General features: G+C 35.3%; 2 protein-coding genes across 2 annotated transcripts; one reads left to right on the forward strand and one right to left on the reverse strand.

Annotated features, from left to right (window-relative positions):
* Positions 1-1,111: 1,111 nt before the first annotated feature.
* On the forward strand, positions 1,112-36,632 carry LOC149785885 (serine hydrolase BPHL-like). Its single transcript, XM_089979876.1, has 8 exons — positions 1,112-1,248; positions 6,089-6,145; positions 10,129-10,229; positions 20,505-20,671; positions 24,587-24,740; positions 25,194-25,325; positions 29,362-29,485; positions 33,119-36,632. The coding sequence occupies exons 1-8, from the start codon at positions 1,136-1,138 to the stop codon at positions 33,207-33,209; spliced, it is 939 nt and encodes a 312-aa protein (XP_089836002.1). The 5' UTR covers positions 1,112-1,135; the 3' UTR covers positions 33,210-36,632.
* Positions 36,633-37,525: 893 nt separating this feature from the next.
* On the reverse strand, positions 37,526-53,442 carry LOC149785886 (uncharacterized). Its single transcript, XM_089931144.1, has 3 exons — positions 53,376-53,442; positions 49,132-50,337; positions 37,526-47,923 (listed from the first exon to the last, which is right to left on the reverse strand). The coding sequence occupies exons 1-3, from the start codon at positions 53,440-53,442 to the stop codon at positions 47,697-47,699; spliced, it is 1,500 nt and encodes a 499-aa protein (XP_089787270.1). The 3' UTR covers positions 37,526-47,696.
* Between the last annotated feature and the right edge of the window lie 17,708 nt (positions 53,443-71,150).

The raw sequence follows: 71,150 nt of genomic DNA on the forward strand, positions 1-71,150 counted from the left end.
ATATCAGATAGAGAGTCAATATCGAGATCGTTAATAACGTGAAACGTTGTAATAAACTTGTTGCATCTGATGATTTTCTCAGTATGAAAATATTTAATGAAAATATAGTAACCGTTCATAAAACTTGAAAAAGCCAGTTTATGTCGGTATGGCAATACTTGAGAGATCGAAGGCGCCAATGTACTGGTTTACTACCTTCTATTAAGGTTAAATGACCTGATGCAGAAGTGTTATTTACAGATACTGACTAGCTAATGTACAAGATAGAATCTGATGGTATCAAGAGTTTTACGATAGCAGAGATATATTTGATCTTTCAGAATATCCGGGGAAAAACAGCGAATTTCACTATGACAATAACAAAAAAGTAATAGGAAAATTTAAACATGAGACAAACTTTGTTCCTGTCATAGAGTTCATCGGATTGCACAGTAAGATGTACTGTCTAAATCTAGCTGATAATAAAGTTTTTAAAAAAAAAAAGAAAAAACAAGCCAAAGGAATCGAAAGAACTGTAGTCGGTAAGGTGATATGATTCGATAATTACAAGGCTAGATGGATTTTCTGGTTGTGTTGAGATCATGGCAATAAGATAAAATTTTCATAGAATTTAGACTGATGCTAACATAAAATCTGGTCTGTGTAATTTTAATGACAAGCAATACTGTTCTGATGACATTAATACATTCGCGTTAGGATATAAAAAGTCTGATAGCATTGATTTTATCAAGGTGGATTTTTAGATTGTTTATTACAGTAAAATTGTATGTGAGTGTCAAAATATGTGGTACAATTTTTCTGTGAATGTCAAATATAGGAATACTAAAATTGTGTGTGAAATATAAAATAAAAACAGCAGTGGTCTTCTATAAGGGGATTGTTTCTGAACCAACCTTACTTTGCCTGACGACGATGATGATTTTCTTGATAGTTTCTCGAGTTAGGTAATTGACTAAGAAATCGTTGCTTCGACAGAATCTTTTCGTATTTCTTTTGCTAGCTTGGAGTCTATGGGTAAGATTGTCTGGTAGTCCTAATATAAAACACTACTGCGATGCGTTGCAAGAGCGGTGCTCCAACAATACCAGAGATTCATTAACTCACAGCTACAGTAACTTTAACGAAAACAAGCAACATGGCGGCAGTGGGGTCGTATGTAAGATGTGCTGCAGGAGGACTTTTGCAATCAAATCTGACGTTTAAGAAAAATTGTGTTCGCTTTCTGACGAATCGCTTGCAAGATCCAAGGTGAGTCAGTATAAGGCATTTAAACTCGCTTGCCAAGTTTTTGGGGACAACAACTCGGTACAAAAGTTCAAGGCCACTGAGAACGTCCTATCATTATCAAGCCAAGGTAGCAACAAAATATTATTTGTCCAGATATATAAAGTACATCAAAATGGAATGTTTTGTGAATAATTTGAGTATGCAAAATTATATATATATATATAAACTCCTCTTGATGATTTCTTCTAAGATAATTCACTGAAACGATTAAGGGTTATTGATATGCACAATTTAGTAGTCAGTCAACGAAAGACGCATCACATATTTTTGCTTTGGTTCTACGCCAAAACAACAATACATATGATACGTCTTACATTGTATGATTAAATTCAGTACACGTGGGTGGGGATGGTACTTTGAAGAAATGGCTAAAAAGTATGGTAATATTGATGTCTTATTTCTTTCAGTTAAGTGTTGTGCACTATTAACTTTAGCGGTATGTAATAGTATAACTTAACAAAACAATTCCATATCTTTTTGTCCACAGAGTTTGATGCAGTGTACAGCAGTATGGAGCATGTATGTAATCGAAATTAAATGTAACATGCAACTGACACTTATGAATAATCCATTTAGTGTCAAAGAGAGTTGGATTTTGAATAAACTTGTAGAAATTGAACTTGAGTTTTTTTGTTGTTGCACATACTGTTTGCAGATAGGGATGACAGTAGCCTGGAGTGCTGTATTATCGTGGTACTTAATGTTCTTAACGGTACATATTAAAACTGTTTTGCTGTTGCTGCTTACTTATTATTTATAAAGTTTCAATGACTTTCCCTCTTTCTTTTCCTAAAAGAATGCTTTGTCAATCGAAGCTCACAAATGTAAATATAACAGCATATGGTGACTGACCCAGATTAACGTACCATGGGGGAACAATTCTATATTATCGCAGTATTTGCCTAACTTACGTATGGTAGCATGCAGGTATTATAATAAATATAAAATACCACTTACCTATGAAAGAAATGTTCACGCTGGTACTGGCATAATATTTCCAAAATAAATTTAAGGATCCAATAATAAAATCAAACACACATATGTAATTGAACTGTAATTCCATGAATAACAAAATTACAAATTAAAAGCAATTATTATTTGACTTCATATGAATTTTAAATGCAATGTGGGCAACGAAATGTGAATATATAACAACTATTATTAATATTATTATTGAAATATTACTGATTTCAAGAACGTTTAACTGTTATTATATTCATATATATGTATGAGAAGTATGATCATAAGCAACATTTTGTAAATTTTGGTCCATATTGGCTACCATGAAATGAAATTGCAACCTTAACTTTGTAAGGACATGTATTACAAGCAGTATATGACCTATACTCATCAAACATCAGACAATACACTGAATATATTTCATAATCAAAGCCACTGCTGGTATAGCAAGTTTGACTGGAGTTTTCTATATGATGATAAACGTAAATGAATGCACTTTACAAAAAAGTGATGTTAATTTTTTTTTCATTTTAAAATTATAAAAAATGTAGATATATTAGAGGATATTGTGCTGTACGATATTTGTGTCCTTACTGGCTACAGCTTTACATATGTAAACAACTGCTAGATGGCACGTGTCCAGAATTAATCGGAAAATCTCGTTTGCCTCGATAGTATAGAGCCTGCTATGATACAGCATTGGAGTATATGAAATAAACTGGAAGAGATAACAGTGTGAAATAAACTTACAGAGGTGACCGTATGAAATAAACGGGGCTGAAAAACACTTCATTTTCTGGAAAAGTCTATATTTAAATCAAGTAATGAGATTATAAAATGTATCTTCATTTTTATACTAAATTTATTTTAAAAATGTTTCACTTTTGCAGTGATATTTTTGAGGTTAGACTTATATTTTTACAGTGTATGACTGTGGTTTTAAATTCTAATAAGGTAAGTGTTTAATCTTGTTTGGACAACTTAAGTATTGCAACTAGATGTATGCAAGGTTGCATCATCTGCAAACAAATCTGTTTATTAATAAAAGAAACAAGACGGAAAGGGCCAAAGAAAGCCTTGATGGACTCCTGAATTAAGAATAATGATAGTTTTTACATTAATATCACCAATGGTTATATGTTTAGACATTCATTTCTGGCTCAGTCTAAACCAGTTGAAAGAAGAATTATCAACTTGTAAAATTTAACTTTTTCAGCAGAATCTCATGATCAATTGTAGCAAAAGCTTTCTTGAAATCAGTAAAAACAATCCCAGTCAAATAACCATTATCCATTTCTTGCAGCCAGGTATCAATTAATTTGGGAGTCATGTCTAGCATTAGTTATACTTTCTAAATCATGATTTTGCTTTATGAAATAGAAAGTAAGTTTTAAAAAAATTGATAGATCTTTTGTACTTCCTTTTCAGATAAGTATCTTAGGATATATATATATATATATATATATATATATATATATATATATATATTGAAGTGCTGCTGATCTAATCTCCAGCAATGGCTGCCTTGATGGCCATCTTAAAAATATGTTTATGGCCATTTCTCAGCAATGGATGGTCTTACTGACATGAGGTTTTCGTAGAAACACTATTATAACAATATATGGCTTATTCTGAATGAACATAGTATTCATCTGACCTCCTGTATGACACTATAGATCTTGATAATCTTGCAGTCTCCACTCCTCGTGTATGAATGGTGTTGTTGTCAAGAGGGTTTCACTAAAACACTTTATGCTTATTTAATTGGCTTTTAATGGAAATGGTGCAGATCAGCATGTCTGCACATTTGTGGAAGAATTTGAAAACCAGATCTAAGTGGCCTTGGAGTCAAATCCAAGGTTATTGCTTGCATTTTTAGTATTTGTTGTTTACGAATGCGGTTAATGTACATATAAAGTACATTTTGACCAGACTTTTAAATTAGTTTCATTCCAATTGACCAGTTGATTGTCAGCACTTGGACATCGATTTTAAAATTAAAGGTCTTGACTGATTTTTAGCTGTTCTAGTTTGTGAACATGATGACACAAAAGAGTATGAACTGATTTATTTTTAAGAACGATTTTATGGGTATATCTGAAGAATAACATGAATGGTGCCACTTAAATAATTTGGGGTGTTTTTTTTTCCCCCATCAGATATTAATTATAGATTTAAACAGACATAGCATGTTGGTATGTATTGAAATTGACCAATCCATGATATCAGGTTCAAGGTCAGTGGCTATGACAAAGAGTTTTGTACTGCAGTTGCAGATACCCTGTTAATGTGTTAACTATGAAATGTAAGAAATTAAATCTGTTTTGGCGTGTTGGAGTTTCTTGTGAATACCATAGATATTTCAGTAATCAGCAGTTAAGGAAAATAAAAGAACAGAAGAAATGGTATATCTTGGATTCCAGGGAATTCATTTTTGGTCATTTGATCATCAGTTTCTATGAGGAGACTTGTGTCACATCAGTGGGGATTTTCATTAATGCAATAATAATAATAATAAAGGGGAAATCTGCAATAGCATGATTTTCTATAATACAAAAATGTGATATAATAATACCAAAATGTAATATAACACAGTCGCTTAATGGCTCCCAGTCCTTTGTTCACCTGCCTCTGACACCAAGTGAGCTTATGTTATGGCCCTGCATCTGACGTGCATCATCCATTGTCATCCATCCAGTATATGGCCATCAGTGATTGCTTGTTACCTCTCTGGAGCCCATGGTTATGATCTGATTTGATCAAACTTGGAATTTGGTCTTGTGTCTTCAAAATCTTGGATGGTTTTGATAATGAGTGAGATCCACAAATATTAATGAGGGGAGTTTACATCTAGTTCACTGACCTTGTTCCTGCCATGAGGGACATATTTCCTACCAGATTTTCATGGAGAATATACTAATCTCATTAGAATTTCAGAAGAGTTGATAATAAGTGAGACCTACACAAACTAATGAAGCAATCTTGCATCAGACTGATTGATAGCTTGTTATCACTCTTGGGCCACATTTCCGATCTGATCTTGGTCAAGCTTGAACTATATGCTTATATCATTCAAATCTTAACACAGACAAGTTCAAAAGTGCAGTCCATACATACAGGTCAAACCAATACTAGTTACTGATTACCACACATCTGTTACCAGTTTATGACTATGTACAATATCCTTTATACTCAGCAGAGTTAGGACCAAATGTAAGTTAGTTGTACTTGCAGCTTTAGACTGACCTGCTCAAAATAAACGATTATATTGTGATAACTGGTTCACTGCAGTAGGCATTATGGACACAGTAGTTGTTGGAGTAAATTACTCATGTTCCATATATGAAGCTTCAAATAAAATTTAAAATCTCTTAAAACTATCTATGAACCAAATGGCAAGTCTCGTGACCATGGTATATATTGCATGAGGGGACGGATATGGTGATTGTTCATTTGCAAGAATACTCTTATTTGAATTTAGATATGTGGTGACATTTTGACTGTAAGGATCCTGTTCTTTGGATTTAGATGTGTGGTGACAGGACCTTCCTTATCAGCACTGAGCCAGGTGTTTTACTGGACTACTTATACTTTATGTCTGGGTACTTGAAAAAAAGCCTGTATCCCCATTCCCAACTCCCTGCCATTTTTTGGCAACTCACCCTCCAACTTTAAATCTATTGGAAAGCCCTGGGTGACATTTTGAATGCAAGGGTACAATACTGTTCTTTGTATTTAGATATGTTGTGACAGATTGTGGAAATATTTCATCAGACTGCGTCCAAAATTTAACTTTTCCTTTTTTTAAATTGAACATACATGTACCTCTATATCATTTCAGGTTTTTTACTTTGGTTCAGCAAGCTAAAACAAAGTTCCTTGACATTCAGAGAAAAAGGTATATTCTCTCTCTCTCTCTCTCTCTCTCTCTCTCTCTCTCTCTCTCTCTCTCAACCCTTGAACATCTATTATTAAACCATTTAAAAGAATTTCATGTGATTTTCATTGAAATTATCGAAAAGAAAAGGAATAGTAAATGAAATGTATTTGTGAAATTTTGATTTATGTGACTTGCTGAATTCAACAAAAGATTATTGATACTTTGTCTTCATGTATATATTTAAAAGGAATAAAATTGACTATAAAGTGTACACACAGCAATTAAATGGCAGCAATCAGACAGATTATTCCTGTTTAACTAAGTAAAGCAGATTGAAATTTGATCTGATTTCATGAATATACTGCAATAGTAGATCAACCTGATTTCATGAATATACTGCAATAGTAGATCAACCTGATTTCATGAATATACTGCAATAGTAGATCAACCTGATTTCATGAATATACTGCAATAGTAGATCAACCTGATTTCATGAATATACTGCAGTAGTAGATCAACCTGATTTCATGAATATACTGCAATAGTAGATCAACCTGATTTCATGAATATACTGCAATAGTAGATCAACCTGATTTCAGAGATGTAGTTTTCCCAGAGCTAAACTGGAAATTTTGGCAAACCATATTGTTTTGTAAATCATGACAGTGATAAACATGAAGAATTTTCCTGTCATTTTCAGATTTTCTTGCAACCATTTAATGTATTCACCAACATGAATCAAAGATATTTGAGTGATTTATCAGGTTGACTGTCTTTGTAAGAAGTAACCTAGGCAATGCTGAGTCCTCCAGTGGCTTACCCCATAGCAAATTCTTCCATTTGTTGCATACCTCCCTCTGCCCAGACCCTTCCAACAGTTAGTGACTCAATTCAGAACCCAAGATCCATTATATATACAGTGCTATATATTGCCTTGACAGAAGTGCCATGCTATAACCGTATGTACAAAGTTTGATCACCAGATATTAAAAAGTATTAATGTAAATGCCATTGCACATATTTGACCTTTGACCCCCTCCCAAGGATTCTAGATGATGGGCCAAAGAGTTTATCCCCTCTTATACATGTTACTAAATGAACAACTTGCCTAATAACAAGTTTTGGTGAATTTCAACCAGCAAATTAAGAAGAATTTGGGACAAATAAACAGTTTTGGATATTTATTTGGACTTTAGCCTCACAGTAATGGGGACTAAGTACATGTAGTACTTTTGAGAAAGCTGTTTATGAAATTAAATTTTCTCTTACATTGATAAATAGGAATTCATTTTAGAAAGAAAAACAGTCAGCTTATAAAATGTATCTTTCATGCTTTCCCTTCACTTTGTACCCAGACCCCAAATGTTCCTCTAGAAATAGGGCTATGTCCCTAAGGGTCAGAATAGATGTAGGGGCCAGTGTTGTATAGCTAAATTCATCTTTTCATACCCCAGTGAGTGCAATCTAATAATTACAGGATTGAGTTCGGTCTGTCTGGTGTTAAACTGCACATCAGCATGACAGGTTTTATCTTGTTGATGCAAAGTGCCTTGTCCAGGTACACAACCACAGTGGTCATCAAGGCATGGTCTGGGCAGTATTTGAACCCTTCTGATATGAAGCCTAGCATGGTAATTACTGACCCACAATAGTTTGTCAGTTGGAATTCAAAGGGCTACTTATCCTGGGTTCATGATTTTGAAATGAATCTAGCATACACATAATGGGAAATGAGAGCAACATTTGTAATCCAACAGGGGTGTGTTAACAGAAGAAGTATCCATTTTGAGATGATTACTTCCAGTAATATATTGGTGGTAGTATACCTATGATGACAGGGAAGCACACATGCCTCTTCTTTGATCATGGAGGTTTGTAACCTCATTGCTGGACCCACTAGGTTGCCCTCCAAGTTTGTCATATGCCTGGCAAGAAGAATAGTTCTGCAGTGTCTTCAGGAGATTCAGGGTAGTTTTCACAGAATGATCTCTGCTCCAATCTATAGCAGGCTATGTTCAGAACATTGGGAGGGGTCTTGGGTGGTTATGTGTGAAAGCTTGCCAGTAGTTTCCTGTGGGTTGGTGGTTCTTCTCTGGATCTTCCCTGCCAAATATACTGGCAGCCATGTGCAGGAAAATCGCATTCAGCTGACAAAACTACAGACTAAATCAGACTGGGGTGAGGTCTTTGGTGGATTTGTTTGGAACAAGACTAAACAACAAGCTCACCTTTTTTTCTGCAGTTTTGGACCAGAGAGCCTGGACAGTGTATGTTTTCAACCTAAGTTAGATCATCTGTTTGCCTATGCCTGCCAGCCCTTCAGGATGATTACACAAGTGCTTGAAAAGTTGGGACCTTCCCTGCTCAGCTCATTTTGATAGCCCTTCTGTGGCCCCAATAATCATGGTTTAGCTATCTTTACAATCTGCTGGTAGACCAGCCTCGGACATTGCCTCAGAGGAAGGACATTATGTTGCTGCACAGGGGCTACCCTATACAACAGCCCACAGATTATCCACCTTCACACTAGGCATATCTCAAATTACCCAAAGAGAGACAGTGATCCATTTCTACTATTAAGGTCTATAGGCCAGACCTATCCAGCATACTCAAATTTTCAAAAGGGCTAATTCCTCAGATTGGATTCTTATATACTAACTTAGAGTAGTGGACATTCCTACAGTATTTATGAGTGTTTTCTTTTTTTATATAAACTTTATGAGGCCATCACCCACCCACCCACCCCAGACTGGTAAATTTAGCTAATATTACTGATATTAAATGGGTTTTTTTTGGGGGGGGGTACAATTTTTAATGATATAATACTTACCTGTTGCAGATTCCCTCTACCCACCCAACTGTGATGTCCTATGGGTTGTTTTGTGCCTCAAAAGATGCTTACCTCCCTTGGTTCATCACCAGTTAGACTGTTGGGTGGAAATTCATCAAAACATAGCATATAGTTTGCTATTGTAGTAGCCATGTGCAAGAGAGTTATGATTTTTGGGTCCCTCTCCTGGGAGTGCATTTAATATAAAATAAACAAAAATTGCTATTACAGTGACATTTTTCAATATGTTTTGGTCCAGACTTTATTCTTGCACTTGATGCAGGGGGTGGGGATGGGCATAAAGTTTAATTATAACACTTTATGGGACCAAAAGGTGGGGTTGGAAAATTTATACAAATAATGCCATGGCAAGTAGCTCTTGTTTTTAATGAAATTAGCAGCCATGGACACTGGATTTTTTGGACATGAAAATCCAATTAAGATATGCAGCCTGAACCAACATTGGCCTCAGGGTTTGTAAGCAATCCTTTTATCTTGGGATGGGTCCCATTATGATGTTTCAGCAGGAAGACTGTGATTTAGATTAAAAAAATACAACATTGACATTAAAATTTTGTATTTTAAGAATGTTACTCTTTTTTTACCTTAATTTTTGTTTGTATACCTTATTTGTATACCTAATCATCATTGGTCACTGTTTAGTGATGATGGTGCTGATGTGCCATTAAAGAGTATACATGCATAAATATGAACTTTTCTTTTGTTTTTTCCATACATTTTTTATTTACTTATGTTTTTGCACTGTACTTGTTTACGTATTCCATATCCCCACCCTGACCCCCAAGGACTCTTGCCCGTGGGTTATATCATGGCAGCTATTGGTGAGATATTCATAAATAGACTTGCTAGGCATGGAACAGTGAATTAAGATAGACAAGCAGTTGTAGTTTTTAGACATAGCAAGGTGATAACTTTGAAACCTTTGAGATTCACACAATACAACTAAGTACTTACTAGATATCAAAAGATATGAAGAGACTATTCAGATATGTAACCAATATTGGTCACACACACACATGTACACACATACACACACTTGGTTATTTTCCTTTGATAAGAATCCTCATATTTCAGAAGCAAACTGATTTACAGCACATAAGAACATCTTTCTATGGTACTTCTTTTTAGAAAGGTCCTCTTATCATTCCAGTGGAGTATTATCCCATAAAATTGAGGTCAACAGAGTGAGGTTACATTTTGAGACCACAGGAGATGGAGACCATACTATACTGTTACTACCTGGAGCTCTGGGTAAGTAGTGTATTGTACAGGTTTATTATTGGAAATAATTGACAGACATAAGACAAGTCCACATCAGCAAATCTGTAGGCAGTCCATGCTGAAGTTTACTGTGTGAAATGAACACTGGTACAGCATGGGGTAAGTGCCACAAAGGACAGTTTGAAGACAAAGTCATAGGAAGACAAGGGACAGTTCTGTATTAAAACAATGGATAAATCTGGTGACCTGACATAAGCATGCAGGGCAAAAGCTTTCCAACAAAATTGTGCAAAGTCAAAAGCACACTGACATAAAATGCAACTGACAAAATTGCACAAAAGCAAAACAGCACAACTCAAAACCCCTGTCAAACTCATGCAAACAGAAAGGAGTACATATTAGAAGTAGACACAAAAAGTGAGATAATTTCTAAGTTTCAGATATTGTTTGAAGAGTCATTCTTCCAAGCTAGTTGTGTATAAATATGTTTAGGCCTAAACATATGCAGTCATGAAAAGGACCAAATCACATTAGCAGAAAAAGCATATTTTACCTGATGGCTATCGGCTTTAGAAAGATCATATTAATTTGGATGGGAGATGCATGAAACAATACTGCAAAGGTCTGAAATCGGATGGGAGATGCATGAAACAATACTGCAAAAGTCTGAATGCAACAGATAAAGTAACAGCTGTTTTGGAGCATAATCATGCTTCCATTCCAGAACTTGTTCATTCTTCAAGTTCAAAGGTGACCAAGAAATCACTGATTTTGTTTCTGTGAGTACTTTATGTGAGTGGTTGATCAGGCCAATTTGTTTTCTGAACTGTTTGTGACACACTTGAAAGGAGATGCCATATATGTTTACTTGATCGATGGAGAATATACTGCAGTTCTGAGATTTATGCTGCTCTGTGCTTTTGCAGTGCCCTTGCAATTCTCGTTAGTTCAAAGTCTGTAGCTCCAGTATGGATGAGACTGTCAGATGGAGTGATCCTGCATACGATGTTCCCTGGACTTGAGTCAATGTTGAAGTGTTTTAAGGATGACTTGAGAGAATCTTTGAAGTGTTTCTTTTGACCTTCCTGAGACCTCTCTCCCTCGTGAAGCTTGCCATAGAAATTTATTTATGATTCAGTTTCACATGCCAATATTTAATTTTGTAGAAAGAAATTCCATTGCACATTTAAAATCTACTGCATGTATAAAAAAGAAAACTGAAACTGGTGCACCATTTGAAATTGAGAAAATGGGTATTTTAATTTGCTGCCTTTGGAGCATGTGTAGATGGAAAGTATTATCAATGTCAATTGTTACTTGTGCTTAGAAGTTAAGTTTCCTATTTCTAGAGCAGGAATGTCAATTGAAGAAGCCAGTGCCAGAAAAAATGCTTCATTTGTTTGGGTAAAAGTAATGATGGAACAATTAGTTAAACTGGAAACATGATTCTTTCTTTCAAACTTGAGCAACAACTTCAAATACCGGTCTCTGTTTCATGGCCAATGTAAACAACCTACACCCAGCAGTCATGACAACTCTTCTGACAAACATATTGTGAAATGGGTCAGTTGCCTTCACCATTTCAGTCAGCATTGGAGGGTCAGCAAGAGATATGTTGTTTCCACTCAGGGCAGTCAGTCAGCAAGTGATGTCTTGATTTCCACTTGGGGCAGTCAGTCAACTGCTTCCTCACCGATACATGACTCTTGATTGTGGATGTTGTTGAAGTGTTTGATATAAGGGACATGTACTTCAATCTTTATTTCTATTTCTCACTCTTTTTCTATAAGAGGCAACTTTTCTAACTTCATTAGAGCAACAACTTCGTTACATTAGACATATCTGTGCCATTTTGACTTAACATACCCAGTTCACTAGTATGTTTAATCAGTGATGTGTATTGACCTATTATAAATTTGCATTTACTGACTGAACAAACTTAAAGCCCAGAAAGATCATGCAGACAATTTCTATGCACATTTATTTGTTCACTAATGTCCACTTTATGGTAAGTTCATGTTGTTGTTGTAGGGTTTAACACTATTTTTCAGCACAAGAAAGGCCAGTATAAATGGTGGAGGAAGAACCGGGGAAAACCCCGGAAAGAACCACCGACCCACGAATAGCTACTGGCAAGCTTTCTCACATACCCACATTTGCCGAATCGGAGACTCAAACCCACACAAACAGGTGAGATGGTAGTGATTTGTAACAGTGAGTGCTTTAGACCACTTGGCCACTCAGGGCCCCGGTAAGTTCATGCAGTGTTTCTCTGTCACTTATTATGTAATTAGAGACCAGTGGGTCATGCATGTAATTTCTAGAGATATCTATATTGTTCATTAACATCCACTTCACTGTCAGTTTAGGTGATGTTTTGACAAATTTAACTTGTATATGCTGTCTATTAACACTGTTGATTTTATATTATTTTATCAGTAAAATAATAAAATAAAATAGAGACAAACAGTCATACATATAATTATATTGTTGTAAAGGATATACAATTTATCAATTTAATTATTTATTTTTTTACAATTTTATATAGTGCATTGGTATTAAGGTCATTAGGATGCAAACTATCCAATTTATGAATCCATTAAGTTTTTTGTATGAGTCTATTAATGTCACTATGCACAGTATCGATTGGCATGAAAGAAAAATCAAGTAGAGAGTGATTGTTGGTGTTAAAGTGTGTTGATATATTAGAGGAAAGCTGAGGATCTCTATAATTTTTTTATGAAAGCGATGATTATTCATTCTCTTAGAAACATGTTGAAGTGTTCTAACGTTTGTGTTTTTTTTATTATCCCAGTTATGTTATTTTAAGAACTTTTTAATTTTTTAAAACTTTTTTATGTTTTATCTTGTATTTGATCTTTTACAATTTTTGGGAAGGGCTCATCTTTCTAAAAAAATTTTGCAATTCATTTTGAAGACTAGCTTTAGTTGGCACTGCAGTTTTGCTTTTGTGCTGCACTCCATAAAACATTTCCATATAACTACTGTGTTTACAAGTGTTATTACACTGGGCAGGGCAAAGTGCACTCATTGCATACTGTATTTACAAGTGTCATCGCACTGGGCAGGACAAAGTGCACTCATTACATACTGTATTTACAGGTGTCATCATTATGGGCAGGACATAGTGCACTCATTGCATACTGTATTTACAGGTGTCATCACAATGGGCAGGACTGAGTGCACTCATTACGTACTTTATTTACAGGTGTCATCACAATGGGCAAGACTAAGTGCACTCATCGCATACTGTATTTACAGGTGTCATCACAATGGGCAGGACTAAGTGCACTCATCGCATACTGTATTTACAGGTCTCATCATAATGGGCAGGACTAAGTGCACTCATCGCATACTGTATTTAGAGGTGTCATCACAATGGGCAGGACTAAGTGCACTCATCGCATGCTGTATTTACAGGTGTCATCACAATGGGCAGGACTAAGTGCACTCATTGCATACTGTATTTAGAGGTGTCATCACAATGGGCAGGACTAAGTGCACTCATCGCATACTGTATTTACAGGTCTCATCATAATGGGCAGGACTGAGTGCACTCATTACATACTGTATTTACAGGTGTCATCACAATGGGCAAGACTAAGTGCACTCATCGCATACTGTATTTACAGGTGTCATCACAATGGGCATGACTAAGTGCACTCATTGCATACTGTATTTAGAGGTGTCATCACAATGGGCAGGACTAAGTGCACTCATCGCATACTGTATTTAGAGGTGTCATCACAATGGGCAGGACTAAGTGCACTCATCGCATGCTGCTATTACAGGTGTCATCATAATGGGCAGGACTAAGTGCACTCATTGCATACTGTATTTAGAGGTGTCATCACAATGGGCATGACTAAGTGCACTCATCGCATACTGTATTTAGAGGTGTCATCACAATGGGCAGGACTAAGTGCACTCATCACATGCTGCTATTACAGGTGTCATCATAATGGGCAGGACTAAGTGCACTCATTGCATACTGTATTTACAAGTGTCATCGCACTGGGCAGGACAAAGTGCACTCATTACATACTGTATTTACAGGTGTCATCATTATGGGCAGGACATAGTGCACTCATTGCATACTGAATTTGCAGGTGTCATCACAATGGGCAGGACTAAGTGCACTCATTGCATACTGTATTTACAGGTGTCATCACAATGGGCAGGACTGAGTGCACTCATTACGTACTTTATTTACAGGTGTCATCACAATGGGCAAGACTAAGTGCACTCATCGCATACTGTATTTACAGGTGTCATCACAATGGGCAGGACTGAGTGCACTCATTACATACTGTATTTACAGGTGTCATCACAATGGGCAAGACTAAGTGCACTCATTGCATACTGTATTTACAGGTCTCATCATAATGGGTATGACTAAGTGCACTCATCGCATACTGTATTTACAGGTGTCATCACAATGGGCATGACTGAGTGCACTCATTACATACTGTATTTACAGGTGTCATCACAATGGGCAGGACTAAGTGCACTCATCGCATGCTGCTATTACAGGTGTCATCATAATGGGTATGACTGAGTGCACTCATTACATACTGTATTTACAGGTGTCATCACAATGGGCAAGACTAAGTGCACTCATCGCATACTGTATTTACAGGTCTCATCATAATGGGTATGACTAAGTGCACTCATCGCATACTGTATTTACAGGTCTCATCATAATGGGTATGACTGAGTGTACTCATTACATACTGTATTTACAGGTGTCATCACAATGGGCATGACTAAGTGCACTCATCGCATACTGTATTTACAGGTGTCATCACAATGGGCATGACTAAGTGCACTCATCGCATACTGTATTTACAGGTGTCATCACAATGGGCAGGACTAAGTGCACTCATTGCATACTGTATTTAGAGGTGTCATCACAATGGGCAGGACTAAGTGCACTCATCGCATGCTGCTATTACAGGTGTCATCATAATGGGCAGGACTAAGTGCACTCATTGCATACTGTATTTAGAGGTGTCATCACAATGGGCATGACTAAGTGCACTCATCGCATACTGTATTTAGAGGTGTCATCACAATGGGTAGGACTAAGTGCACTCATCGCATGCTGCTATTACAGGTGTCATCATAATGGGCAGGACTAAGTGCACTCATTGCATACTGTATTTAGAGGTGTCATCACAATGGGCAGGACTAAGTGTACTCATCGCATACTGTATTTAGAGGTGTCATCACAATGGGCAGGACTAAATGCACTCATCGCATACTGTATTTAGAGGTGTCATCACAATGGGCAGGACTAAGTGCACTCATCGCATGCTGCTATTACAGGTGTCATCATAATGGGCAGGACTAAGTGCACTCATTGCATACTGTATTTAGAGGTGTCATCACAATGGGAAGGTCAAAGTACACTCATTGTATATTGTTTTTATTGGTGTCATCACAATGGGCAGGACTAGGTGCACTCATTGCATACTGTATTTACAAGTGTCATCACACTGAGCAGGACAAAGTACTCTCATTGTGTACTGTATTAATAGGTGGAATCACACTGGGCTGGACAAAGTGCACTAATTGCATACTGTATTTACAGGTGTCATTACACTGGGCAGGACAAAGTGCACTCATTGCATTCTGTAGTGATAGGTGTCTTCACACTGAGCAGGACAAAGTGTATTCATTGCATCTTGTAGTAATTATGAGCCATAATTTCCTTCCTTTCAATGCTGGGGTCTTGATGACAGGATGGTTTGCGGATATTGAATATAACAGGTGCCTGCCTGCATCAGGTGAGGTCTTCTCTGAAGTGATGCAAACTACTGCTGATCTGCTAATGATGTTAATGGAGCATTTATTTTGCCTTCCCTTTGTCTGACCAAGTCTGAAGCCCTAGGATTTTCCATCCAGTGTGCACAAATTTCATATGTATGGCCTGCATCTCACCCCACATATTCCAGGCATGTAATACGAAAAGCTTGCAACGAGTGTACTTTATCCTGTCCAGTGTGTGCAGGCAGGCACCTGTTATATTCAATATTCGCAAACCATCCTATCATCAAGACCCCAGCATTGAAAGGAAGGAAATTGTGGCTCTGTTTTGCCAAGACCAGACTCAGCCATCAGATTCATATTGCTCATGGTGAATATCAAATCTGATTTACATCAGCGACCAAGTGTACTAATTATGATGATCCCGTATCATGTATCCCATCCTGGCAGCAGAACTCTGGCCCACCCAATAGTGCCATAATGGATCCATATTTGCCAGGCCAGTTAGGGCTATAGTTATTATGGACCTATAAAGCACTCCATACCTATTAAGCCCAGCTCCTGAGGATGGCCTATCACAGCTTAGTATTATGGTTCCAGCAAGACAACATATCAGTCCTGGATGCCTAATAAAATGCACAGACATTAAATGATACAGTGAGTGGTCTTCTTCAAATTATGATATTGCAGTCTGGATGGACTTCCAGTATGGATTGCAGGAGGTATCAATGTGACATCACACTACAGTGAACCATGTTCACAAACTCTATAGTCTTGACTTGACCCAATGATGAACAGAGAAGATTTGGTCCTCCATACATCAATAAAGGAAGTTTCTTGCTTGTTACGGCCTGAATTTTGCCCCTTTCCTCCGGATGCATCAACAGCAGTGTGCAGAGTACCAGCATCAGTTGATCTCTTGGTGATTGCAAGACTGGGTCACATTCAAGCGATTACTTGTCTGGTTGAGTGATGGACCTTTTGCTTTGCTTGGAGTGGTGATTACAAGACCAAAGTATGAACAGTCCTTTTTTTCTCAGAAACGACTGCCATCTAATTTTAAGAAAGTGTACTATAAAACATGCACTTTCTATTTTGTACAGATGTTGCAGCCATTGACATGGATTTACTTCTCTGGCAATGTCAAAACCTTCAGTATAGATGGATCAGAAACACTCCATTGACACTCACCAGTTAGTCCGGAACATTATTGCAGTAAGGTGTATGCTTATCCTGGTATGCATGTCAATCATCCAGCAACCAGAACATAGCCCTGGTCCATGTGTCATTATGCCCATGGGCCATGCTTGAGAATCAGGTTCATGGATGGTGAATGTGCTGAGCAGGGCTGCACAGAATACAATTGCAAACACCATGACAGTGGCAGTGAAACAACAGCTTGCAGAAAGAGATGAATGGTTCTCCACCTCACTTTGCTCAGAGAGTATCACAAGGGCACACTCAAATTACAACCAATGTCATTAAACCTCTTCAGTGGTAAGGCTGAGGAAGTCCATAAGCAGGCACCCAAGGAGACAAATCCCACATAGGCCCAGCATCAGAAACCTCTGTTTCGTCACAGTATCAGTCCCCGGGTTTTCACATGAATTTTGGATAGAAATGTGTCATAATTCAGGACTATCTCCATGTCCATGACTTTCATCTACCTGGATGATGTAGATGATATAATATAAAAATGTTGGGTGAATTTTATTTCAGTCAGGACATGAATTCCCGTGTTTCACTCCTACTGTTCTTCAGATTTCTCATCAGTAACAACAAATTTGATATTATAGTATTTCGTCGTTTCATCTACTTGAGGTTGGAGTTCAAAACATGTGAACAGGATCTGTCTCCCTTGCTTTGAAGATCATCCTCTTGATGGTGTCTTCAATCCACTCAAAGAGTTGCATCTCTGCCAGAGAAATCCTCCAGCTACTGGGTCTCAAAGCAAATGGAGGAACCTCATTTGGCTTATGGTGGGTGATCTCTTACAGGTCATGCCATCAGGAATCATGATTTGTACAGATGCTATCATAGAGGGTATGGGTACTGACCATCTGCTATTATTTTGGAAGGAGGTTGTGCCTTCCTCAGGACTGACATGGCTTATCAGTAGCCTTGGGATAAAGGCCAGAGTGAATGCCTGTCATTGGTGGCAGGAGATGCTGGAGTGTACTCAGTCTATCTGACAACTCTATGGTGATGAATTATTGCAGAATTCAAAGGAGAACCAGATCCCCAGATCTGTGCCTCCAAATTTGGGATTTTCTTGGGTGATGTCATGAGTGACATAACCAAGTCAAGTCCATCTCATCCTGGGCAGGCTCAGTGTTTTGGTGGATATGTCCCAGTAACATCAGCTAATCCAAACCAAATGGTTGATTAACCCTTCAGTATTCATTTGATTCTGTCGGGGCTACAAAGTTCCCAACAGATCCAAAGGCATTGATACACTTTCCATGATTTGGGATGGAATGGATGTATGTGCCTATCCGCCAGCACCTCTGATCCCAAAAGATCATGTAAAAGGCAAAGGAATCAGTTTTCTGTTTTACTCTGTTCTCCTCAGAATGGAGAAGTTATGGATAAATGACTTGTTAAACCAGACAGCAAAAATCCCAAGGAAACTTTGGGGTCTGTCCTTGCCTGCTGAAACAACATGTATAGCATGTGTTTCACCTGAACCCAGATCTGTTGAACTTACATATATGGCTTTTATCAAACAAGCCCTCAAGGGCAAACATTTCCCAGAATAAGTGTTGGGCAGGAAGGCCCACTACTTGGTAAGCAAATGAAAGAAAGTGTAGAGTTTTTCTTCCAGTGGTGTGAACAGGAGTACATTACTCCACTTAAGCATTGTTATTCCAGTTAGCAAATTTTTTCTTGTGGCTTTTGAGGTAATGAAGTTAGCACCCATTACTATAACAGGTTGCCATTCCATTCTTTCAGAAATGTTTCATCATCATGAAATGAAGGATATAGGATGAAACAAAAAACTCTCCATGGGTTTTATCATGGCTGAATTAGGCCTCATTGAAACTAAAGCATCACTGGCTAACCTCTCTTACAAAACTGACTTCTAGTCTGCGTGGTTAGAAAATGGCAAAATTGTTGAGATACATTACTTGTCAGTCAGTCCATACTCTCAAGAGTTCCATCATGATAGTTCAGTTTCATGAATGATGTCCCTTGCTTTCATATTTAGAACATGTTTCTATTTGTGGTCAGTCAGTCATTTGTTGTTTAAATTCTTTTGCTGTTAGATTTTTAACCACAGGGTTATCTTTTTAAATGATGTGGTGAAAGTTTTGAAGTGGTACATGAAATGAAATGAGCCATTGAAAGTTTTGAAGTATTACCTGAAATGAACTGAGCCAGTGCCAGGAGGATCGATCAAGCATATATATATATACCTTTGAAGGAGGTAAAGGTTGATAACTCTGCAGTATCCAAGGAATAATCAATTGTGTCAGATTCACACCTACGTGGGCAGACAAGTTTTAGCTTTATTTACATTTCAGTTAGATTGGGAGAGTGGATTTGCAAGGTGGTGGTCATACTAAAAAAAGGTATTATGATAGGGTAAGTATTATCATAGAAACATATTTTACTCCAAAATTGGTTTCTCCCTGACACAAACGTTTTCACTGAATCTTTGATAATTCTTGCTATATTGTAGACAAATTACAGTTACAAATCCCAACTACTATGGTATTACTATGCATATGACTGGCAATTTCCCCCCACCCCTAGACATGACTGAGAAACATGAATCATCAGATTTTCTACCATTCATGCTTTGCCATGTTTTGCTACATAATAGTCAGCAGTCCTTGACCCCAGCTTCTGCATTATGACAAGGCAGAGGTGTAATTATTTTACACCTGTTTTTCTTCTGCTTGATAAAAACTTGCTCAGGATCATAGACAACATTCTTTGTGTTGCTCACTTGATCTGTTGACATTTAATTGACATTTTCAAAGTGGAGATGGAAATGGTGTGAAATACAAATATATGTTCATGACACAATCAAAGTGTAACACAACGTTGAATCAGATTATCAGCTGCAACAGTTTCAAAAAGTGTTCTTGTCAGATTAATTGTCTTTAACATGACATGACCTACTTTGTTGACATGGGTCGAGGTCGAGAAGATTTATAAAACTGAGGATTTCTTTTCGTAAGTGTTAATGATTATTAATTTCAGTCTCCTAAATATACAAATAAAACAGCTTATGCTACCATTGAAATGATCTGGATTTAATCTCCATAACATTTTAATGCAGTATATCATTAAAAGAAATGCCCTGTGATTGAATGTCATTTGAGTGTCCTCTATTTGGTATTGACAGCAGCAGGCATCGTTTACTTTAGGCTTTATTATGATTGCTGACATGCCTGATTCTTATCAGACATGGTGCATAGATTCACCTCACAAAAGTTCAAAGGTCAAGGCATCATACATTCACTGAGGAGAACTTAGCCACAGAAATTATTTTTACTTGTTTTACAGGTTCCAGTCAGACTGACTTTAGTAAGCAGCTGTTGGACTTTAATAAGGATAAGTTCACCCTCATTGCTGTAGATCCAAGGGGTTATGGGAAAAGTATCCCCCCAGAGAGAGACTGGCCCCTAGAGTTCCTTCAGAGGGATGCTGATGATGCCTTGGAGCTTTTAAGGGTCAGTAAGTCTGACAGAAATGATTAGGTGGTAACAATTCCAAATTTGACCTGGCCTGGCAAAGCTTACGCAGTGGAAAGTGGTCTCAAAATTAAATTTTGTTCTTTTTTAAGTGTTTAAATTGGGCGGCTTACATGAAATTTCATCAGCCCGACATTGATTCTAGTTGTCATGGCTAGTTTGAGTCCGGAAATGTTATCCTCAGATCATGGAATGATGAAACTAACTGATATGACTGATTTCTTCTTTATTATTCTTTGACCAAATTCTATTTGTTTCAAAAGTATATTTATCATGTACATGCAGTCTCCAAATAATGGCTATTCGCCCATTTTCTGTATCATCTTCCTGTTCTATCTCTTGAATACATGTATATGTATAGGAAATCCATATTGGGAAATGCAACATGGACTCATCATAGTATGGTCCTGTGAGTGGTAAGACAGGTATAAACATTCTGGTGGATGGATTTTCTACCTTGGGGGTTCAGGTCATTACTGAGAGACAAAGGTATGCAGCAAAGTTGTTTTTATCTACAGCTTAAAATTGTAGGAAAGTTAACATACACCTCGATGTTTTCAATCTGATTGAATTCACATGTGTTCTTGTTTTAACCATATTTATTCCTTTAAGAATATTTCCTAGTGTCCAAAACATGGCATCTTATTCACTTGTATGCCTAATGTATGTGAATTTTTTTTTTATTGTTATTGCTTATCATTGCCTCTATTTTCATGAAATGTGTTGTGTGTGGTATTTAATGACATATCAGACATGTAAATAGTCATATACCTGATTCATGCATACCTCTAGAAGGGTGAACCTGGACTTGAATGCATATCCTGCCCATGTACAGTGACAGTGGACACATTCTTGTCAAGTGTGTGGACTTCCAACCTGTCAGGCAGAATTTTTTATATATGAACTTAATGAAGAGCTTTTATCATGTACCACCATCGGAAAGTTTTTACTTTTTCAGCCCTGATGTTTGAGAGAATGCAGTTTATATAATAAATTTTGACCATATGTTTTACAGATGTTACATTGTTTAAATTTAACTTTTTTACACATGCATACACTTTAAAGAATTTTAACATCTTTCCCATTTGTGCTTATTTTATTGTTTAGTACATGATGTTTATGTTTATTTGGAAGGTTGTATATTCCCAGTTAGCTCTACTGGTCATAGACTAGAAGAACTCTGGGATGTTTATTGTCCATTGTTCATCAGTCTGACATCAGTCTGACATCTGTCTGCCCATTTCTTATTGCTACTCCTCCTAAACTACTTGGAAGATTGCCATGAAACTTTACACATATGCATTCACCCCAGTGTCTAGTTTGCCCTAAATGAAAATGCAGCTGTTCAGACATTAAATATGGCCACAACAGCAGACATTATGAAAATATTCTTATAGATATCCTCATAAACATCATATATCAACATGGGGTTTTCACTAAAAGACATCGTATGATGTCTAGTTGGTCTAAATGAAAATGGTTACAGACATCCAATATGGCTACTGCAGCAGCCATCTTGAAAATACTGTTATTGCCACTTCTGAATAGATAGTCAAATGGACATGGAGCTTTCGATAATAATAATAACACCACCACCACCAATAATAATAATGATAATAATGATGATGATGATGTTGACGTTATTTAAAGAGGGTAACACAATTAGCTGAAGAATTAATTTACCTTGAGGCCCTCATACAAATGCACACATATACACATATACATACATATACAGGGTATCTTGTACATGTATAGACAACAATATATTTACTTTCTTTCCTTTCACCAAATGGATATCACCCATACATATTGAACCCACATAGTTAATATACATGTAGTATGCAGTTAGTGACAAATAAATGGGTAGTATATTTAATGATGCCTAGAGGCAATCATGAATACAAATACAGTTGTTTTCATTCTCATTTTAACTATACCTTTGAAGCCGCCTGAATTTATTGGGTTTGAAAGAAGGAAACAGAGTACGCATTTCTAATTTCAGCAGGAATACTGTTCCAGAATGAATTTCCAGAGTATTGAAAACTTTTTTATTTGGTTTGGTAATTTTATGCTGTTTGGTAGGCATAGCTGGCAGGTGGGGAGTATTACTAGGTAGCCTTTACTGGAATAGTGACTTAAAATATACAGGAGAACTTTATTGGATATCTGGTACATTAAGTATGCTTTCATTAGCTGGATTTGGTTTATAATAGGCAATATTTTTAACTTACCAGCTTGATTTTCCCTGCTTTCTGTTTGGATTGATATTAGCCCATATGCTCTCGTTTGAAGATACCAGTATGCTAGCTTTGCTGTTTTTATCATTTGAGTTACCCCTTACTGTATTACAATAATTTAAATAGGGTTATAGGTAACTGTTATAAAATAGTTTTCATTGCCTTTCAGAGAGGAAATGTCTTATCATACTGAGAAGCCATAAATTTAAATTAACTCTATTAATGACATATTTTATATGTTCAGTCCATGATAGTTATTATCTACAAAAACACCAAGTAGTCTAAACAAACCATTTGCAAATTTGTATCCTTCCATATCAGACATAGTTCATCACTATCAAGGTTTGTTCTTTTTGGCCATGTTGAGATATGTAATATTTTAGTTTTACCAGTATTAACTACTGTGTTGTTGCATGTTATCCATTTGGTTTAGGGGCATGATGGAGAGTAATTTCCAGTTGTGTTGTTAATGTCTGACATTCTTGTGTAAATCTCTTACAGACCTGTAGATGAAATTGAGTCCCCCAGTAAAAATGGTAGGTCATTAGTAAATAATGTAAATAATAATGGACATAGAGTTGAGCCTTGTGGGACTCCATATCGAATTGTTCCAGGTTCAGATAGAACATTATTTATATAAACATGTTGTGTTATCTAATTTAAGTATGAAGTAAAACCATCAAATTGTGCTTTCATCACATAGGTAAATGCTCAGGTTGCTAAAAGAATTTCATGTTCCACCATGTCAGAAGCTTTCTTGAAATCTACAAATACAGATCATATTAATATGCCTTGATCAAATGATTGAAGCCATTTATCAGTTGGGAGATCAAGGCAGTCTCATATGAATGTGTCGGTATAAAACCTGGAAAGACTTCTTTTGATGTCCAGTTGGTGCAAATGAAAAATGGTGCTGTTGTAACATCGTAACATCCAATATGGCCACCAAAGTAAGCATGTTGAAAAGCTTGTTATTGATATTGCTCCAGAATGGAAGGTACATGTATTAGCATCGGGTTTTGACATGAAGACTTTTTATGGTGTCTGGTTTGTCAAAAATAATAATTGTGCCAATCTGATACTTTGCATGACTTTCATTGCAGCATTTAAAAAATTTTTTACTCTTATTTGTCCTAAATTGAATGTCATATCAACATAGGGTTTTCACCAGGCACTTTGAATACATTATTGGATATATCATGCCAAGGAAATGGGAGCTAAGTGTCCCTCCTAAGGACACATGGAGGCAGCTAACCTGGGCTGGCCACGGTGGATATTAATCCCTTGTCCATTGGATTATGAGTCAAACAATCTAATGACTGAGCTTCAGTGGTTCCAGCACTCAGCAGGTAAAATGAAGAAATGGTTTTGTATTGAATTACTGTAAATTTGTTTTTGGGAGTAGAGCATAGGTCCCTTGAAGGAACTCATGTTTTTTTGTAATTCCTTATATTTAAATATGTCTAACCTTTAATTGGCACCTTATAGCCAGTACTGTTCTGATGTGCCATTTAAAACCTACTACTACTACTACTACTTCTTGCATTTAAATATATATAACATATGAATGAAGTAATCCACAAAATTTATTTGAATCTTGTGACCTAGCATTATTCATGATAATCACTACAGTGTATCAATATGTTGAACATTTCAGAAATTGGGAATAGAGAAGGCATCTGTACTTGGTTGGAGTGATGGTGGGATAACAGGAATGATAGCAGCAGCTAGATGCCCAGAAATGATCAGCAGGTTGGTTGTATGGGGAGCAAACGCTTATGTTACAGAAAAGGACATAAAATTATATGAAGGTAATCACAGTTTTTCAAAACTTGGTGTGCACTGTACAGTTGCTGTGTCAAAATTATTTGATACCAAATTCAACAAAGATTTTCTCAAAAAATCCTTACACACATAGTACACTCATGTTAACTTGGAAAAGCATATGTAAGTCATTGTAATGCCTCCAACTTTGTTGGGAAGATGAATACATGCATATCACTTAGCAGACAAGTTATAATGATGGAATCAATTTATTTTTTTCTTATAAATTGTATGTGTTTAGATTATAAACTCTGAGTAAAGTTTGGCGATCCCATGACTTGAAATATGACTGTTTCGTCAGCGTCATTTTTAATAAGGAACAGGAGATGTGGCAATTTATTTGATCAGATGGATGAGTGAGTTTGCACATGGGTTAACCAGACGTCTGAAAATATGACCCTTACCAAATTAAGACTAACGCAAGTTCATTTTATTTGTAGGTATGCGTGACATTTCATCATGGAGTGAGAACATGAGGACACCATTCATGTCCGTGTATGGAGAGAAGTACTTTCAGCAACAGTGGAGTAACTGGGTTGATGCACAGAAGAACTACTTCATCAAAAGGAATGGTAAGATGACAGTAGGCCAATTATTCACATCAAGGTACTTGATCAAAAGAGATTGTTGGAGGACAGTAGACCAATTCTTAATATCTAGGTACTTTATCAAAAGAAATAGTAAGAAGACAGTAGGCCAATCTTCAAATTAGGTACTTTGTTAAAAGGAACTGTTGGAGGACATTAGGCCAATTATTCATATTGGGTACTTCATCAAAAGGAATGGTAAGAGGACAGTAGGCCAATCTTCAGATTAGGTACTTTATCAAAAGGAACTGTTGGAGGACATTATGCCAATTATTCATATTGGGTACTTCATCAAAAGGAATGGTAAGAGGACAGTAGGCCAATCTTCAGATTAGGTACTTTATCAAAAGGAACTGTTGGAGGACATTAGGCCAATTCTTCATATTGGGTAATTCATCAGAAGGAATCATAAGACAACAGAAAGCCAATTGTTCACATCTAGGTACTTAATCAAAAGGAATGTTAAAAGGACAGTAGGCCAATTGTTCACATATAGGTACTTCATCAAAAGGAATGATAAGAGGACAGTAGGCCAATTCTTCACAAATAGATACTTCATCAAAAGGAATGGTAAGATGACAATAGGCCAATTCTTCACAAATAGGTACTTCATGATTCTGAATTAGAAATTATGAGTCAGATGTGATTATCACACCTTTGTTACCTAGCACCATTGTTACACATTTGTTATTTACCAGTTATGAATTGAGTGTAATTGCCATGCTTTTATTATTTGAATGACCACCATTGTTTTTCCTGGTTGTGGTGCATCGGGTGATAAAAACATGGTAATTTAGTTAATGTTCTCTCACAGACCACACAAATCAAATGCTGTTACAGTAACCAATAAATTTTATAACAAAGCCTTTGGAATATATAGTAATTAATAATTTGGCCAGCAAAATTATATTCCTGTGTTCTAACAACAACAAACTATTTTATTCAAGATTGTAGTAAACAATCTTTACCACTCATACTTGAATGCCACTTGTGAAAATTGTGCAATAATCAAGAAACAAAAAGCAATTTATATGGTTAGTTCATATTTGATAATAAATATATCTTTTTAGTATTATGAATATATGTACATATTTTCATTATTTTTTACACATATAGTATTGTTTGATCTTTTGATAAAATATTTAAACAAAAGTAATGATGGAGATTTTCTTGAATGTGCATAATATGTGTCTTAGTTATCAATAGCATCAAATTGATTACATTGAATCAGGATCCTACACTGTACCTGAGACTGACTCTGCTTAAATTGCCACTCATCCTATACTGTACATAATAATGAAACTACTCAAATGTCACTTATCTTACACTGTACATGATACTGAATCGGATTAAAATGCCACTCACTGTTCATGATACTGAATCGGATTAAAGAGCCACTCACTGTACATAGTACCGAATCTGGTTAAAATGCCACTCACTGTGCATGATACTAATCTGATTAAAATGCCACTCACTGTACATGATACCGAATCTGATTAAAATGCCACTCACTGTGCATGATACTAATCTGATTAAAATGCCACTCACTGTACATGATACTAGTCTGATTAAATGCCACTCACTGTACATGATACTAATCTGATTAAGTGCCACTCACTGTACATGATACTGAATCTGATTAAAATGCCACTCACTGTACATGATACTGAATCTGATTAAAATGCCACTAACTGTACATGATAACAAATCTGATTAAATGCCACTCACTGTACATGATACCGAATCTGATTAAAATGCCACTCACTGTACATGATACTGAATCTGATTAAAATGCCACTCACTGTACGTGATACTGAAGATGGTTAAAATGCCACTCACTGTACATGTCACTGAATCTTATTAAAATGACACTCACTGTACATAATGCTGAATCTGATTAAATGCCACTCACTGTACATGACACTGAATCTGATTTAAATGCCACTCACTATATATAATGCTGAATCTGATTAAAATGCCACTCTCTGTACACAACACTGAATATGGTTAAAATGCCATTCACTTTACATGACACTGAATCTGATTAAAATGCCACTCTCTGTACATGACACTGATTCTGATTAAAATGCCACTCATACTCCAAGTGGATGAGTGCCTTGAAAAAATGATGACTTTCCTCAGTGACAACTCATAAAGGTGAGTGTAATTTTTAAGCCCTTCCTTTTTCATCTAATTTTGTCTGAAAGAGATACATTCTATGACATTAATATTTTCATTATAGGTAAGAATTCTCTGAGAAAATCTCTGAATGACTTTGAAATAACCTTTTTAAATATATTGTATAAAATGTTTAAACATCTTTCTAAGATTGTTGATCAACATTTCTGATGTTCCTTTTTATGTAATTGGTATTATTTTGTATTAAAAAAATGATGTAATGCATTGAAACATTAGTTACTCCATTTTGTGTCATTTGTGAACATTCATCAAACCCAAGATATTTTAAGAGAATGCAGGGGCAGAAAAATATGGTGCCTGGGAGCCTGAGACAACTAGGTGTTATCTTTGGGTGACAAAGCTTCTCAAAGTTTGCATCTGACCACACAACCAGATTCTGGCCACTAGAAAATCATCACATAATTAAACATAGGTAACTGAAGTTTGATGCTCTCATTGCATAATTAAAGATAGGTAACTAAAGTCTGATGCTCTCATTGCATAATTAAAGATAGGTAACTGAAGTCTGATGCTCTCATTGCATAATTAAAGATAGGTAACTGAAGTCTGATGCTCTCATTGCATAATTAAAGATAGGTAACTGAAGTCTGATGCTCTCATTGCATAATTAAAGATAGGTAACTGAAGTCTGATGCTCTCATTGCATAATTAAAGATAGGTAACTGAAGTCTGATGCTCTCATTGCATAACTAAAGTCAGATTCTTTTGACCTTAATTTGCATATGCACATGCTGATTCAAAACAACAAAGCAAAACAAATTGTCATTGGCCAGAGTTTCCCAATAAAGTGTACTCTTCTATTCCCATTCATAAACTTCATAATTTAAACATTTGTGACCAGCTGATGTAAGAAGACAGGATATTTTTAGTACTCTTCTATTCCCATTCATAAACTTCATAATTTAAACATTTATGACCAGCTGATGTAAGAAGACAGTATATTTTTAGTATAATTCAGCATGATTAATAATAAAAAGATACATCTTGTTTATATTGATACAGATGGAAAAAACAAGATTTCCAAGTGAAATTTACCTGGGAATGTGACTGTTTAATCATAATTTACAATATCTCTGCAAACAGTAAAAACAACCAAAAAAGCTGAGGTGTGGTTTCCTTGCCTACATCCTTCAGATAGATGACACCAAGAGAATACATGTCCATATACTGTAACACAAGGTTTTGTGTTATGATTGAATATTTTTCTTTAGTAAATTATCTGAACTGGGCCACTTATTATTTTCAAATTTTGTAAAGAAGCTAAACGTTCTCTTTAAGATATTTTAACTTCCAACTTTTGCCTCTATATTTCATTCAACTTCAGAGTATTAAGATCACCATCCAGTTATTGCATTAAGATCACCAGCCAGTTATTATAGTAAGATCAGCAGCATTTTCTTTATCTCTATTGGCATAAAAACTTTCATAAATTGATTTTGTCTTTGTAAGAATATCTTTCTGTTCTGCAAGGGGGCCCTGAGTGGTATAAAGCACTCGCCGGATCACTGCCATCTCACCTCTTTCTGCTTGGGTTCGGCCAATGTGGGTACGTGAGAAAGCTTGCCAGTAGTTTCTCATGGGTAGATGGTTTTCCCGGGTTATGCCATTATGAATTTAGTTTGCAGGTACAGTGTATAAGAAGGCTTCATTGAACTTCTTGTGCTTGCACAAGATTGTATACATTAATATTACTGCCCATCACTGAGATTGAAATATTTCACAGCCTATCCAGTAGAGAGGTTACCATGACGAATAATATACTTTCTGTTGTACCTGTGCTTGTATTGTGTGTATGACCTGTTTTGTGCAATATACATTTCAGGTGACATATGTAAGGATGACTTGCCAAAGATTAAAGCCAAAACACTCATTTTGCATGGCCTGAAGGATCCACTGGTACCACTGGAACACCCAGATTATCTGCATACCAATATTGATGGTTCAAGGTAATTGTTATACAATAATTTATTTAAGGAGACAATTTTATGCCCCAATTAGAACAGTAGAAAGGTAAATATTACTTTGATGTACTCTGTCTCAAATCTCTTCTAGCACAATCATACTGAGACCATTCATGGTGTCAACAGTAAATTTGTAAGGTATGTTTTTTTGCAAATTTAGATGATCTGATTAGGCTTTCATACCACAAAGACAGTTTGTATGTTTTAATTTTAATTTTTATTTTATTTCCTTTCTGAGTGAGGAAGCACTACTTTTGACTTTTCATTGTCAACCTTGCTAACATGATTACTCTGAAAGCGACTGTGCCTTGGGCAAGTTCAGTTGGTAAGTTTAACCCATTGTTGACTTGGGCGAGTTAAATTGGTAAGCCTAAGCCACTGTGACTTGGGTAAATTAATTTGGTAAGCTGAAGTCACTCTGACTCAGCGAAGAAGACTGGGATTCCGCATACAATAACTTGAATATTAAAGACATTGTACTTTGAAAAAATGTGATTTTTGATTTAGAGTCAAGAATGTCACAATGGCTCAAAAAAGAAACAGCTGTGTTTACAGAATAATATACATTTACTAAACTTTGTAGATAACTTGCATTTGAAGTTAGACATCACATATAGTTCGTGGTGGGTGGAGAGGGAGGTAAAAGATCATGATAACTGATACACACAAGTGGAAAGTTTATGTTTGAAACAAAGCACCAAACATTTCGAATAGCTTGCTGATTTGGGAAAGAAACAAGCACTATCTGCAGGGTCAGATGTAATTGTATGGACAAGAGTGAACTTTATTTTGCTATCTGTTTACATTTGTATCATTGTGCAAGCTACATAAGTTGTCTTAACCATTGTTCTTTGAACACTAATACATCATTCAGAGTTTGTAACCATAACAATTATGCTCCATCTCAAGGAGAAGAAATTTTCTTTGGGTGATTTGCTCTTTGACAATTGCATCAGTATTCACAATATGCCATTTTTACTTTGACTCTCTTTTTCATTCAGGAATGTGAGAAAAATAATTGGTGTTGGATACCAGAAAAGAAAAATCACCCTCAGAATAAAAAGCCTTTTATCTGAACAAGATTCAGAACCTCAGGTGTAATTTTCCTATCCTACACTGATGCATAGTAAGGAGCCTTTAATCTTGACTTTAGTAAATAATTGGGGGTGGGGGAGTTTGAATAGAGGAGACTATACATAGAGACCTTTAGGATCAAGATTCCTGCTACACAGAGACTTTCAGGATCAAGTTTCCTGCTATGGGCTATACCATGAAAACAGGGTGGGTGTGGTGGAAGGCTGTTTGAAATTCTACCACCCTTCTGTAGAAGTATTTTATACCAGTTTTACAGCCTCTGCCCCCCCCCCCCCCAGTATGTTTTAATGGAATAGCCAATTGATTACTGATCTTATATGTTCTTGCAGTTTAGAAGAAATCTATCCCTGGACACGTATCAGCAGACATTTTTATGAACTTTGGTGAACTCTGTTATATTCGAGTTTTGCTAACTTAAGCTTTGTCTGTGAATGACTGTTATTTGGTTTTGTTTGGAAAGCAAGAATCCACTATGTCATATGCATATATGTATATCTTGAGATCCTTCACAAGTTTATGATAGCACCCTCAACTGGTGAGGTAGAGTGGTCAACCAGAAACTCTCCCAAATATTGATCAAGAATTCAAGGCATGTAAGTATTTCCATATTTACAACTCACCACCTATCCCCACAGTAAGTGGGGTTGTCATGGGAAGCCACCTTATTGTGGTGGAGGAAACTGGAGTACTTGGAGACCACTGTGCCACCAGAGAGAAGGTGAACTGTCAAGAAATATCACTTATGTGCAGTTTACTAAGATCAAACCTTGAGAGACTTTGGTCTTCAGCTTAACACAGTTCATACTTGAGGGAGTAAAAAAACTCAGTGCCTACAATCATTTAGCCAATGACACAACTCCATATTGACAGATACTAACATTCAGTTCCAGACATGGCTCTGATAAGAACAAAATTAAGAGGAGACAATGCAGGTCTGAAAGAAGATGATAGTGGTGGAATCAAGTTGGTATGTAAATCTTGCAATGAAACTTGGATTTTTCATTTGTGAAAAATTGCATTAGTCTTAGACTAATTGCCATCAGAAACTTATGTGACAAAAGCAAACTAGCCATAAGATTCATGCTGTATGACAAAAAAATGAACTAGCCTCAGGCTGTCTGACAGAAAAAAAACTAGCCCAAGGCCTTGGGCTGTCAGACAAAAACTAGACTCAAGCTGTATGACAGAAAAACATACTAGTCCCAGGCTGTCTAACTTGTACAGCCCTGTGTACAAATTATACCTCAAAAAGCCACAGCAGTTAAATTAAACTACAACTGTATTGGAAGATTTAAGGACAGCAGTTAAATTAAACTACAGCTGTATTAGAGTATTTAAAGACAGCAAGAGGACTAGGATGCTTAGATATATGGTTCGTTATAATGAGACTCACAAAGTTCTTAATAAGCCAATATTTGTAGGGGACCCTGAGTGGCCGAGTGGTCTAAAGCGCTCTCCATTATGGATCACTGCCATCTCACCTCTGTCTGCGTGGGTTAGAGTCTCAGATTCAGCCAATGTGGGTATGTGAGAAAGCTTGCTAGTAGCTTCTTGTGGGTCGGTGGTTTTTTCTGGGGTTTTCCCGGGTTCTTCCTCCACCATTAATACTGGCTGCCATGTATAGCCTATCATGTGCTGAAAAATGGCGTTAAACCCTACAACAACAACAACAACAACAACCAATATTTGTAACTAATATTTAATAAGCATTGGTCCCTCTTCCAGTGTGGATCCATTTTGAGTGAAAATTAAGTAATGTTAGTGAGCAGTCAAAATGAAAGCTGACAACTTAAGTGAATCTTGGCTTTTTCAGACTTTATAAGTTTACTACAGCAGTGTCTTAAAGGATTCAATCTTTTCAGTTGGAGCCTCCGACATGTTTTTTGTTGACTTCATACGTACAGCATTTGTACTGAGATTTTACACTGGTAGTATGTAAGCACTTATTGACACTCTTTTTGGGTTGATTTGTTATTTTAAGACACCTTTATAATCTGGCATCTCTGTGATCACTTGCCACACCTGAGATCATCAATCTCTGTAATCACTATCCACCTCTGTAATGTCATCTCTGTGATCACTGTCCAGCTCTATAATCATCCATCTCTGTGATCACTGTCCACCTTTGTAATCTGTTGTGATCACTGTCCACCCCTATAATCATCCATCTCTGTGATCACTATCCATCTCTGTAATCTGGCATCTCTGATCACTTTTCAACCCTGTAATAACCCATCTGTGATCACTGTCACCTCTGTAATCAGGCACCTCTGATCACTTTCTGCCCCATCTCTGTGATCACTGTCCACTCCTTTAATCTTGCATCTCTGATCACTTGCCACCCCTGTGATACTTACCACCTCTGTTATCTGGCATCTCAGTGATCACTGTCCACCCCTGTAATCTGATGTCTCTATGATCACTGTCCACAAGCACTAGCACCTACTGGAGAACTTTGACATGCTTAGTTGCTATTTGTGCATGTACATAATGTATTTTACAGCTTTTTTATGTTACTTTCAGACTATACATCATGCCAGAAGGAAAACACAACCTGCACATCAAGTATTCTCGAGAATTTATTTTCTTGGTGGAACATTTCCTCGGGGATTGAAATATTGTTCACTTCTTTTCTCCAAATGACGACATATTATTGGAATCTCACATGTCACATACCCCAGAGGAATATAACATTGAAAGACAGCTAATACAATCGTGTGGAAGTGTAGAAGATGCATATTTAGGCACAAAATGAAAAACTTTGAAGTTATGAGCAACCAATTACAGTGTGTCTGATATGCCTATCATTTTAAAGTCATTTTTCTCTGTAATTATTCTTGTTACAGTGGTTATTTTAGTTTGTACCTGCACAAAACTGTCAAATGTTAAACCATGTTATTTTGATAAGATTCTGTGAAGGTTAATAATAGGTTAGGATAAACCGAGTATGGTTATAGTTTGCAATCAGATTTCAACAAATCCTAATTAGCAATCATAGTTGATACATGGTGCTGCATAGTATGTTCTGTTGTCCTTAAACATACAACTTTGTTGACAAGATTTTAGCATTTATATTTAAAGTTTTAACTCAAAGATCATTATACTTCCGCTGGATGGATGTTTTCTTTTGAAGTAATTAGTATACAGAAATATACATTGTATTTACAGCAGTGTTTTTATGATGTAGAACTTTTGATAGTAACTTCCAGTTTCTCCGTATTTGCCCTTTATTTAAAGATACCAAGAAATGTAGGCCAAGTACTTGTTTTTTTTATAAATGTTGACTTGGCACAACAAAGTTATTGGTCAAATATCCTCACACATCATTCAGAATCACATTGTCTCCATCGGCTATGTTAATACCAGAATTGCTGGCATATTAGTTTGTACCGATTGAAAATAATATGGACCCAGATCTACTGTTGCATAACACACTGCAGATCAGGGATGTTGTTGTTTGTTTACTGAATACTTCTTACAACCTACATACACTCCCGTCAGCTGGCACATCACACGAAAGAAAATTTGGGTCTCTACACATTGCAGTTGACTTGTAAGCATGTATGTACACTTTGCAGTTGACTCGTAAGCATGTATATACACTTTGCAGTTGACTTGTAAGCAGGTATGTACACTTAGCATTTGACTTATAAGCATGATTGTACACTTTGCAATTAACTTGTAATTAGGAATGTACACTTTGCAATTGACTTGTAAGCAGGTATGTACAGTATCTTTGTTAATTTCCTTATATATCATGATTTTTTTGTGTTTTAGGTGAGAAATGATCAACACACGTCTTAATTATTAAGAATTTGTCTCAATTTTGATTCTTTTCATCACTTGTTATAGTATCATTGGAATGAAATTACATCTGAGTTCCCCGGCCGAGTCATACCAAAGACTGAGAAAAAAAATTTGGTACTAACAGCTGCCTTGCTAGGCACTCAGCATTAAGAGGTTAGTGTTAGGACTGATCAGCCTGGTGTCAGGATAATATGACTGGGTGGGACATCATGCTACATGTTTGTGGCATATGTCCCAGTGCTAGACATTGCTATAAACTGCCACACTGCAGACATTGTAGTGATATGACTGAAAAATTGTTAAAGCTACGTTAAAAATCCAAATCACACACACACACACACACACACAATCTGAGTTATATTTGTGGTGTTCAAAGAACTCGAGATTTGTTTTAGGATTATACTTAAATACAATCAAAAGATGCATTTTTGTTTTATAAGAGTAGACACTCTACTTGATGTAGCTGTTTTACTTTTGAATTAGGATGTTTAAGCTTAGTTTCAACATAAATACACCACTCACTCAATAACTCGCACCCTGATAACTCACAAATCTGCTTATAATGCAGGGTATGGTGTGGATCCCATTTTTTAAACCCAGAAAATATCCCCCAAAAATGTATCCCCATTTATTGAACTTGAAAAAAATCATGATCGAATTTGCTAACTGAAAGGTTGATATATCGTTTTATGGTTGAAAACAGTAGAGGACCTGGAAATTTTAATCAACATTTTGAAATTATCAACTTTTAATAAGAAGACATATAATTGGTTGCATTTTCTTTCAAAACGACATTGTTAGTACTTCATAATTAAAGATATTCAAGGAAATTATGATCAAAGAAATTGTCACACACCTAGTATAGACAGTACATTAATATTTAAATGCCAATTCAATAATTTTTATTAAATGAAATTTTAGTTCCTCTTAAGTACAATCATCATAAATGCAATGTATATTTAAATGTGTCAGCTATGTCCGCAGGCATTTTGCTGAGAACCCAAATAGGTCTTGACTGTGTTTTTATAACTAACTTGCAGAAGTATTTGTTGTATTGTTGCACTGAATTAAAAGCTGGCCTCCTTTATATTATCACATCAATTATGTCTTTTGAATCAAATAAAAGAGGTGGAATAAAAGAAAAGTTAAAAGACACAAATCCATCCGACTTAAAAGCTAGCGGCCCGGTCATATGTGGTGTGAACTAACTTCATTTGATCAATCAAACACTTATAAATGTTATTGTGTATTCAGCATAAACTACCTTAATAATTTACCTGACTCATTCATAATTGTGATCAAAGACAGCAAGGCAACCAAGCAAAAATAAAGAGCTTGGTTTCACAGATAAAGACCATTGTGGGCATGCGAGTTTCTGAGAATTCCTAAAGTGGCACTTAGAGATATCAAGGATAATAAGAAGTTTCACTATTACTTCCAATGAAATCACGACATCAATATTGTACTAAATGAACAACACAAAATTTGAGTTTTGATGTATACTATTAAATATCACTCCGGGAACCAGACCAATAAAAAATAAAGGCAATGACATAACACGTTTTTGCATGCATGTGATGATTACTGAAACCAGTTGGAAAGATCTTTCACATGTATGACATTTTGAAAATAAATGTTATTTATACAGAATAACAAACAACTTCATTATATAAAACACATTATTAACAATTATTATTGACACGATTGTAAAACGAAGATTCAGCCATTAAACAGCCCAGTTCCCTACCCTATCCTATCCCCCCCCCGGTGGTTATCTCAAAGTATAGCCTAATCAGATTTTTAAAAAAAAAATTTTAAGTCCCTCAGTAACTCACACCCTCGCTTATAGTGCAGTCTATGTTTATGGACCCAGTTCTGCACGAGTTATCGAGGAAGAGGTGTATTTAACCAGGACAACAATGACATGCTACTCATCATACAGGAGTCTAGATAATGGTGTGATTTTAATGTTATTTTTTTTAAGAACTCACTTTGTCTTGTTCACCTGCAACCTTCCAAACAGACATAGATATTGAGGTGTAAAATAGCAGTATGTTATTGTTACTGTGTATATTGAAATTCTATATGCTGCTGTTAATTTTTATGTTGTAAATAAGGATCTTTATTATAATGATTATCATAATTTTTGTAAAAATAACAAGAAACATTAAATGTGCCTTCTAATACAGATGAGTCATGTATTGATTGCAAATAAAGCTCTCCTTATGTTTCCTTGATTTATAAAATAACCCCAAAACAGCAGAAAAACAGGAAAATGTTTTCCAATAAGTTCCTCATTCATTCAGAAGCATCCTATTTTTGCCAGTGGATAAAACAAATTTTTTATGTAAAAGAAATTTAACACAAATATGTATCAGTTGGTTGTGATGACTTCCAGTAAAAGGCAACTTTGTTGTGATTTCTTACATGTTTTATTATGTCATTTCAATCTTTTTCAACATAGTTTCATCATTTTATACATAGGGGCACCGAGTCGCCGAGTGTTCTAAAGTGCTCTCCGTTACAGATCACTGCCATCTCACCTCTGTCTGCGCCGGTTCGAGTCTCAGATTCAGCCAATGTGGTTATGTGAGAAAGCTTGCCAGTAGTTTCTTGTGGGTCGGTGGTTCTTTCCGGGGGTTTCCCTTGGTTCTTCCTTCACCATTAATACTGGCCACCATGTATAGCCTATCGTGTGCTCAGAAATGGCGCCAAACCCCACAACAACAACAACAAATTTTTTTTATATACATCTTTAATGACACTATAAAAAGTCTGAAAAAAGGACTCACAAATAAACTTGAAAAAATTTAAATTAGATTTTGTGATAGAGAACAGTTTTAAATGCTTGTTCCAGCTGGCTAAGCTAGCTATGGATGTGCCCCATCAGACAGCAGACTGAAAGGGTGTCCTCAGCACATAACAATATTCATACTCGGGTAAGGAATGGACTAAGCCATGTAGACAGAGATACTGGGAAGGACAGCCCAGTTTTGTCTCAGAAGCAGGCTTAGAATGAGTGTCCTTTTCATCATGTTGAACTCAAATAAATTGGTAGCAACAGTTCTACCTCCTATATTGGAATCCCCTGCACCTCCATCTGTCAAGCCAGGTGCTGGAGGAGGAGGAGGCTGGAAGTTTGGAAGCTTGAGAAAATGAGTTTAGCACCTACATCCCCTTAATTTGTATCCTACGTCTTCTGGTACTGAAGGCAAAATGATTCTCATCTCATGCAGATTTTCTGCAGTGGGTGATGGTCTGGGAACATGAACAGAAGTTTTCCAAGGATCAGAAATTTGCTTTGTACAAAAAGAGTGGTCTGTCTCCACTTCTTTGCTTTAGTGTACAAGATTTGAGGATGGGGTGCTCATCTAGAGCCAGAGGGTGCTGTTTTCAGGGATTTTGGTCTTTGGAAGAAACATTTCTTCATATAAACAACTTGGAAATGTGGTCAGTGTTCCTAGCCTTAACAAGGTGTGTCAACCTTACAAGGTGTTTTTGTTTTTTTTGGTTATCTCAGACAACACATCAGTTGTAGTGTACCTCCAGTTTCAGAGAGGTACACATGCTCCATCTCTCTACATGTAAGCCTGGAACATCCTCCAGTAGGTAGCCTTGGAGGAGATAACTCTCTGAATCTGCCATATTCTGGGCACAAGGAATATCCTAGACTGACTATGTGGTCCTTACTGACTGGTCTCTTCACAGGTCAGTAGCAGAGCCACTTTTCCAACATGGGTGAGACCCTTACTGGGCTTGTTTGCTATAAGACTGAACAACAGTATTTTTTGTCTCTTTGGTAATTAGTTTTACCCCATAAAAAGTGATATGTTGCACATAACTTTGGCCATCTTAATTATCTGTTGTCAGACTGTGTGAATGGAGGAAATATCTGTCTGCAGTATAGAGGTATCTTAGTTATTATTGATCATTCATGATTAATTCTTATTACTTACAAAATGTTATCAAAAGGAATAGCAACATGTATGCACAGAATGTGACAATAATTGTACCAGTTCATATTTTACATTAAAACAAGTAGGTCAGTACATATTTTATGTCATGAACATCTTTTTAGAGTCTGATCCTTATTTTTTTAGCAGTCAGTATCCCCCAGAAATAATTAGCTTTTTTGGCCATAAATATTTTCATACTTGGAACATAATTTTCCAATGTATGAAAAATTCATGAATTACGTTAAGTGCCATCTTAAGGATTGACATGCAGCCGACCTTGGCAAGTACTGAACCAGCAACCCTTGGATTACAAGTCCATAGCTCTACATATTGAGTTACTGCAGCTCCAAACCAATTACAATGAAACCAGGCTACAAAAGTAAAGCGTGAAAACCAACAAGTTTTGTAAAATTCAATAAATTATTTATTTCTCTACAATACAAAGTGAAATTGTTATTAACAAATTTTTTAAATAAATAAATCTTCTCAAATTAAAACTGAACACAGCTAAAAGACTGATTTTACTTAAGATGTTATGATATGAATAATTAATTCTGATGTAAAGAACCATAATATATATTTTAAAAAATACAATAAGAGGACCAGAATGAGCATCAAAATTTAATTTTCAGAACATTCTAAGTTGTAAACAAGGTCACATCTTTTACTGAAACCTCAGCAATGAAGAACATGGCAAACATCTGGTAGACCAGGAGTTTTAAATGTTCATTTCCAGAACATTCTATGTTATGAGCAAGACTTGGTCTATTACTAAAACTTGGGTAAAGTAAATAACATGGAAAACATCAGGTAAACCAGGAATTCCCAAGTGGAAGATCATTGTCCTGAACTCAAATCCAAGCAAACATGTTTACTTACAAAATAATAATCTTAAAACATTGTCTAAAATCATAGACAAAAATTAATATGTAATATGTTGTTTACAAAAAAAAAGACATTCATCAGACAAGGGACCAACTCCTACCCTCATTTATGGACAAAGGTCAGTCACACAACACAAATTAAATATTCATAATATAAATGTCACAAACGATCATACATATAAGAGGATATTCACAAAAATGAAGTTATTTTCCACCTGATGGGCTAGGTAAGGTTGGTTCTTTTACAGTGATATATTTGAAAAAGTCACATAGCTAGTAGGAGAAAATGCATTTTCACCTTTTATGCTTGTATATAGTACACGGAGCAGGACAATTTAGTCGGTCTTATTTCTTATGTTCTTGTTGTAACATCAGTCTTCAGACATATTTAATATTGTATTTAGATATTATTTGAGAGGAAACATTTATATGGATTATTCATTAGAGTTACAAAGTGCTCACTGGACTAAAATGTTTTTCTAGGACTATTGTAAATTATTTCAAGGTGTTCTGGACAATGCCATTTTGTTACATCAATACTGTTGTCAGACCAGCACATTCAAGAACATCTGACTCTTTTGGATTTGACTAGAACATTTTAAAATTGGATAAATAAATTATTTGTAACGTATTATAAAATGTGATCTGTTATTTGGTTTATGACCAAAGAGTAAACTGAACTTTGGGGCTTGTTTGGGATCCAAAATTTTATAATTATTTAAGAGAAATTTTTCAAAATATTAAGCTTTACATTTTGTTTATGAAGTTTCTTTGTCCCTGGTCTTTTGAGATTAAATAGTGAAATCAACAAGATTTCAAAATGTCATTGCGAGTGTCGAGTTTTGTTTCCAATCTCACCCAGGAAGGGATGAAGTGTTTATAAAAAGATAAATTGCTGGAGCTTGCCAGCCACTGTTCTCTTTTTGACATAAAATCTTTGTTTAAATGGGAAATCAAAACTATTCTGGTCAAGTGTATGATGGAAAAGGAAATTCTGAAGGTCTGAAAATTACATTAAAAGAATTGAAATTTTAAAAAAAAATGATGGAAATAGAATTAAGAAAACTTAAGCTTCGAACAGAAACATGGAAATCCAAAATCAGAAAAGAGAAAGAGAAAAATCAGAAAAGGGAAAGAAAGACGAAGTCAAGTGCAGATTCAGAAAGAAGTGAAAGGGAAATTCAGATGTAGAAAGAAGACTCATATTTAGAAGGAAGAGAGAAGGGGGAAGAGAGGCAAATGCAGAAAGAAGAAAAAGAAGTGCAAATGGAGAGAGGGAGAGAGAAAGAGAGACATGAAATTGCAAATACAAAAGGAAGAAAATTTTAAATGCAATTGGAAACTGAAGAATTAGAACTCTCAAGCAAAAACCACTCTCCTCACAAAAGTTCATGTTTTGATGTTACCAAAACTATTAGGTTAGTACCCCCCTTTTAATTAAAAAGATGTAGATCAATATTTTCCTCAAATTGAAAAATAGCAGAATTTAAAATGGCCAAGAGAGCATTGGACTTGGATATTACAGAGTGTACTTGTTGGCAAAGCTAGTGAAGTTTTGTTTATACTTCACAGTGGAAACGAGTGTTGATTATGTTGTGGTAAAGAAATGTATTTTGAAGGCTTATGAGTTGGTACCTTGGGCATATCAACAGGTTTTTGAATTGCAAGTAAGAAAAAAAATCCAAACCTATGTCAAGTTTGCTGGGGAAGAAAAAAAAACTATTTCACAAGTGCTATGCATCTAAAAAGATTGACAAAGATTATGACGAACTTAGACAACTCGTGTTAGTCAAAGAGTTCCTGAACTGTGTCCATAGTGAAATCAATTCTTCAATTGATGAACACAGTGTGCACACTTTGAAAGATGCTGCTCATACAGCTGACAACTGTTCCTCTACTCAGAATTATTTCATTTTTCAGTACGTCTTCCTCTCAGTAGATGTTTAGTAAGAAAACATCTTGGACTCATACGAGTATATACAAATTTCAATCTGGCACAACTTATAACATTCAAATTCCTGATAAGACTGATGAGAAATCCTTATTTCTTTTTACGTGCAGATTTCCCAGTCAACTGCTCTTAGATTTGTATGTTAAGCAGATGTCAGTAATTAGTGATCTCTTGTTTGCATATTCCATTTCTGGCTACATCCCCCACCCCACCCCCAAAATGACGATGGAGCAGGCTAGATCCTGGACCAAAAACAGAGTAGATCTGCAGCTGTCAACACACTGCAGACCAGATAAGTAAAAAAAAGAAATATTTACAGAAAATTACTAAAGTATAATGGCAGAAAAATCTAATCAAGTTATGTACTTTCGCCTACAAAAAGTGTACTAAATTGTATATGTCTGCCTTCAATGGCTATTGCTAAATTGTGTTGGCAAGATTTTCCATCCAAAAATATTTAAGTCTGAAAATTCAGAAAAATTTATATAACATAAAAGAGTGAAAGACAACAAGCTTTGTAAAATTTAACAAATTATTTCCCTAGAATACAAAATGAAAATGCAAAAAAAAGAACTTATGGTATTTCCAATTAAATCCTAAAATAATCCAAGAATTACAGACACAAGTCCTAATAATATAAAATCCTGAATAAAACTCGAGTACAAGTCCCGAAGAGATCCAAAACTTAAGGCGATGATGTATCTGTTACAGCTTATGGAGTGATGATGTGTCAACAGTCTTTTGTTGAGTCACAGTAATATAATTCCAGGTTTGAATTCAGTATAAATTCCAGCAAATGTCTTTATCCAAGAATTTTATCAGAGCACTTTTGTATTTCCAGAGAAAATAATCACTTGAATTCAATAATTTGAAGAAAATAAAATTCGTCCCAAATTGTTCAGAACATAATACAACTTAAAAGTGCTAGATGTTATAACACAAATCGTAAAAGCTTCACAGTTACAATATATATAGTTCCCTACTTGACCTCGGGTCACAATTAGCATTTTCTATATAAATAAAACCGATTACCTAGTGGTAAAATAACCTTCTAGAATAATTTAATGACTCTTGTTTACTTACAACACAATAACCTGTAAAATTCACTTAAGAAACTCAAAACCTTGACCCAAATCAACATATTTACTTCTAGTTTACCTGAATAAAAATCCTGATATTAGGTTCATACACATAGAGAATAATAAAGCTATTTTTAGTTGTTTACATAAAATTAAATAATTTTTTTTTTTAAAGTTAATCAGGTCAACAAATGAAATGAATTTTGGACAAGGTCAAGACCAGCATACACTGTTACATTACTATAGCATGTAATGGAATAAATGGCTTTTGCTTAATCAATAGCCTGAAAAATCTAATCCACTCTTTTTCATAATAATACAAATAAACCAACCAAATTTCAATGTCTACCTCAAGTGATTTTACTTGAGGATGCTAATCATAATGGTGGCTAACTTTGTCGTTAATATGACTTTTTATGATTTCAATATGGATATAAATACTGTGGATATTTAAATTGGAAGCATATATCTTGATAATGAATTAGCGTGGTATGTATCTTTTTATAATTTTCACGTACAATTACCATTTTCTTTTCGACAAAAGTTTTGTTTAAATGAGACCATTTTTATGCAAGGTACATGTATATAGAGCAAAATGGCATGAAAAAGGCTGAAATATTCCTCTCATATGCAAGCAAACAGTGATGATAGAATACTTATGTCAGTGTCAGTTATCCATTTTCAATCTTATCTGAGGCAATAAATATAAGCAGATTTAAACAAAATAGTTGACGAAGAATACCTATGTTTGTGTCAGCAAATTTAAACCACAAAATCTACAAGGAATACTTATGATTGTGTCAGTTATCCATTTCCAATCTTATCTAAGGCAATAAATATAAGCAGATTTAAACTAGATAGTTGACAAGGAATACCTATGTTTGTGTCTGCAAATTTAAACCACAAAGTCTACAAGGAATACTTATGATTGTGTCAGTTATCCATTTCCAATCTTATCTAAGGCAATAAATACATATATAAGCAAAATTCAAACAACATAGTTTACAAGTTCATCAATTTAATGTTAATACAGATGCTTCGCTCAATGTCGGATCATTAGTTTTTCATACATTATCACTTTCCAAAAATTATATTAATTTTATTACTTTGTAAAACTGCTATTTTTTAATTTTAAAAACTGCATGCAATATGGTCCAATTTTAACTGATTCATGAACTGCTTGGTGCAGTGTATACGACAGAATTAAGTATTCTGTTAACTAGATTTCAAGTACTCTGCAATTTCATTTAAAAAAGTAACAAGTTTTCAAAATAAGATACAAGCTTATCCTTGTCAGATAATCACCTCACAGACTGAGCATGCTTGGCCATAATTTTTATGCAAATAGGCACCCCCCATGCGTTAATCAAAACCTATCTGAAAGTGAAGTCTTGAGAGGGTCATCTAATCATATCAGTGGATCATTCAATCAAAATATGATTTCTGGATCAACTGGTTGATGACCTTGATCTTGAATCCAATCTCAGCCTACTCTTAAAAATCTAAAACTACTTACTATTACCTCAATTTAGTATTGTGATAACTTCCCCGTTTTTATTACTATTTTCTACTGAGCTTATTATTCCCATGATTTAGTAGTGTGATATTCTTCGTCCATCCGTCAGTTACATTTTATTGAAACTGCTGGGTTAATAATCACAAAACTTTATGTTGCTCGTAAAAAATCTGTAACATGGAAGTCATCCTTGACTTTTACCCCTGGGAGTTGGTCAAATGTCAAAAGTACAACAATTTCAATGATCTCTCCCCTCCCAAGAGAGAAAGAGAGAGAGAAACATTTATTTTGAGGTGTTCATGTGTTGTCTGTCCATCTGTTATCCATCCCACTTTCTTCTTGTAAGCGAGGTAGCTTAAAATATTTATCGCCAAGCCAGACCAAATTTGGTATTTAGATACCTTGGGTGGGTCCTGATGACATTCTAGTTACTGTGACCTAAATATTTAATTTTATTTTAACATTTTTGAACCTTTTATGATGTAATGTTTTTTAATAAAACCCATGTCAGCATGTTTGCGGAACAATTAGCTGAGTCAGACACACAAAAAATTGGTATTCACATTTGTGCAAATGTGAAAGACCTGATTTGATTAAAAGGTATTAGAACATTTTTCATCGTTTTATTTTAAAGATTTGCTGACTACAGCTTCCAATACCAGTTTACTAATGATGTTCTGGCATCACTGAGGTTAAAAAGTTAAATATATTAACCTGAGAAAATAAAAAAAGGTACTTTTACAAATGTATTTGCCTTAAAATATTTATTTGCTACTGTTTCTGGATCAAAAGCTGAAATATGTAAGGTGTAAGTTAATTATAATAGTAAATGATTTTAATGATAAATAATTCTATCATCTCTTATTTAACCTAGACCAACTCCAAAGAATGATATAATCCTAAATCATATCCACTTGGTTAGGTTTTACTGGCACCATTTATTCATTACTTTGCATGACTACAGCAAAACAGTATTCATTACTTTGCATGACTTCAGCAAACAGTATTCATTACTTTGCATGATAACAGTAAAACAGTATTCATTACTTTGCACGACTACAGTAAAACTATTCATTACTTTGCATGACAACAGTAAAACAGTATTCATTACTTTGCATGACTACAGTAAAACAGTATTCATTACTTTGCACGACTACAGTAAAACTATTCATTACTTTGCATGACTACAGTAAAACAGTATTCATTACATTGCATGACTTCAGCAAACAGTATTCTTTACTTTGCATAACTTCAGCAAACAATATTCATTACTTTGACTACAGCAAACCAGTATTCATTACTTTGCATGACTACAGCAAACCAGTATTCATTACTCTGCATGTCTTCAGCAAACAGTATTCATTACTTTGCATGACTACAGCAAACCAGCATTCATTACTCTGCATGACTACAGTAAAATAATATTCATTTGCATGACTATGGCAAACCAGTATTCATTACTTTGGATGACTTCAACAAACAGTATTCATTACTTTGCATGACAACAGTAAAACAACATTCATTACTTTGCATGACTGCAGCAAACCAGTATTCATTACTTTGCATGGCTACATCAAAACTGTATTCATTACTTTGCATGACTATGGCAAACCAGTATTCATTACTTTGCATGACTACAGCAAAACTGTATTCATTACTTTGCATGACTACAGCAAACCAGTATTCATTACTTTGCATGACTTCAGAAAACAGTATTCATTACTTTGCATGACTATGGCAAAACTGTATTCAGTACTTTGCATGACTACAGCAAACCAGTATTCATTACTTTGCATGGCTACAGCAAACCAATATTCATTACTGTGCATGACTTCAGCAAACAGTATTTATTACTTTGCATGACTATGGCAAAACTGTATTCATTACTTTGCATGACTACATCAAAACTGTATTCATTACTTTGAATAACTACAGCAAAACAGTATTCATTACTTTGCGTAACTACACCAAAACTGTATTCATTACTTTGCATGACTATAACAAAACTGTATTCATTACTTTGCATGACTATAACAAAACTGTATTCATTACTTTGCATGACTATAACAAAACTGTATTCATTACTTTGCATGACTATAACAAAACTGTATTCAGTCAGCCTGTCTGCCTCACAAGTGAGGTAAATGGTAAAGACACCATCTATTACATACTAATCTATTCAGTTATAAAGACATCGTCAATTACACACTAATATATTAAATAATAAAGACACCATCCATTACATACAAATCTATTAAATGATAAAGACACCATCCATTACATAACAATCTATTAAATGACAAAGACACCATCCATTACATACCACTCTATTAAATGATAAAGACACCATCCATTGCATACCAATCTATTAAATGATAAAGACACCATCCATTGCATACCAATCTATTAAATGATAAAGACACCATCCATTGCATACCAATCTATTAAATGATAAAAACACCATCCATTGCATACCAATCTATTAAATGACAAAAACACCATCCATTACATACCAATCTATTAAATGACAAAGACACCATCCATTACATACCAATCTATTAAATGACAAAGACAACATCCATTACATACCAATCTATTAAATGACAAAGACACCATCCATTGCATACCAATCTATTAAATGACAAAGACACCATCCACTGCATACCAATCTATTAAATGAAAAAGACACCATCCATTGCATACCAATCTATTAAATGAAAAAGACACCATCCATTGCATACCAATCTATTTAATGATCAAGACACCATCCATTGCATACCAATCTATTAAATGATACAAACACCATCCATTACACACTAATATATCAAATGATAAAGACACCATCCATTACAGACTAGGCTATGAAATGACAAAGACACCATCCATTACATACCAATCTATGAAATGACAAAGACACCATCCATTACATACCAATCTATTAAATGAAAAAGACACCATCCATTACATAACAATCTATTAAATGATAGACACCATCCATTACATACCAATCTATTAAATGACAGACACCATCCATTACATACCAATCTATTAAATGACAAAGACACCATCCATTACATACCAATCTATTAAATGAAAAAGACACCATCCATTACATAACAATCTATTAAATGATAGACACCATCCATTACATAACAATCTATTAAATGAAAAAGACACCATTCATTACATAACAATCTATTAAATGATAGACACCATCCATTACATACCAATCTATTAAATGACAAAGACACCATCCATTACATACCAATCTATTAAATGAAAAAGACACCATCCATTACAGACCAATCTATTAAATGATAAAGACACCATCCATTACATACTAATCTATTAAATGGGCTAATTTCATACAGCTGGATTTCATGCAAAATCTTTCAATTTACCAACCATAACCAATAACAATAATACTAGAAATTTGTCAAATGTGGGTTAAAATTAAGTACTAACCTGATGGACACATGTATGTTTAGTAGTCACAATGACTGACCATGACCCTACATATTTGTGAATACTGCCATGCTTTTTCTAGACTTGCACATTAATAAAAGTAACTGCATGCACACATGTAGTCAGCCTTAAGTCATGGGCCATATTTTTCTCAAATAGATCTCATATTTACTAAACTGCAAATTTCAGTATGGAGAAAGAAGCACATATAAAGTCAAGTTTTGTTATCCAACTCAACATTGGTTATTAAAACTATGAGTAATTTTGAATTACAACCAAAAAAAATTGGGTTGCTGAGGTAAAAAGGAAGGAATACAATATGCTAATTTCTCACTAAATGTTTCCTTTCACTCAGGATCAAATTTTATCTGACAAAATAATTTCTTACATAAGAAGCCCATTTTAAAAGACTTATCAATTTTTTATAGCAAAATAAAGCAGCATTATGTATCAGCCTTATTTGTGAACAGTTCATGTTCCACAGCTGACAGGAAGTCTCTCCTCTCTTGCCTTGCCCCTGCTGTGTCTTTGGTAACATGCTCTGGGTTTTCAGTGTCTTGCTCTGAAATAATGTCATACAGTTCTTGCAGTTTGTGTACAGAGATGGAGAGGGAATGAAACTCGGCTGATTGAAATGTCTCGAGGGCTTTCTTCCAATCCTCCTCAAAACCTGGAACACAGAATTTACTCCAGATAAACAAGACAATACTTATAATAAATAGCTGCAGACACTCATATTGAACACCAGCAGCCGCAAATACCGAACATGTACTAATCCACTACAGTATCTCTATGAGCACATTTAATCCATTTAACCTCTCTTCTTCAGTATAATTTATGTCCACAGCATTTTTCCTTTTTCTTCATGGACATGCTATTCTGGTAACTCATCAGACAAGACTCTAACAATCATGGGTGCATTTAACATGTTCCAGTCATAACCAATGTTTAAGTCTATGTAGACAGAGATAGGCTTCCTTTCAAGAATGAATATAAGTCTAACTATGTAGACAGAGAAAGGATTCCTTTCAAGAATGAATATAAGCCTAACTATGTAGACAGAGATAGGCTTCCTTTCAAGAATGAATATAAGTCTAACTATGTAGACAGAGAAAGGATTCCTTTCAAGAATGAATTTAAGTATATAAAGCCAAGGATGGCTTGAAATCTATTATAACCAAACCTTCATCCCTCAAAATAATTTTTAAACATAATGGTTGTCTGAACAAAGTAATATGCTTTTGCTTGTGTATTAGAGATCAGATGGTAGTTTTATGAATTTCTATCTTCACAGGTTTCAGGATCTATTCTGTGATGCATGAATGCAAGATTTAAACTTAATCCTAAAAATTGTGGCAAAAAAGTCAACTGAATGTGCATAAATCTTGCATTATATTTCAAGTCCTGCCTCTTCTTTGTTGGTTAATCTCCCCCATATATTTCTTGTTTTCCAAATGGAGGAGGGATTTCTTCCCTAAATTTTCAGTTCTTGACCTTAGGTTTTATTTTTCCAGGAAGGTTCACAAGATACTTTTCCTAAAGTCTGCCATATCTGTTTTTTAAATTCTTGTCACTTATTCCCGTTGTTTGAATGAAATCCATGACATACTGTACTTTTAGTTTGCTGATATCAAACTAGTATTTAGTTGTAATTATGACTGAAGCCAAAATATGTATTTTGGCTGAACCACACTGGCACAATTCAGTAGAAATTCATCACAAGATGTATCAAAGAAATATGATTTTACCTTATTAATTGTGTGTATTTATTTTACAAGGTTTGCATAGGGTATGGGAATTCCACTATCTTTGCCCAATCAATACATCCTGTAAAACCAAATGATAAGTAAATAAATACAATTATAACATAGGACTTACAAAGCTCAGAAATGTAGGCCAAATATACTGCCGCCTTCAGTTTACTTTTAATGGGAGGCAACTGTGTCAGCTGGTGCAGCACTGCTCTTCTGTTTGCTGCCACCTTGTTTTTCATGGAGACAATTTCTGATACCATTTGGGGGATGTGAGGCAGAATGGCTTCTGACTCCTTGAACATATATGCTTCTGCCTCTTTAAACCTCTCAGCCAGCATGTATGATTTCCAAAGCCCCGCAGCAGGCAATGTGTCTCCCATCTCCTTACAGTCCTGCACAAAATCCTCTAGGTAAACTTTCCTGTGAGGAAATTCCTTCAAAATCATCACTGCCACCAGAGTGAAGAAAATGTCCACATCAGAGTACCTCCTGGTCTTGTGATACAAAATTTTAAGTAGGCCGACACCCTCTTCTATACGTCCACTATTGTAGTAGGCATTCTGCAGACAATCAAACAGCCGCTGCTCAGTACACAGTTTTTCCTCCAGAAGTAAGGTATGGAGAGACAGAAGACACTCCACCTCCCCCAAATTGGCCAACTGCTGCAAGAGATTTAACACAACTGAGGAACTGGGGAGGTCACCATTCTGTACACTAATGCGAAGGAGTTTAACTGCCTTCTCCATCTCCCATGCTTTCATCAAAAACAGAAGTTTCTGTTCAAGTGTTTCACAGTTTTCTAAAACCTGGTCAGTTGAGAACTTCCTTAGGTTTGTCACTCTACACACATATTCTGTCTCTAATGCCTGATGAGACTGCAAATGGGATTGCCCAAACTGGCTACATCCATTCATTCTCAGTTGTTCATTGAGGCCCAAGAAGCTTCCATTTGCCTTGACTCCAATGTGGTATTTTCTTGACCCATACATTACAGATGGGGTTCTATGACAAGCAATACTAGAATTCTTCATCCATGCCCCACTTTGCCGATTGCATTGAATTAAATGACAAGACTGTAAATCCAAGCAACAGGTGCTCTCTGCAATAATGTGACAATTATTCTGTAATCTTGTGCTGGTCATAACTCTTGAATATGCACACTGATGAACAGCATGTTCATGTATACTACAGAGGGAGTTAACTTTTGTCTTAAGTGGAGGAACTACTGCACGATATAATTGTGGTATGGGAGGAGAGCAAAAAGGAATCATCAGCAAACCACTCCTACAGCAATTCCCTAGTAACTTACACTTTTCCATAATCCTTAGTACTGAAAAATACAACCAAAGCAGCAGATTAGCCAAAATTAGTCACCAAAGTAACAGACTTAAAACGATTTTTTTTATTATAGTTACAAGTATTAAAACTTAATTTCGTTAACTTTGATAAACACTAAGGGCAAATCCATTGACTTCAAAAATGTAATGGCTCTGCCATATGCTGCAAGCCCTGCACAATCCAACATCTGTGACTGATCACACAATAAAAAATAAAACAGCATCAAAGGTTTTACTCATGCATCAGCCGAACCAAGTGAGGCAAAACACATACATGCAAATTAAGGTGTAATTATCCTTATTGTATTACTTGAAACAGTAATAAAAGGTACCACTCAAAAGATGGAGCTTGGAATAGGTCAAAACTATTCTTTCCGACAGTAATAAAAGGTACCGGTACCATTCAAAAGATGTAGCTTGGAATAGGACAAAGCATTTCTTTCCAACAGTAATAAAAGGTACCGGTACCATTCAAAAGATGTAGCTTGGAATAGGATAAAGCATTTCTTTCTAACAAAACATTATTGGACTGACAGTAAGGAAACATCATAGTGTTTGGGCACTGGTGCACAGCATGTGATCAAGTTCTAAAGTGTCTCGAATTGAAATTATATCATATTTGTATGCTGATGGTTAATGGCCCTGGGAAGAACACTGCAGCCTTACACAGATCACACTCCAGTATTCAAGCCAAATAGATAACTTTCATAGCTGATTATAGTATCTGCAAGGGATTGGGCAAAAGATAAATATGTACACTTCCACTCGGCTGACCATCTCTATTCTCATTGGCAACTCTTGCACTCCCACCCCTCCTTGGTATAAAAAAAATCCAGAAATTGATTTGTGCATTTGACTTAACCACTTTTCTTTTAACCAGTACTTTGAAGCACTTAATACATTATATATATAATGTTTAAAAACAAAAACAAAAACCTACCTAACTACCCTAATTTTAAAACCAGTGCAATAGGAAGCACATATATTTTGTGGCCTTATATTAATCAAAATAAACATAAATCATATATTCATTAGTGGGTCAAGGATACAGGAGCTCTGTGTTTGAACAATTTAACAAAACTGTCCAGCAATTGGTGCCATTCAGTTTTGATAGTCAACAAGATCCAATGTACCAATTAGAGGGATAAAAATATACTAAATTGTTTTCAATTTTCTGATATATTATCACAGATAAAGGTGGGACATTCAAAGAGAATGTGAAATTCACACTAAGCCTGTGTTACAAAGTATACAATTCTGTTTAGGTATACTCTTGTATCTGTCAGTTTTTACATCAAGTCTGTGCATTGAAACTTCTCATTTTTAAATGGACTATCCAAAAATTTGAAACTGACAAGAAATAACTCTGAGGCAAAATATCTCACAAATTACTGCCTTGCCTTTGCCTACGACTAGACAGCATTCTAAACACTGTTTCAAAAGGTCTTGGTGAACGCATTTTTTTTCTTCACAAGGTGAAAGATATCTTACTGATAATATCCTTATGGAGTGTTTACTCAACAGATATGTTTGATTCATTGATAATAAACCTCAACCTGCAAAAGGACTATAGACAGGAATACAGGAATGATTATGCTGGACTTTCAAAAAGCCTGACATCGCAAATAAGAAATTCTTGGTAAGAAACTAAAAAATATGGGAATCTAATCAATTAAATGGTTTGAATAATATTTAGATAACAGAAAACTCAAATCATCTGGGAAGAATCAAAATCAGAAAAAATCTTGTGTTGTTAGCAAGGAAGTATTTTTTGCCTCCTACTATTTTTGTGTTACATAATGATACAGTCATTAGTATTGATTCAAACTGCAAACTCCTTGTATATACCTATGACACAGTAGAACCTGTGTTGAAAGACCACTCCTTCTGCCAAAAAATATAATCTCTCAAGACAGGTGGTCTCTCATGACAGGTCATAGCACTATATAACCATTAAATCTGTGCAAGATAACCTGTTCTTTCAAGACAGGTGGTCTTTCATAGCAGAAAGGTTTTACTGTAGTGCCATTCTTTTCTCACATAAAGACCTTGAATATATCGCAAGTGATTTTAGCAAGCAACTTGATACTTTGCCAAAATTCATTGGTAGGTAACAAACTGTCAGTGCTATTGGCTAAAAAAGTGCATTCTCTTTGGATCAAAATGCAAACTAATAAAAGCTACCACATTCAATGTTATGTGCAATGTTCAATAACCAAAAACAAATCTGTTCAAAACCTTGGATATTAATGAAGGGACCCTGTCAAATTTCTTAACTTTTAAGGCTATGTTGTGACTTTTAAGATATTATTTTTTCATAATTAAAATTAAGAGATATTTGTGAAATAGATATTTCAAACTTGTGTTGCTCTTGAAATTGATTTGAGGCTTGTACACTTCACATAGCTACTCTGCAGTATGCAGTGATATACCGATAGTCGGATAGGAACAAGTGCTTGCCACTAATATCAGTACATATGTGGGTTCAAGCCAAGTAGAATAAATATTTTTCAGAATTATCACCTAGGGAATGGGCTTCTTTGTACTGTGAGCATCACCTGGTGTCAAATACGTATTTGTTTGAGGTTAGGGTAATCCTACATGTAAGACGTATCACATGTTATGTATGTTTTAGTGCTACGTCTCTGACGCCCAAAACAAATAGCGTCGAGGTCTTACATCCCATGGCAGGTGAGGCTAATAATATTCATATAGTTTATTTTGATATGGTTACCTAGTTATTTATTTATGATTTTTTTAAAAAAAAATATTAGGTGGATGCGGCAATAAATATTGCATAAAAATTCTGTTGCACTCTACAGTAAGTGACAAGAGAAATGGATTCTATACAGAATTAGGTCCCCTGTCATTCCTATGTCATGGGGAGGTGAGGTAAGGACCTTGCGGACACTCATACCCGTCAACCTGGTATCAGTCAGAGTCGACGTCTTACACTGCTTAATGTGTACATGCAAATACAATGTGTCTATATTAATAAACTGCCACCTTCTTAGCAAAAAGAAAAGTCTACCTCCGCTCCGCTTTACACTATAACTATACATAGCCAAACTCTTGCACCTCAATCCCAATGAAGGCATTCGGAATTTCTCCGTCAGTTTCCGATGAGAAATAAAAACGAAGAATAACGGTGTGGACAGCTTTCTAGAGTTGAATCATTCGTAATTTCTCTATCAATCCTTGTTTCGTAATAGCCAAAGTAGTCCGAATCGCTGGTGCGTGTGTGTGTGTGATTTGGATTTTTAACGTAGCTTGGATAATCGAATCACTGGTATCAACATGCTAACGAGGTACGATCAAGTATGACTGACCTCAAAGTTGACAATGTCCTTAGCAGCAGAGAGAGTGAGCCCACCATTTTTTTTAAGGGTCCAAAAACCGAAATAAACCTTGTAAAAAAAGACGATTAAAACCTCGTAAATAACGTTAAAATTAATCCTTCTAACGTTATTGAGGCTACTTTGATTGAGTTAGTTCATTATATTTCGGGTTTTTTCCGCCCATACTGAGATTATAAATTATGCACGTGGATTACCGTGCTGAACCAATCTGAGGTCGCTCACTCCTCTGTTCATAGTCGTTACAACTATTGCTTATCCAAACATTTTATCATTAATTGTACGATATCTTGATCTAGGATCGTGTAAATTTATTGTTATACATCTGTGCGATGTAGATTGCGCTTTTGAAAAGAAATTTCTAAATTTAATTATAGCCATGTCTCCACTGCACCAAGTTTGATGAATATTTCTTAACGTATATGTATCGACTCCGTTAAAAAACAACTACAATATTACAAATGTCCCTGATCACTTTAGGAATTTGTGTATATCTTTGGGTAACATAAAGGATATTAGTGTTTTTATGTCTTCCTCGAGAAAATATTCTAGCTAGATTTGACTGTCTAATATTACATCGTCGTAAACTACTAAATTATTAATAAATCCGTCTAACTCATCTACAGACGGTGCTTCATCAATCTCGGTTATAAACTCAATAATATTATTTCCATCCAAAAATTTTGCATTTCGTTAAAATCTTTAAGCACCTCGTAGCATCGTTGATCATCTACGGATGGTGCTACCAATTATGACTTATCCCATTTAAGCCATCTCATTATCAAATTAAGCAGCAATTGAGTCTTACCAGATTAGCATCATTCTGATAGAATTTGGTAGTGCTGGATGATGTTTAACATGTTTTTGTTTTCGTGTCGTGAAAAGTCAATGACATCCATGTTGTATAAATACAATAAATAATATGGATCTATACTGTGTAAAATGCAGAGCACATACATCTACAGATGATGTATCAACAATTATGACAAAAAATGAAGAAGAAAAAAATGCACTAACAGGCAAATGTATGCGGTGTGGCACAAAAAATATAAATTTATTCCTATGACTATTATTAATTCTATCCAGGGTAAATTGTTTTGGATTATTATTCGAATATTTCCACAACATTATTTTGTTACAGACTGCACAATGATTATTCTGTTGTTTTAATGTCATGATAAATTCAGCATCGAGATCAAAGTCGTATTTTTTTTGTCATATCGTTTATAACTAATTTTTTTCATATTATATCGTTACCGATTCATTGATAATTTCATTTTTGTTTGCGTAAATTATTTCTTCCATAGGGATAATTCTTCTTAATTGTGATATTTTTCTAACTCTAGACACTGCAAGATAAACTAAATTTGACCATTCGATACAATCATCAACTATCCAAACAACTGTATCAGAAATAGTTAATCCTTGTGATGAACGAATTGTCATCGTGTATAATAGTGTCCATGTAGTTTTTCCTATGTTTAATGCACTCGTAACAACATTAACATCAACTAAAACAATATCATTTAACACAAGATTTTGTTTTTCTGGTGATCCTGGTATGTCAACAGAAATATTCTGCCGTCGCGTATCTGCTGATCGATAACACAGCGGTACCGGTAATTCTGGAAATTTCTCTTGTTGTAACTGAAATAATTTCTGCTGAAGTGTATCACGCAATATTCTTCTACTTGCAACTATCAAATCATTTGGTCTCCATGAATTCCAAAAATCATTACAAGTTGTTTCTGAGGTTATTACAGGCGCTACTTCACATTTTTTTTCTCGATTGTAGTCTGATTAATATTTTTAATTCTTTTAGTACCGAATCAGTTGACCTATGATCATCATTTATTTCTTCGTTATAAACTTCAAAATTATTTAACCACTCATGCGGAGCTGATCCAAATACTGGTGGTGGTTGCCCATGATTGCCGCACATTATCACAGCTGTATTCTTCAGAAACAGCCAATCAAGAAAAAGTTTTAATATTTCCAACGATACAGTACATATTTCATCCCAAATGATGATTCTTGGAATATATTTATTGCCCATTCGATCAGGAGTCCATTCGTCTCCGCTGCATCGAAAGAAGCCATGATAAGTACATGATTTTAATCCTCGTTCGTTCATTTCTTTTGCAAGTCTATGTGTTAGTGTTAAAACGACCATATCATCATAGTTTAATGAACTCTGTCGAAATAATTCAATAACACGAGTTGTTTTACCGGAGCAACGGTTTAGATAAACCGTTTTATGTCCGGATACAGGATCATACATTGATGGTGCTAATGATTGATTTTTTTTGTCTGATTTTAAGTAAGTATCCTTAATTTCAACATTAGTTGATTCAGAATAACTGATTGTATTTTCTTGTTTTGTTCTCCACACGCCCCATGATGCATCAGTGCTAATATTAAATTTTTTCAATAATTCCGAATTTTTCTTATCGATATAAAACGAATCCGTAACGACTCTGACAGCAAATTTAGAAACTTTATTTATCATCGATAATAAATTTATTGAAACGTACTCGAGCATTGAAGATCTTAAATGAGTAAATTGCGGTGATTCACCATCAATATAACTCACAATTGTACCTAATTGTGTTTCGTCTGATAAATTAACGTTGCTTTTACTTACAAACGTGTTTTATTTATTGTATCAGTAATTATAAAATCTAACTCAGCATCGTCTATAATTAATCTTGTACAATGTCGTTTGTGATCGTATGGTGCTCCTTGCGTGAATTTACCGAATATTTTTCTGCCAAGGTCTTTCGCGATTTTTTGATCCTCGGATTTTCTGATCTTGGATATACTATTGAAAATTTCAGTAATATCATCCTTGTCAAGATGATGAAAATTCTCTTTAACCTTAGATATATTAAACTCGTCTGGTTGTGGTAACCAATCATCGGTCTGTTTTTGATACGATATAATTGCTTCACTTACAATCAATGATAATAATATTCCCGAATCGAGCATATATCGTGACAGCACTATTGGTGCCCACATCTTCGTTGAAAAATGTTTACCAAACCAAACATAACAAATCGCATGGAGAGCCTTATCAAATTCAAATGACTCAATACAAGCAAATCCAGTCAAATTAAAACCAGGTAATGGTCCGTTTATCGATACCGTGGTCATCTCGTGTGATGGATGTCCAAATCGCTCAAAATACGCAGAACATTTTCCCATTCCAAGAAAACTTCCGGGATAACATGCAACCATATCAACCGAAATAACATTGTTATGATCGTATTTAGTATTCCATAATCCACCGTGTCCGTATTCGACACAACTTGATATTATATCATTAAGAAAATCAAATCGAGTTCGTTTCCATGAATTCTTCTTTCCAGCAAAATGAGCCGCAACAGATGGAAAGGTAGAACAATTACAAAGCAACTTTTCAGCGTCTTCGTGGTTAGTGTATTTCAACGCAAGATTTTTCATTTTCTCATGGAGTGATTCTGTATGATAAATATATCCGTTAACCCGCACAAATTGATCAAAATTTTCATCGGAGCTTTGAAATAACCATTCTGATACAGGATCACTCTTACTAATATTTCTAATAACATCAAATATATTTCCATTATAAATTTAACAGTTCGATTTCTTGGGAATATTGTCACCGCATTCGTCCACGCATGCGCATTATGATCAACGAGATTTATCGGACCCCCCCCCCCCATAATGTTTCGAATGGTGTAAAATTTATCCGGTTATCGTTGCTACTTTATTGGAAATTTTAGTGTTTTTCTAACTTAGCAGCATCGTTAATTGTAGCTCCGGTATCCTTGACTGATTCGGGCCCATTTGTTTATTTTTTCACGTCGTATGTTTGTTAGATTATTTCCACGTATCGCGTTTGTAAAGTGTTCTGTTACTCGTTCAGCTACACAATTTAACCTTGACAATTTCATCGGTGAACGATACCCAACGCTTGGTTTATAATTATTAGATATGTTCCATAAACTACCGCGGTTACAGGATACGCTCGTGTATAATACGGTTTGTCAATGCCAGTTAATATTCCTGACTTGGATTTATTACTTATTGTAACATTTCTCTCACAAACACACACGGGATTACGTTAATCACGGATAATACAAGTATCATTATTTATTTCGGTTGATAATACAACAAATTTTGTTCCAAGAAAATATCTTTGCGCATCAAGATGATTAATAATTATCGCTGCTTTGATAATTCATGGTAGCATCAACAACAACTCCATTGACATCCACAATTCTAAATGTTGACCATACATGATATGCACCATCCTTGCGAAATTCTTCTTTGGCTTCACGGATACTTTTTATTAGTGTTCAATCTGATATCACAGTAAGTATATTCGAAATTCAATCAAAATCAAATCTAGATTTAGGAAATTTTGTTTTCCAAGGCTCAATTGCAGATAATCTCTCAAATTCATCCATATTACAATTAAAGCAAAAATATCTTCAGTTAAAATACAACGATATATATTATGGTTCAAGCAAGAAACAAATGCATGTGGATTGCAATAGGTTTTATAGCACCCTGTAACAAATCTTGTGTAAACGAATGTTGTGGTCATCATTCACAAAGCGTGCGTCAAGGAAGTCTAGGACCTAAACGGTGTTTACGATGCGGTGTTGGAGTCAGAAGAGAAACGTAGTTATGTATGCAATGTGGTGGTAAAAGATACAGAGAGCTAAAGCGTTATTATGATATATATATATATATATATATATATATATATATATATATATATATATATATATATATATATATATATATAGTACTACCGACAAGGTTATAAAAACCGCGGAAGACTATTTAACAAGATTTCAAAATCAAAGTTTTTACGATTTTACGATAAAAAAAATCTCCTGATTTATACTTAAAATTCACTACTTAAATCAAGCAAATGTCCGTTCTGATCAGTAAGTTTAAAATTAATTCTTGATAATAAACTATTATGTTTGCGCAGATAAACAGGATTAATCGGTTCTTGCACAATTCAATATTAAGGAGGAACTTGCGAAGTAAATGTATAAAGAATATATCCTTGTTGAGCCTGATTTTATTTTTCAAGATCTATTTGAAAGATGCCATCAATTACATCACATACAAGACTGACCGCGATCGTTGATGTAATATTTACAATTCCTGGTGAAATATGTCTGCCGGCGCCATGTGATTCATTATTATGTTTAATAATAACTGCTGGTGGGGCTATTTTTCTCCATGATTCGATGATTTTAGGAAAGTTTTCCACGATAAGATCATTGAATGATTTTTTTAGTTCGTCAGTTTTAAATTCTGGTATTACAAACGTTGGTAATTCTGTTTCATTCATTTTATAATGATTAATATATAATTGCCTAATGCTTATTTGTTCTTCGTTTGTACCTACGTTATAGGTACTAGCATTTATTATACTAACAGTGACTTTATTGGCAAATTCGAGATCTGATATAACGTGATTTAAATATTTTATTAACTCTATGATTTTATTTTTTAGATCGTTATTAGGATACTCCAAAATGTAATTTTTGAATAATTGCACCAACATTGTGTATGTGGTTGTATATTCGGCTTTAATTGTATCGGCCACTAATTTAAGGTTTTTGTCATAAACAATAGATTTGGAAGTTTTTTATCATAATCAATTATTGGTAATGGTATAGTAAGAAATATTTCACCGCGATGAAAGGTTTCATATATGCCAGTGAATGGATATAAATTTCGATATTCTGGAATCGTTGTAAACTTTTGTTCATTTGTGATAGAATCAGCCCCCGCTGGTTCTGGTGGACCATGATATTCTGGCGCTACTTCAGGCCATCCTAATACGGATCTGACTGATTATTGATAAATATCAACGGCATAATCGGGTGAATATATTTCAATCGCTGCCGATAATGTTGGTTCGTGAACGGTGATAGCTATTTTTTATTCTTTTCCTATAATGGATTTGATTGTGCGCTGGAATTCATCGTTGATTTGTTCAATCTGATAACTTCCCGTAGGTATACCTATAACTTGCCAATCAGGAGTTCCATCCAATTTATTTTTATTTGCAAATACAAGCGAATTATTTGCTTGTAATCCACCAAATGATTTTGATCTGATGTTGGGTCAACTGTAATATACCCGTAATTGTGCAAGCGAAATTTCTTTTACTGGAATTGCAAATGGAAAGTTAACATTAAATTCAGGACTGTTTGAGTTTACTGAAATCATTGTTGTTTTTAACAATGTTGTATTCGTTACAATGTGCTGAAGTAGTTCGTGTTGCATTATTATTCAAATTATAATTCGTTGAATTTTGAAAAATCTACGGATGTATTAATAGCAACACCATCATGATAAATTTTGGTCATCTCGGCGAACTCAGTATCTGATATTATTCCATCGCTAAGGCCTGCCGATATCAACAAGGATAATTTAGAATATGCCGCTGTTGCTAAACATAATTTTACCGTGTAATCGTGTAATTTTGTATTTGTGCATGATGCTATCTTTTTTGTAATAATATCAAGAATCTCCGCGATTGTTGTTGCAGTTGAAACACAAATTGTTATGACTACAGGCGATGTCATTGTTATTGCTGATAATAATACGCCAACTACAGCAATAACAGTTTATGCTGAATAAACAATTATGGCAATGGCAATTATACGCCGATTGTTTTTTTTAATACTTTTATCATATAATTGTCAACGATGGATTTGCTGACAAATGTAACATCGTTTCTTTCCTGGACAAAGATGTGCCTTGGCATTATTGCTACGTATATCTTGTCCACAAGTAGGACACAGTCTCAGGAGTTGACAAGCAATTTTCTGCTGTGAACCTTGCGTCTTCAGATGTTGTTGGTAACATCACTCACATTTCGTTCCGTAATGATTGTGTTGCTCTCGATGGTTATAGCCATAGTCACATTTCTCACAGGAATAACTGTATCCCAGGAATCCGGTGATACTGGTAATAGCGTCAAAATTTTCATCGTGATGATAGACGTGAATATATTCTCCCTCTTTAAAACTTTTGCCTCGAAACAACAGAGGTCCACGCACTTCTTGTGGGTTTACTTTGAAGGTATAGCGTGGAGCCAAGACGTCTTGCAATTTTTGCATTTCAGGAATGCCACAAGATGTGTCTGTGGATAGGACTGCTTGCTGTAATAGGAATTCTTCTTCATTTCGTTGTTTGGCTCGGTTCGGTTTTCGAATATTTTGCCATGCTCTTTTCCATTCTGCAGTGTCGTTTTTGTCAGCGTTCGTTCGTTCCACCACGATGGCACAGGCTAAACACATCTTGTCTTGAGGGTTGTTAATTAGAACGAGGTGCGCTTGATGCTGAGAAGGTCGTCCACCAATAACACTTTTGTCAGGTCCCTTTGGGAAGAGAAACATGGATAATGTACTTTGTCGCTTTTCCATTGGTGATGTGAAACTTGTCATTTAACTGCTCTACATGTTGAATCTTGTCGATTACTTTGGAAGGTGTCAATTCTGATGGCCTGCTAAACTCGATCCGAACGGGGGACTTCAGTCTGTCGTGATAAATAGAAAGTGTCAATCGATCGTCTTCGTTGGCTCGACATTGCCGTTTCAGTGTGGTTAACAAAGAATCCCACAAATCGTTGATGAACCCCTCTGTTTTCTCCAGCGGTACGTCGGACTTGAAATCTGTAAATTTCACCGTGTACGTGTTGACCGTGGTTCTAAATTTTGTAGAGGAGTGTTTATCCGTCCCCCAAACGTGGTAGTAGTTTTCAGGGGTTACTGGTGGTGGACTTTGGACTGACTTTGACTCTCTGGATCTGGAATCTGGTTCACTCATGTCATCTTCAAAATAAAGTGCATGGACTTGAGCCAAGACTTCAGCTACTGTGCGAGGCGATATGACACGTTTTTGCCTCTAACTTTCTTCTCCTTTCTTCATTCAATTGTGCGATCGTTTCATCGTTTCATCTTGATTGGAAGCTTGCAAATGACTATATTGTAGACGCATCGGAGTCCCTATATATCAGATTTGTGTTTTGAGTCTATAAATATACTTGGGTTTTTCCATAGGAATTTTTGGCGTTGTAAGAGATAGTTTTTTGTGAGATTTTATCTCATTCTCTTACATTCTAAGCTAACACAAGGCGTTTGGAGTATGTATGTCTATGTGCGCGCGCGTACGTTTGTGTGTGCGTGTATATGTGTATACGCGTACGTTTGTGTGTATGTGTTTTGTGTGTGTGTGTGTGTGTGCGCGCGCATACGTTAGTGTGTATTTATTTTGTTTGTGTGTGTATTTTGTTTGTGTGCGCATGTACGTTTGTATGAGATTTTGTATTTGTTTCTTTCCCTTAAGAAAAAGTGTGTGTGTGTAAGTATGTATGTATGTATGAATGCATGCACGCACGCACGCAAGTACGTACGTACGTACGTATGTATGCATGCATGTATGTATGTATGTATGTATGTATGTATGTATGCGTTTTTGTATGCACGCGATCGGTTGTATGTATGTGTGTTAGTGTGTGTTTTGTATGCACGCGTTCGTTTGTGTATGTGTGTATGTGTGCGCGCGTACGTTTGTATGTGTTTGTGTGTTTGTTTTTTCTCTTAACAAAATGCTTCTCCCTTAACAAACAAGTGTGTGTATGTGTATGTATGTCTGTGTTTTTACACGATCGGTTGTGTGTATGTGTGTTAGTTTGTGTTTTGTATGCACGCGTTTGTGTGTGTGTGTGTGTGTGCGTACGTGCGTGCGTTTGTATGTGTTTTTGTGTCTGTTTTTTCCTTAACAAAATGATTATCCCTTATCAATAAAGTGATAAAGTGTGTGTGCGTATGTATGTATGTGTTTTGTATGCACGCGTTCGTGTGTATGTGTGTGTGTGTGGTTTTTTTGCAGGCCCGGCCCGAGGATGTTCGGGGCCCATGAGAGCAAGCGATGAGCGCGGGGCCCCAAGCCAAAAAACTGCATTGCCTGAAAGCGCGGTGCCCAAGGCAGTTGCCTCGTTTGCGTTGCCCTAGGGCCGGACCTGTGTTTTTGTATGCATGCGTTCGCTTTTGTGTGTTTGTTTATATTGTTTTGTGTGCGCACGTACGTTTGTGTGTGATTGTGTATTTGTTTTTCCCTTAACAAAAAACCCTTGTCCCTGCTCAATGTGTTTGTTATGTGTGACAGTAGTGTTACTATAAACACTGACACTTTTACTGATGTGATGGTAGGTGATGATATGTTTTGTAAATATTAAATTTCCTTCTCCACAATATATTGATAGTAAATAATGTAAATTTTGTTAGTATGGGTGTGTTGTTTTGTATAAAATTTTTAGATTAGCACTCTCATCACTATGGATTGTTTTTTAGGTGATTCTATGTTTATAAAGTTATATTTCCCGCCCCGCCAGGCGTTATAGATTTTTTCCCGCTGTCACTGTTTTGCCCGATTGAGGTCAGCCCCTTGCAACATTGTTGCCAGTGTCCAATACCGTGACGTCATAATTCCTATTGTCCCTATACTTATAGGTTACTGCATTTGTATGGCAAAATATGAACGCGTTTTTTCGGATGGAATACTGCACGAACGAGTTCATATTTTCCCATACAAATGCAGTAACCTTTTTCTTATATGCTCATTTTTCTTATTCTACCTAAGGCTTAATTATATAAACAAAATACGCTACAAGAAACAAAGTAACTGAATGTATGCCGTATTCCAAACTAAATACACAAGCACATATTCATCATTACACAACAACAACATTATTAATTCGCACATAGCTCCGCAAAGATAAATGTAACTTAGTCGCTCGCTAGACAAACTTTTGAAATAAAATGGCGGTTTGGTCTACTTAAAATTGAAATTTAGATTCATATTGTGATTGAATGTGCATTGCACTAACTTTTACATTTGATCTGGAATGAATAGCTTTTGTTATTTTTGTCGATTCTGAAGGAAATTCAGGATGTAAAACTGTAAGTAGATTTTTTGCCATTCTTATTACCAGCTAAAGAAGACAGTTTATGCCTTGTCACTTGCATGCTATTTGTAGGTACCCAGCAATTTTATGAAATCTGGCATCTCCCGCCTAAATTCGAAACATTGTATCAAAAAAGTTAACGCGAAATGTAGCAAAGCAGCTGGCATGTGGCAGTCCGCGAAACATCTGCTTTAGTTCATTCAGAAACAAATGTAATCAACCAAAACGTAAACCGCCTATTATGTGAGTCTACATGATTTGTTTACAAAAAGAGCTGGCCATCTGCGTCCATTGTTTGTTTACAATAGAAAGTAGTTCCTTTATGAGTGCAATATGAAGTTGCGCGCGAATTCAGTATCGTAAAACACTGAACGATTCTGACAATGAAAAGTTAACGGAGAAAAAAATGAGCATTAATAAAAACCTAATATTTTTTGTCTCTATACAGGCCCAATAGTCCCATGTTAAAGGAGGGCTAGATGACATAGATATCAAGACTTGAAAGTCAATAAATATTCATGTTGCTTTGCATTCAAGGCTTGGTTTAAATATAGAGTTGAACTACGAATGTAGATCGGGACTGGAGGCTTTATTAACTTTGTAAGCTATCTGGAGGTAGAAAATGTAAACTCACAAATAAACAAAAAAGATGTTTGAAGGAAAGTGATTAAAAAATTTCTAATAGTGCACGTCCAGGAGGAAAGCTTTCTCAATCAAACATAGAAAAGCAGAATTACAAATAGAGGAAGGGTATGGAGAGAACATCGGACTCGAAAGGAAAGGCAATGCTGAGATGGATCATTTGTAAGGGAAACACATCAGATTGGCGAGTTCACCTACTAGAGAAAATGTTTTACAAACACTCGTCCATGAATTGGTATTTTTTATTTTTTATTTTATTTATTTGTATTAAATTCATACATCAAATTTCCTTTATTGAATTTGGAAAATAATTCTTTGCATTCATGTCTTGAATGTTATATGACACGTTTTATTCTAAGAATTTCATGCATTATATTGCTGATACGAATTCGAGAGAATTGTATGAATCTAAACGAGATGAATAATGTAGGCTAGGAATTGATATCACTATGTCCGGAAATGTTTTGCCAGTGAATTGTTATTTAGCAAATATTGTAATTAATACATGAAGTGAATTTCAATAATTTCTTTATATAATTAAGATGTGAATTATGTTAACTGAGAATCAAAGGTATTAGCGTGAAGAGCGCCTGTCGGTCAACATTGTATCCATTGAGTGATTTATGGTCCACAGCAGGGCATATAATTGGTTTATTACGATTTTGTCGTAGTTCAGTTTGAGATACTAAATAGTCGTTATGGATACTAAATAGCAGTTAGGGATACTAAATAGCCGTTAGGGAGATAATAAATCTTCTTTACTAATGTGTGTATCAACTGTCAGGCTGCGAACTGGCATATCGTAGCCTTAGTATGTGTTGAATTACGGTTAAGACGATACCTGACGTAACAAGAGAGTGGGTAATGCGCGACCCCATAAGTAGAAACCCTAACAAATATTTATGTTGCTTGTTTATTTAATTTTGAAGAGGAAAATAGCTTCATATATACACTCACACAGTTGGCAAAGAGAACAGATAACCAAATTATGGTTGATGACCCTAAAGAGGCTGGAGAGAGAGAGAGAGAGGAAAAATAATACGCTGACTCTAACCTTCTACCAACGTTGAATTTCGAAGGACCGATAAGCAACTAGGTTCCAGGTTATGCAGGCTTGCGTGGCAATTGAGTTCAATCATTCACTCGATTTTATGATGAAATTTGTCTTATTGGTATAAATAGAATAGCTAATTGCGTTTTTTTAAATATAAACTTGGAAATTATTCCTAAGAAAGTGTGTGATTAAAATGTGATGTTCAATTTCATTTGTTTATATAATTGATTAAATAACAAATAATAATAATAATAATATTTGATTAAATTGCTATATTTTTCAAGAGGGGCACATGTTGTTATATTCTATATCTCTGATCAGATCGCTATTGATTCAGTCCATTAATTTTACATTTTATTATATTACTTACTTGATACGGGGATTACATTAACACCGCGGTCGATCAGCCTCTAGATAAGGATAACTAAACCAACACGTAACACTGTACATATATGCATCTGTTGCCGCTAAAATATTTGTATATACATAACCGTTTAAAAAGATTTGGGTCCACATGTCAGACCGTCTTTCATGACCAAAAGTGTTATCCTCATTAAATAAAGATTATTATTATTATTATTATTATTATTAACAGTATGCAATTGCTTTTCACAAGAAAAAAAAAACTTGTAACTTGCATTTGAAAGAATTCCAATCGTCTCAATTTCTACCAACTTTCGACTGCATTTACCATTTTGGTCAAGCATCCATTACATAGAACTATCACAGATACAATAAAAGGGAAGACTGCTGATTGGCGAAAAAAACTGAAATATTTATGGTCATCAACCCAATGAAACTTCTACCAGTCAGCTGGTGTTTTGACATCATGTACATTATAAACAACATCATGCATAATGTGAAAGTTCATGGGAAAATAATTAATTCTAATGTAAATGAACATCATTTTTCTTTTGAAAAGGCAATTAAATACGTATAAAGTATATACTGGCGTCTTCCCATTGATGTGACGACATATACAATTGTCAGTCATAACAATACAGATGAATTGGGTAGTGTAACGTTGCCTGACTTGTTTAACATTGCCTTACCAGATATAAAGTAGCAAACGTTTTGTTTTGTTTCATTTTCTCTGTGGTCTGACTCATAAAGATGTATGATAGTCATTAAAAGAGAAACTTTGTAAGCATCTAAATTAATGGAAAAATACCACTGTCAGTGCGAATGTCATTATGAACTCTAGGGCTGTGTTTGAAACTGCAGGATAATATGCTCATGCTTTATACCCAATTTTTTAGTATCATACTCACATTAGATACCTTCGTAAGCAACACAAAAAAAAGAAAAAATAAGTCGTCTTCCATTGCGATATGTTTTAGACTGATAAAAAGTATGTAAGTAGGCAACTGTTATCAATAAATGAAATTTTAGAAATTTTAAGCGATGTTGCAGCACCGCGCTTTTTAAGGTACACAATTCATTCGGGTTTCTTCAAAAGCTGAAAATCTACATCTGTTCAGCCTAGGTACAATCACGTAGCAACGTTTTACTAGGGCTTTGTTTGACTGCAGACATCGTAGCGATATGACTAAAAAATTGTTAAAGCTACGTTAAAAATCCAAATCACACGCACACACACACTCGGCCATACCAAGCTTTACCCGAGGATAGCTCCAACAACTGTTTGAATTAAATAAAGAAGGAATGGTAATCACAGCGCATGGAATGCATTCAAGGTCAACAGGGTGAAGGAATGTGTACAATCAAGACACTAAAACATTGTATCAAATGGGCAGAAGAAAACTGAGATGATTATTTGCTCAGAAAGAGTAATAAACCAATCAAAAATCCAAACCAAGTTCAAAATCGGCACGAAAAACTATCCTTTGTCGTACACTGACATCTGTCTTGCAAATGTGAGCCGGAATGACATCAGTCTTGGAAAATGTGGACCTGAGTAATATATGTCTTCGAAATGTGGGCGTGAGTGACATCTATTTTGGAAATGTGGACCTGATTGCACAAAGAGGAGTGATCACAAGGCAGATAAAAAAAATTGAGAACAGCAAGGCGAAATTGCCGTGGGTCTCTCATGTTTCAAATATCTAGTAAACTCGAGCTCATGAATATATGAGTGCAACGAGAAAGAACATTAAGGATGCAAAATGAAAACAAAATACGACGTAATTACAGACTTATTACTAAAATTCATCGAAAGTTTCCTTTTTTACAAGAAAGCGTATCATTCCATTTCGCAAGCAAAAGCAACTTCCACACTGCAGGTTGGATGGCTCTCAGTCGAAATACCTACGCTTTTTAAGTATTGTCCAGTGTTAAATATTATGTCGACAATATATTGACCCACCTTCTACCCACTCCATGAGTCACCCACCCTCAACCCAAACCATGAGTCACCCACCCAGGACCAAGTCTCAAATTCATGTGTTATAAAGAACCCAAAGTTCCTTTGTGATGTGTATGTGTCTTTGTGCGCTGAAGGCATATGAAAAGTTTTATTAAAAATTATTCCGTAATATCACTGTAATTGAAAGATAAGTCCATTCAAACCCGTTGACCACTTACAAGCATTCAAGGGACAGGGCCCTTTTTGACCCTTCCAAGGATCCAGGAGACATGGTCCTCTTTCCCATGGACATGTATAGTAACAGGTCATCTCTGTGGTTTAGGGGGAAACGGTATGTTGGACTGTCGGAATGACAGGTGAAGAAAATCATGATACCCTCCCACCCTCTCTTTTCTTAAAAGAACGCCTATACGGATATAAAATGTCAAAAGTCTTTAGTAACCTTTAGAAATGCTTATAGTTCGGATATTCGTTAGTATACGCGTGTGAAACCACACGTCTAATATTGTAAATAAAAGATTAAAGGAATGAAGCACTCATGCTAATTCAGTTTATTGCTAAAAGTTACTGAATCTGCATTGGATTAATTTATCCTTGCTTTAATTACTGATTGATTTATTGATTGATCGACAGATTTATTGATTTATCCATTCTTTCATTCATTCATTTATTGATTAATTTGTGGATCAGTCGATCAATTAATGAAGTGTAATTCTGCTTTAAAAATTAAATGTTTAACACCAGTAATTCACTGTCAGACTAAGACAAGTAGAAAACATGTAAAAACATTGTCTTAGATAGGCTATGTCCACCATATTACCAAAATGTTTGGAACAGTATCGCTTCGCCATTGAACAAAAAAAAAATGTACTTTTGAATAGTATAAATTTCCTTCATCTGTATTGCATAGATGCGTTTAGTCCCGCTAGGATCTGTCGTGCTCGGTCCATGATAACCTTTGGGCGGTGGGGTTGATAAGCCTAAGGGAGGGCAAATATTTGTGACTGAATGGGAACTAGGTGCGGTACAGCACCGCGAGAACAAGCACATGTTGGCAACCACAGGGTTATCACGCAGTAACATCATTCAACAGAATATTCTACATTCATCTTCTTCGTAATTTGCTTCATATATTCCCGCCAGAACATAAATGTAGCGTTAGAAACAAAAAAATGTACGCATGCAATTGTAGTATATCGATATTTTCATTGAAACATAACTGTACCAGCTTGTCATGATGATAAACACAAATAACTAAGTAGATTAACTTGTCAAAGCAGTTTAACATGAAAACAAAAAAATATTTAACTTGAAAACATGAATATTGTAATAACATTAGAAATTGTGTCACCATTTTTGCCAATATTCATTTCACCAAACAGATTAAAGAATCAGTGTGGCGCGAATATCCTGTACTGAAAACCGCCAATGTATTAATCGCTTCTTAGACATGTCAAAAGTTAATATGGCGCATGGCTCTGGTTACCCTCTTTTACCAGAAAATAACGGCATTATGTATCAATGTGGGAGTGAATTAGAGGACTAAAGGTTAGACTATATGTCTGGGTTCAATCTTTTTTTTTCCATCTAAGCACGTGCTTATCCGAAACAAGTCGTTTTAAGTTATAAGCTTTCTTATTTTAAAAAAAAAGATCGGTTTTACTCACAACGACTGATGATGATGATGATAATAATGACGACGACGATGATGGTGGTGATTATAAAATATCATATTTCTTAGCTTAATCATTAAATTAGAAATGCTATATTTTAACTATCAACCCTATCGTATCAAAGCTAAAATGATATTAGAGATTTCAAAATTACACGAAAATTAGAACAAATATTGCCGTTCGTGATAAGAAATCAAAAGTTTGTCGAGTGATTGTTAGTTTTTGCTGTTCATATCAATTACAGCATTAAATTTTATATATATATATATATATATATATATATATATATATATATATATATATATATATATATGTATGTATGTATGTATGTATGTATGTATGTATGTATAGATAATAGAATAATAAAAGCCATTCTAGCCCTGTTTATTAGCATTCTTATTGCATGCTCACAAATTATAGATTGGTTGGTACACCTTATCTCGGGTTGATCTTCTTATCACTGCCCTCTTCAAGACTTCCTTGCTATGTACCGATTCTTAAGATTGCTATCAATGAACCTTGCGTATGTATATTAACGGGGTTGTAGACGCCGACGCAAAATCATTGATAACTGAACGAAATTTGGGTCAAATCAATCCCATTTATCAATGCACTCCTTCCTATTTATGTAATTGATACTATCCAGATAGTCAATCAGAAACCAGTAGCCATAGATTACCCTTCCCTGAAGACTGACTGATATGAAGTTTGATATCTCAGATACGCAACAAGATTTTCAATGAAAGTATGAATTACGGAAAACAAAGTATCCAGCACTTCACACCATAGTACCAAACAAACAATCATACCCACCAAGTCACTTCACACTATAGTACCAAACAAACAATCGTCCCCAACACGTCACTTTAGCTTCAAACAAACAATCGTCCCCACCAAGTCACCTTGGCTTGAAGCAAGCAATCGTCCCCAACACGTCACATTGGCTTCAAACAAAAAACAATCGTACCCACCAAGTTCACCTTGGCTTCAAACATGCAATCATCCCCACCAAGTCACATTGGCTCGAATCAAGCAATTGTCCCCAACACGTCACATTGGCTTGAAGCAAGCATTCGTCCCCAATGCGTCACATTGTCTTGAAGCAAACAAGCAATCGTCCCCAACATGTCACATTGGCTTGAAGCAAGCAATCGTCTCCCCAACACGTCACATTGGCTACAGACAAGCAATCTTCAATAACACATCACATTGACTTTAGAGAAACAATGAAACTGATATTAAACTATATTTGCTATTAACACACATGCTCTACTGCAGTCCAAAAGGTTCTACCAGTTTATACAGCTTTGGCAGAACTTAATTGCATGGCTCAAGGAGAGTATTATATCAAGATACTTTTAACATTTGTGCATATAAACATGTTTTATATGTGTATATAGACTCGCTTTATGTGTATATAGAACATGCTTTGTATGTGTATATATACATGCTTTATATGTGTATATAGACACGCTTTGTATGTATATATAAACATGCTTTATATGTAAACATAGACATGCTTTATATGTGTATATAGACATGCTTTATATGTATACACAGACATGCTTTATATGTGTATATAGACATGCTTTATATGTGTATATAGACATGCTTTATATGTGAATATCGACATGCATTGTATGCATAAACACATGCTTCATATACATATTTATACTTATAAACAGGCATTATATATGCATGTAGACATGCTATGCAAAGGCATATACAGGCCATACATATGTATAGAAACATGTTTTATACGCATAT

This window comes from Sinohyriopsis cumingii, chromosome 13 (genome assembly GCF_028554795.1).
Source record: "Sinohyriopsis cumingii isolate HCF-2022 chromosome 13, ASM2855479v2, whole genome shotgun sequence".
NCBI classification, from domain to species: domain Eukaryota; kingdom Metazoa; phylum Mollusca; class Bivalvia; order Unionida; family Unionidae; genus Sinohyriopsis; species Sinohyriopsis cumingii.

Bases quoted from the DNA above. Each gene is read 5' to 3' on its own strand.
- LOC149785886 (XM_089931144.1), bottom strand. From the start codon at position 53,442: ATGCCTTCATTGGGATTGAGGTGCAAGAGTTTGGCTATGTATAGTTAT. The intron at 50,338-53,375 runs GTAGACTTTTCT...TGTATTTTTCAG, and splicing joins TAGTGTAAAGCGGAGCGGAG to TACTAAGGATTATGGAAAAG. The intron at 47,924-49,131 runs GTAAGTCCTATG...TCTGTGTTCCAG, and splicing joins GGCCTACATTTCTGAGCTTT to GTTTTGAGGAGGATTGGAAG.
- LOC149785885 (XM_089979876.1), top strand. From the start codon at position 1,136: ATGGCGGCAGTGGGGTCGTATGTAAGATGTGCTGCAGGAGGACTTTTG. The intron at 1,249-6,088 runs GTGAGTCAGTAT...ATATCATTTCAG, and splicing joins AATCGCTTGCAAGATCCAAG to GTTTTTTACTTTGGTTCAGC. The intron at 20,672-24,586 runs GTCAGTAAGTCT...TGAACATTTCAG, and splicing joins ATGCCTTGGAGCTTTTAAGG to AAATTGGGAATAGAGAAGGC.